At 33.4% G+C, this 72089-nt stretch overlaps 5 protein-coding genes and 2 pseudogenes across 5 annotated transcripts; 2 read left to right on the plus strand and 5 right to left on the minus strand.

The window, feature by feature from the left end:
• The window catches only part of LOC125821420 (putative late blight resistance protein homolog R1B-8), a 1872-nt pseudogene extending 284 nt beyond the window's left edge, over window positions 1–1588 (minus strand).
• A 529-nt stretch (window positions 1589–2117) lies between these two features.
• On the minus strand, window positions 2118–3582 carry LOC125821506 (probable L-cysteine desulfhydrase, chloroplastic). Its single transcript, XM_049500926.1, has one exon. It carries the CDS (start codon window positions 3562–3564, stop codon window positions 2248–2250), a length of 1317 nt encoding a protein of 438 aa, XP_049356883.1. The 5' UTR covers window positions 3565–3582; the 3' UTR covers window positions 2118–2247.
• A 10370-nt stretch (window positions 3583–13952) lies between these two features.
• LOC125821503 (uncharacterized) lies at window positions 13953–17858 on the minus strand (annotated as a pseudogene).
• Window positions 17859–20027: 2169 nt separating this feature from the next.
• On the plus strand, window positions 20028–33868 carry LOC125821421 (uncharacterized). Its single transcript, XM_049500838.1, has 5 exons — window positions 20028–22641; window positions 22752–23847; window positions 28338–28559; window positions 30144–32680; window positions 32779–33868. The coding sequence occupies exons 1-5, from the start codon at window positions 20111–20113 to the stop codon at window positions 33866–33868; spliced, it is 7476 nt and encodes a 2491-aa protein (XP_049356795.1). The 5' UTR covers window positions 20028–20110.
• Window positions 33869–48154: 14286 nt separating this feature from the next.
• On the minus strand, window positions 48155–53256 carry LOC125821515 (uncharacterized). Its single transcript, XM_049500934.1, has 8 exons — window positions 53030–53256; window positions 52465–52765; window positions 51282–51353; window positions 50035–50099; window positions 49431–49587; window positions 48802–48885; window positions 48613–48702; window positions 48155–48493 (listed from the first exon to the last, which is right to left on the minus strand). The coding sequence occupies exons 2-8, from the start codon at window positions 52729–52731 to the stop codon at window positions 48362–48364; spliced, it is 867 nt and encodes a 288-aa protein (XP_049356891.1). The 5' UTR covers window positions 52732–52765; window positions 53030–53256; the 3' UTR covers window positions 48155–48361.
• Window positions 53257–55307: 2051 nt separating this feature from the next.
• LOC125821411 (probable apyrase 6) lies at window positions 55308–60851 on the minus strand. The gene is made up of 8 exons (XM_049500830.1): window positions 60015–60851; window positions 58830–58942; window positions 58465–58572; window positions 57775–57829; window positions 57018–57200; window positions 56801–56898; window positions 56485–56681; window positions 55308–56063 (listed from the first exon to the last, which is right to left on the minus strand). The coding sequence occupies exons 1-8, from the start codon at window positions 60610–60612 to the stop codon at window positions 55799–55801; spliced, it is 1617 nt and encodes a 538-aa protein (XP_049356787.1). The 5' UTR covers window positions 60613–60851; the 3' UTR covers window positions 55308–55798.
• Window positions 60852–65415: 4564 nt separating this feature from the next.
• Window positions 65416–66910, plus strand: LOC125821537 (uncharacterized). Its single transcript, XM_049500956.1, has one exon. It carries the CDS (start codon window positions 65431–65433, stop codon window positions 66754–66756), a length of 1326 nt encoding a protein of 441 aa, XP_049356913.1. The 5' UTR covers window positions 65416–65430; the 3' UTR covers window positions 66757–66910.
• The last annotated feature ends 5179 nt before the right edge of the window (window positions 66911–72089 follow it).

Consider the following 72089-nt stretch of genomic DNA (forward strand, 5'->3'; position numbering starts at 1 on the left):
GAGATTTGGCAACATGAGTACAAGAATTGATATGTCTTCCCAAGGAACTTTACATCAGCTAAAAGTTAACCTCTTAAGTGATGTTGAGAAAACGAACCTCTTAGTGGAGAGTGGCTGCCAATACAAGTTTGGGAGCTTATTACTATTGCTGAAACACTTCAATGTGCTTTGAGTTTTGTCAAGCTGGACATATCAATGAGGCGATCGTCCACATGATCCCTCATACTGATACAGCTTACATGGATGATCAATCTCTTTAGAATGGGAATGGCGAAAAACACTTCATTTGTACAATTGCTAAAATACGGAGCAGAAAGTTGTACTAGATTTAGCAACTCTACTGGAAGATGTATATTTCGAGTCGTTTCTCTTCTAGGACTAGGAAAATAGAATCCTCCTATGAATATGCCTCAATTTTTTCATCATCCATATGTTATATCATTATATCTGTCCATACGAATAATTAGAGTTTGCAAATTCTGAAGCTCTGACATTGATGCAGGAAGTTTACCGCAACATCTGATTGAAAGGTATGTCAAATGAAATAAAATCCTCTGCGATCCATAATTGGATCAATCTACAAGTCTCAACCTGAAAATCCTCAGGTAGTCCTTGGCATTTTCTAGCTATTTCCTTTCCAATTTCTTCTAGCTCAAGAGGATGATCATGTTCGGGTCTAAACACCTTTTCACAAAGTAACTTCCAACTGTTATCTAAATTCAAGATGGTCATGTGATGAGGGCTATTAGAATCAGCGTACATCGCTACAGTGTCCCTAGTAGTCAATAAAATTCGACTCCAGATATTTGTCTTATTTCATCCCAAACATCCGTACTCCAAATATCATAAACAACAACAAGGTATCTTCCACCTTTTAGGTTCTTTTGCACCTGCAGGTCGACTAACTCACTGCTATCCTTCTTATCATAATCTTTTCCAATGAAAATATCTGTTTGTTTTGAAATGCAATATAAAGCATCTAATAATATATTTCTACTTCAATATTCTTGAGATATTGTAACCCAAACACGAAGATCAAAATGATACCTGATTGGCAGATGATCATGAGTTTTCCTAGCGAGTGTTGTTTTGCCAATACCACCCATTCCTGATATTGTGACTATGTTTTGATCCGATTGTCGTCCTCTCAGTCTTTCAACTATTATCTCAAAGTCAATCATCAAGTCCCCGCTCGTTAACATCTTCCAAATTTGGCAGCATTGGATTACTTCCGGATAATTCAACATTTTCATCATCATCATCATCAGCAATATCATTAATGCTTGTGATAAATTCAGAAACAGTCTCCGTCACTTCTTTCTTTGTTATATTGACTTTTACAACAACTGGTAGAAAATCGTTGTGTTGTATTGATTTTTTCATCAAGCTTGTGTCTTTCCTCCAAAGATTTGATTTTTTCAGGGTTAAGCATACTCTTATTGCTACTTCTTCAAGAACGTACTTTTCAAAAATATTCAGCAGTAGCACGAAGAAAATCGAGCATTTCAGCAGTTTGACCATGAAAGAGTTCTGGATTTCGTCGATCAAGTGTCTGAAGAAGAGAAATTACAGCACTATAAGCTGCCATAAGTCAATATATATGTCAAATATACTCTGTTTGAGTAGTTTAAAAAACCTCTCAACACTCAAAAAATTCTCTCCATCCATTTTCGTTTGATTAATTAATATACTTTTGTTCTTCTTATGGACAGTTTTTAACTTGAATTAAATAGCACCAAGTTGTTTATTTGATCTGTAGATTGGATCTAGTAAACAAGCATCTTTAGTTACCATGTTCTTTTTAGTCTGTCTCAAAAGAAAATATTACCTTACTATAATTAGAATAATTTAACTTTAAAATTTCTTTTTTATTTTAATGAAATGATTTATAACAACACAAATATCTAAGAATTGTTTTAAACCTCAAGTTTCAAAAGTTTTTTTTTTTCTTAAACACTGTGCCGAGTCAGCGGTGCCGGGACGACGGGAGTACTACATAATGATTCCATAGGGTGACAACAAAGAACTAATGTTCACATTTCAAGTGCTAAACAGGGAACTGAATGTGACATGAGAGAGTTTTAATCAACTATAAAATGATACAACAACAATTTCCATTCAGCAAGGAATTGGAAAAAGACTTTATTCCTGAAAGAAAGAATCAACTTCACAAGACAGGGCTAAGCCAGCGTACACACGACTCTTTCTAAACCCCACTTGTGGAATTACACAGGGACGTGTACCTAGTCAATTCGAGAGAATTGCACAAGTGAAACCATCGCTCACAAGCTTGATAATGGCATCTCGAAACCTATAATAATCCTCAATGGTGTTATAAACTTGATGGGAGATCCTAGCATAACCTGTTATCGGATTTACCTCTCCTTCCAATGGCGCCCTGTAATACATCGGAACCTCAACCTTGAACGAAACTCTCAAATGAGTCCTCAACTTCAAAGCATCTGAATTACCCGAAATCCCTAAACACGCAGGCATTCCCACCATTGCCATGCTCGAACACATTTCTGGTGGAGTCCCTAACTCCGTCCCCCACGCCTTCACCAACATCTCCGCCATTTCAACCACCATATCATGATTCCTTCTCCTTATCCCCTCAATTCCGCCTTCAAACCTGTTCACAAACAACTCAACTACATCTGGAATCACCAATTGTGCACTATAATCCCTCGTCCCAATCCAAGCACTCTCGATTGCCAATCCATTTCCATACTCAACCGATACAACTGGATGATGCAAATCTACCACTTTCTCTGATCTTTTACAGTACAAAAACGCGGCTGAAGGTGGAGTAAAAAACCATTTATGCAAATTACTCGTATAGAAATCAGCTCCAATGTCTACCACATCTATCTCGACATTGCCAATAGCATGAGCACCATCAACGAAAATGAAATCTACGCCTTCATCTCTACACATCTGAACAAGTTCTTTTACAGGTATAACAACACTAGGCATTGAAGTAATATGATCAATCACAGCTAATCTAATTTTCCCCCCATTCATTTTCCCCATTTTAAGAGCTTTATCAAATTCAGTAACAATTTCTTCATTCGAATTCAACGGGAAAGGTAAATGTACCTCAATTACATTTCCCCCAGCGCGTGCAACGTACGCCTGTACTGAACTTTTAACGGAGCCATAAGCGTAATGGAGCATAACGGCTGCGTCGCCGGGACGGAAATCGGAGGTGAAGAAAGACCAGGTTATGTATTGGAGAACGATTGCGGCGGCGGTGGTGGCGTTATCGACGATGGAGATTTCGTCGACGTCGGCGGCGTTGACTAAGTATTGGATTAAGGTACGGGATTTGAGCATCGAGGGTTTCAAGGCGTTGAAGTAGAAGTAATCGGGTTGTTGAAGGAATTGGAGCTGCCACTGTTGTTGGGCGGAGATTATGGATTTCGGGCATGACCCGAAACTGCCGTTGTTGATTCGGGCAATGGTGAGGTCGTGGTGTGAGAACTCCGCCGCGATTTCGGTTTCGGTGATGGGTTTTGCGGTGGTTGATGGGCCGTTTTCATGGCGGAAGTCACCGGAAGACATGGTGGAACTGAGAAGTTTGTTAGAAAGAAGAGGTAATAAACAAACTCTTTCGAGTACGATCAAAATTTCGAATATATCATAAACTATTAAATAAAACAAAAAAAAATAATTCATCAAAATCGAAGTGATCAACTGGAAGTATAATAATATTGTTAGACATTATCGTCATGAATTCGAAGGATAGAATATTAATAAGTTTGTATAGTAATAAATTATTTCATTTAAAAATGCTTGTATGACATTGAAACAGGCCATCATTAATGGAAGAAGTCAAAACTTAGGTATAATTGAAGTAAATAAATTTTTTATATTGAGTATAGTTAAAATAAAGCTGGAAACCACGAAATACCTTTTTTTTTTGTCTGAAAGAACCGGTAAACTTGATAGTTGATGTAGAAATATAATCAAACTCTTTTAATTAATGTTTTCTTGTATGATAATTCAAATCTTACTATCCTCAAAACTGTTCATGTTGATGTATTTATATTCATGTGATATGACTAGTTCCAGAATGGCAAAAGGTGACTTTACTCTTTAATATTATAATTTGGAGATAGTAAGTATGGCCTAGCGATTGATAAAATGAGTCGAGCATCATAAGGTTCAGATAGTTTCCTTGAATGATCAAAAGGGCGATTGTTCGAGAGATGCTCAGCCTGTCAAGAGCCAATCTCATCCATTTGCCAATATGGACGTTGTTATTGTTAATGCCGGACTTCTAATTGACTCATCATATGATAGCGAGGGGGAGAAGGAAGATACGATGTTGGAGGATGTGAATCAGGCACTGTTATCTCCAGTATTCAGATTAACAAACAAGAAATAATAAAAGATGAAAAGAAAAAACAAAAGAACTATCCGAGTCCACAGAACCCATTGTGTTTCCTTAAGAAATTTAATCCCCTCAAGTACCCGAGGTTGTAGATTAATTCCTCCCAAGATAAAACGGATTAACCATTAAAGAAGTAGTGGTAGCTCAAACTTCAATAATTTCAACGAACACAAAATGACAGCAACGAATCACACACACAGACACGATCGATCAATTTTGTTTTGAAAGAAATGTATGCAAGAGAAGGGAAGAATTCGATACAGAAAAATAAGAGAAAACCTCTTTATTTATAGCCAACAAAGGGTAAAAGTCACAACCCTTTTGGAAAAAAGGCAACCTTTTAGAAAGGTCACAACACTTTGAAAAAGGCACAACCTTTCAAACGGTCACAACCCTTTAGAAAGGACACAACCTTTCGTAAAGGTCACAACCCTTCATTTTCTATTCACACCTTTAAAACCCAACAATCCCCCACATGAATAGGGAATGACTATTGTTAAAACATATGCATGAAAAACTGTGTGATTTGTAATTAAGGATTGATTGCCTCTGGATAAGTGGGTTTCCCTTTGAACTTTCCATAGTGAACATATATCGGATATACTCGGTCAATCGGTAGATTTGATATCTTTGAACCGTCGAGCTTTGGTGTATACCTAGACAACATAAGTCACACAATCAACCCTTGAACTGTTTTTGGTTCTCATTGTTTTGTTCCTTTCAGCCATGAACACGTCTTGGTTTATAAGTGCGTAGTGAACTGGCATTACCGGATTCTCCTTGAAGCGGCTTACACTTCACACTTACATAGGTGATTTTTAAATGTGTTATCCCATAGATACACCATTTGATATACCCTGTATCAAACTTAGAAATCATTAAAAAGTCCTAATGCCTTTATCCTTGTTACTGAATATTGTCTTATCATGAGAATGGACCATAAATATATTTTGACAATATTGAACCGTCATTAATGACTTTGTTTGATCTCCTTGAACCTAGATCTTGGGATATCCAGTCTTCTAGGTAGAGTTACCGCCACAATGACTTGTTCTCGGCCATAGTCCCATTCCCTTTGATAATCTATCAACTCCCTCTCTAGTTAGGCCTTTTATAAGTGGATCCGACACATTATCCTTTGACTTTACATAGTCAATTATGATAATTCCACTAGAGAGTAGTTCTCTAACGATATTATGTCTACGTCATATATGACGAGACTTTCCGTTATACATCATGCTACATGCCCTTCCTATTGCAAATTAACTCTCACAATGTATGCATACTGGAGCTAAAAGGTTTGGGCCAAAAATCTTTCAAGAAATTTTGGAGTCATTCAACTTCTTTACTGGCCTTATCTAGAGTGATAAACTCAGATTTCATAGTAGAGCGAGCGATACATCTCTGCTTAAATATTTTCAAGAGACTGCTCCTCCACCAAGAGTAAATACATATCCACTCGTGGATTCTACTTCATTTGACCTGGTGATTCAATTTTCATCACTATATTCTTTCAATACTTTTGAATATTAGTTATAATGCAAAGCAATAGTTTTTTAAGTATGTTTTAAATATTCCAAAACTCTTTTCATTGTCATCCAATGAGTTTGATTGAGATTACTTGTGAACCGATTCAGTTTACTAATAACACATGTTATATCTGATCAGGTACACTTCATGATATATATATTACTTCTCAATACTCTAGCACAATCCAATTGTGAGTCACTTTCGCCTTCATTCTTTTGAAGTACAAATCTCACATTTATTGGAGTCTTGACAATATTGAAATCCAAATGATTGAACTTGTCAAGTACATTTTCAATCACATCAGTAACTTCAATGTCTTTCATATCGAAGTTACTTTCTAGCATATGCTTAGTAGCATTTATGTCAGAAATATCTCTTTTGATGATCAACATGTCATCAACATAAAAACAAACAATGACCTTGTGATTTGGAGTGTCTTTAATGTAAAACATTTATCACATTCTTTAATCTTGAATTCATTTGCCAACATAGTTTGGTCAAACTTCGCATGTCATTATTTGGGCGCTTGTTTTTAGTCCACAGAGTGACTTAACAAGTTTACAGACTTTCTTTTCTTTACTAGAACCACAAAGCCCTTGGGCTGTTCCATGTAAATTTCTTCCTCCAATTTTCCATTCAAAAAAAAAATATTTTCACATCCATTTTGACGAATTTGAAGGCCATATTTCACAACTAGCGCAATTAACATCTGAATTGATGTAATCCTAGTTAGTGCTATTATCTAGTCAAACAAGGCTTTCTTATTGTCTAAAGCTTATGACAACAAGTCTGTCTTTGTATTTGTCAATAGTTTCATCAACTTTCTTTTCCTATTTTTAGATCTACTTTGAACTCAAAAGTTTATTTCTTGGAGGAAGATCAACCAACTCTCAAGTATGATTGCTCAAGATTGAATCTATCTTACCACTGACAGTCTTTTCTCAAAGAGAATGAGTCCACAAATGACATAACTTTTAGAATATATGAGACTCATTTTCAATAAGAAATGTTATAAAATCAAACTCGTAGGAAGTAATTTGTCCATTCACATTTACTATGCCTCTGAATCTCTTTATTAAGTACATTCTCCTTTGGTTCTTTCCAAGGTCGTTTAGACCCTTCACTTGACTATCCGATAGTTTGGATTTATAAACCATAAATCAACATGCTTTACTATTTGTAGCATATCCAATGAACATACAATCCACAGTCTTAGGTCATATTTTGAACCTTTTGGGAATAGTTCCCTCATTTCCATTTCCCATATGGAATAAACTGTATTGGAAATTGTTAGATCACTATAATTCCAGAGTTATTGCCTGTATATACTTTAAGGGAGAACAAACAATTCTCTATCAGGATACAATAAAGCCTAAACAAACACAACTTTTTGTTGCTCCCTTTCTTAACAAACAAAAGTTTTTTTTTTAATTTGTTACTCCCTTTACTAACAAACAAAACTTTTTGTTTCTCTTTTTCTGAACAGACAAACTTTTTGTTGTTCTCTTTTGCTATAATGATAGCACCACCCAGAAATTTTATGGTAAACTTGAACTTATAAATAGGACATTTAACATTTCCTTCAAAGTTCGGTTTTTTCCTGTCAACAATTTCATTAGATTGAGGTGAGAATGTTCAGTAATTGGATGGATGATACCATTTTCCAAATATATTTCTACAAAAGAAGATTCATATTCTCCATATCTACCACTTCTAATCATGACAATTTTATTTTTTTAATCCAATTGATTTTCAACTTCAGTTTTATATTGCCTATATGTTTCTATTGCTTCATCATTACCATTCAGCAAATAAACATAACAATATCTAGTGCAAATGTCAATAAAATTTATGAAACACTTTTTCCCACCACGAGATGGTGTTGACTTCATATCACAAATGTCAGTGTAAATCAATTCTAAGGTATTAAAATTCCTTTTAACAACACATACTTGACATTTTGATTTATTGAACTAGAAGTTAGGCAAAACTTCCAAGTTGATAAGTTTTTTTTTCAAGGTTTTGTAATTGACATGTCCCAAGCATTTATGTTACAAACAATTTGATTCAAGCAAGTAAGAACAAACAAAAATACTAAATTTAAAAAGACCTTCTGTGAGGTAACATTTTCCCACAAATATTTTGTTCTTTACTTTTTATAACTTTCTCAAATACAGACATTGTTTTAGAGTCAACACCTTGCCATATGTTCTTTTCAGAAGGACCTTTCCATAACATTCAATTTGTTATAGAATTACCCATGATCATAGTCTCATCGGTCCAATAAGCGCAATATGACCCAAATGTTTGTTTTACAACACAAACATAACAAATTATTTTTCACCAATGTTCATGTCTATACAAAAAAATAAATTATTTTAATAGACATATCTTTTCATGAAAAATCACAATATTTAAAGTGAAACTTTTTCATCAAAGAATACAATTCTTTTCAATGAGTAATATAATTTTGTGGTTTTATACTAGTCATATCATGTACTAGTAAAGAGAGACTCACAAACCACAATATGAAATATACTTCAAGAATTTTGTGGGCCTAACACAGTACAAGATTGCCATTAAATTTCATATCTTGTACTTTCAAATTTAAATTAGATAGTAAGTCTAATTTTGTCTTTATCACAAATAAAGAACGCCCCACATTTTAAATATGTTCTCAAAAATATTTTTCAAGTATTTTAAATTATTTTTCACATATTTTTTTCCCATGCTTACACATTGGCAACACAAAGCCTTCTTTTGGAGATTTAATCCATATAAACACCCATTTCAGGCATAAAAACCACTAATTTTATGTCACTAGTATTTTTTTCCCTTTTTATCACAAATAGACAAACCACTTAGTATTTAGAATACTAACAATAAAGATTCAATCTTTATACAACTTGTTTCTAGTTTAACGATGAAGTTTTTATATTCTTCTAATCGTTAACCGAATGAACCTTGAATTTTGATGAAGTTTTAATATTCTTCGAATCAGTTTCACATTCAGATAGAGTTTTAAACCAAAAAGGTTTTAATCTCTAGAAACCTCAAATACAACACTGTTTCGAGCTAACGATGAAAATTTTATTTTTTTCAATCATTTAGCCTTAATATTCCTGACGAAGATTTTGTAATCTTCAAGTCAGAATATTTATTCAAACAGAGTATTTAATAAATTGGTGAAGTTTCTATATTCTTCAAATCAATGCACAATCTGATTTGTTCGTAAAGTTCTTATATTCTTCAAACCAAAGGAGTACAAAAAATCTCCAAAAGTAAAACACAATCAAATTTCACATGGAGTAGAAAACTACAAAAGTTTTTTTTTTCTCCTCTAAACAGAATACATATTAATAATAGTAAAGACATATTCTGAGATCATTACATAATGACTCAATCCTAACATTTATGAAATAAATTTCATAACTTATAAAGGATAGAAAAAGAAAATAATAATCAAGGGAAATAAAGATAGAACCTGATTTTAACTCTCATTGAATCATATTCTATCTATCAACAATAATTCCATGCAAGTCACTTTTCTTGCTAATTTTTTTTTTCCTTTTCTCAGTTTCCATCATATTTCTATTTTCCTCAAGAAGATATTTAATTTCAACAAGAAACTAAACTCATGTTCAAATATTGTTAGGAGACAACATTTGTTCATTTACTTCTTCTCATAGTTATATAAAACCAAGAATATAGAGGAAAAAATTTAAAGTGCTCATTTGAGCCTTAATGCACAAAATAACTTTTCTCATTGAAAAGAAAACTGAAGGGGTGCAATGATTGAATGCATTTGGGAAGAAAATAAAAGTAATCTTATTCATCCAAGGAAAACTTACTACAAAAAAATATACTCGAATATATTAAAGTAGTACTAATTCATCCAAATCTCTTTTATCATATGATAAAATAATTTTCTTTTTCTTCTTTTTATAAAGAACACAGAAAATAGAAGTAATTTTCTTACCACAGAAAATACCAACATTAAATTTCTTAAGCTTGTTATCTCCTGTATTCAGACTAACAAACAAGAAATAATTAAAGATAGAAAAGAAAAAACAAAAGAACTATCTAATTCCACAGAACCCACTGTGTTTCCTTAAGAAATTTAATCCCCTCAAGTACCCGAGGTTGTAGATTAATTCCTTTCCAAGATAAAACAGATTAACCATTAAAGAAGTAGTGGTACATCAAACTTCAATAATTTCAACGAACTCAAAATGACAGCAACGAATCACACACACAGATACGATCGATCGATTTTGTTTTGAAAGAAATGTATGCAAGAGAAGGGAAGAATTCGATACAGAAAAATGAGAGAAAGTCTCTCTATTTATAGCCAACAAAGGGTAAAGGTCACAACCCTTTTGGAAAGAAGACAACCTTTCAGAAATGCCACAACACTTTGGAAAAGGCACAACCTTTCAAACGGTCACAATCCTTTAGAAAGGACACAACCCTTCATTTCCTATTCACACCTTTAAAACCCAACAGGCACTTGGTCTTGATCTTTGGATCAACATTCACCATATCAAGGAGATGGTCTACCTCATTATTCAAAAGGCATTTCAATCAAACTTGCCAAGGATTCACGGGCTAGGCTATGTAGATTTTCTTTTAAGCAACCTGGAGAAGTTCCAAGGTTGTTATTCAGGTTCACTCGCTTATGTTATTAACCAACTTCAAATCATTCAAAAGGAACTTGAAAGCACATAACCTTTTCTTGAGAATGTTGTCGAACAACAACATAACAAGCACAACAAATTTCAACATTGGGCTATGCTACAGATTGGCAAAGCATATGAGGTGGAATATGTAGTTGATGCTTGCATCAGAAAAGAACTTCCTAGTGCCCTGATGATGAATGAAGAAATTGTGTGGGCTTTGAAGACGTGACGTTATGAATTCTTAGCTTGTTTGAGGGATTCAGATCAAAAGTTTTTCTTAAATGTGCTGATTTGATGTATCCGTTCAATTCCTTTGAGCTACGTTGACTCTTCGACATCAGCTCAGAATCTATAGAGAGAGAGCTTAGATAGTTATATAATTGCAGTTTTTCCTTCAATTTCGCCTCGTACCACCTATATGTGTTGATTCAGGTATTTGCAAAGCATACAATGAGTATGTGTGTTAGTTATATAAAATCACGAAATTCTAAAATAAAATGTGCATCGAAGAAAATAGCGTGAAATTTTGACAGACTTTTATGTTTAAAGTCCTACCTCAGTTCCCTCTATTCATCATTTCTGATGAAACTTAGTATTTTGAAGAAGCTTTTTTAATGGAAAGACTCCACCTGTATGACCTCGTTCATTGTCGGTCCCAAGCCTGGATAAAAAAGGAAGGTTGTCGAGAGTCAATTACAAACAACCTCTTTATCCTATATAGGTAGGGGTAACACTGTACATCACTACATTTTACCTTTCACAGGCCTCATTTGTGGAATTACACTCAATTTTTTGTTGTTTTTATTGGAAAAGGGGGGGGGGGGGGGGAATTAACTAGTCTATTGCACCTAAATGATGGTCTAATGAAACTATTTATTTATTTATTTTACTTTTGCACAAGTATTAGAGTTTTGACACATCTTATGGAAATTTAGCAAAATATATAGCACAAAAGAAGCTAAACTGAATCATGGTTGGTTTTAGGGGCATGTAAAATCCTATGTTAGGCGAACTCTCACACCATCTCCAACCCAACACCAAATTTTACATCAAATCTTATATTTGGTGTAAAATTTGGTGTTTTGAGCTTCAACCCACACCAAATTTGGTGTGTGAATAGTGCCACACGACATTTGGTGTAACACTATTCATCACACCAATTCACTTTTTGAATATTTTAATATTATTTCATTATACAAACTTTTAATTAAACATTATATAAATTGTATGTTTTAAGTAAATTTCTTGTATATTTAATTATTTTTTATGTAATATTTTTATAATATTAATTTTAGATATAAAATTTAGCTTTTTGATAAATTAATTTTTCTATATATGACTTTTCTTAATAATTAAATTTATGTTAATTCTACTATAAGTTATAATTGGATATAAACTACAATTAACCTTCACAAAAATTAAAAATGCAAAAATATAAATTTTTAAATAAATAATACAATGTACTTAAAAAACAACCGAAAATAATAAACATTCAACAAAGAATTATGTCGCAAAAATGTTGAACGTGCATTTGGAGATTTGCAATCTCGTTTTGCAATTATCGCATGACCGTCACGTTTTTGGAGAAAAGTAGTGCTATATGATATACTAACTTCATGTAGTATAATGCACAACATGACAATTGAGGATGAACGTGATCTTAATGCACCAATTCAAGATGCGTCGGAAGGTCCAACTCTGACCGTAGAAATGGCAATAGAGAAAATTATCAATTTCAATAATTTCTAACTCGATATAAAAAATAAAAGACAAAGAAGCTCATTTTGAACTACGTAATGCATTAATAGGACATTTATGGGAGTACCGTAGTAATCTTGAAAGTTGAATATTTATGTAGAATTTAAAATAATTTTTTCAATTATGTAATTTTTATTTAATTGTATTTCATTAATGATTTCACTTTTATTTGTATTATCCATTATTATGTATAATATTTGCTAGCAATTTATATTATTTAAAAAATTATGGTACAAAATAATTTTATATTAATCGATTATAAAAGGAAATAATATGAATTATATATGGTGAATGTTTTAGAAAGAATTTGTATTATGAAATAAGAAAATACAAATGAAATAAGAAATAATAATATAATAATGAAGAGAGAGAACTTTTTTTTTTAATGTAAAATTTGGTGCAGTAGGTTGGAGTTGATTACACCAAAAATAGTGTTGACATCAAATTTAGTGTAAAATTTGGTGTTTAGGTTGGAGATGCCCACAAAATATCTATTCTGTATGTTGAAAAAAGATGAAAATATATTGTAATTTGTATTGTAATTGTAATAAATAATAAAGTGATGGTGTGGGACCAAGTTTTACTATGACCAACTATCCACGGTTACCTTATCTATATTCCTTATCCACGTTGAAGATTCAAAAAAAGGGATTTCGATAGAATTTGACTGATTTATAAAATAAAATTAGATTAGATTAATTTAATATGTTAAAATTTAAATTTAAATATTTGAATATCATGAAAAGGTACGAAATCAGGATCTTGAAGACGGGCGGTAGTCCGTGCGGTCATCTTCAATCTAGCTTGTTAACATCCGAATTCAAGGAATAAATCCGAATCGAAATATATAAAATTTCTATATAGTTTAATGACTGTTTGGAGGGATCCAATCCTTTCACCCAAGCAAAGGGTCTGTCAAGATTCAAATACGTATTGTTATTGAGTCCATGTGTCTAGTAATTCTAACCGGATATAGAGCGCCCTCTTTCATCTTATTAACGGGCTTTGAACCACGGTTGGCTAGACGGAGTCACTAAGACAAAGCCAATAATGTATTGCATCAAATCTGACTGTACCACCATTTCGGAACCAAGTCAATAAACCATATCTAAATTTGTTTATATTTAGATAAAATCTAGATCTTTCATAATAAATATAAAAGCGAAGTTAGATATCCGACATAGTTACGATTCTTTTAGCCGGACATAGTCACGACTCTAGATTAGAGATAATAAAAAGTAAAAGAAAGAAAAGAATAGTACCTTGGAACAAGGGTCAACACCAGGGCCTGTACGAACTATACAATTTTATTCACAAAACTCCGATAAATATCCAGCGAACTCAAAATATAAAAGCCAAAGAAACAAAGAGAGCTTCACAAAAGAAAAGAGAGAGGGGGTTTCTAAATTTCATTGTACCATCAAAGATTCTTGGGAAGCTTAAATTATATTTCCCCCTTTTACAAGAATTTATCTAGAGATTTAGCCCCGTTATATGATAGTTTAAAAAAGGGTAATAAAATACTTTGGACTGATAGTCATACTAATTTAGTAAAGAAAATTAAATTAAGAGTTCAGTCGTTGCTTTGTTTAACTCTTGCTAACCCTACATGACAAAAAATTAGTGAGACAGATGCGTCCAACATCGGTTATAGAGGAATTTTGAAACAAATCAATCCCCCTGAAAAAATAAAATGTTTGATCAAATTTCATTCAAAAAAATGGAGCGATGCTCAGAAAAAATATGCTAGGTGGCTCATGAAATGTTAACCATTGTTAAATGCCTACTAAAATTTCAGGATGATTTATACAATCAAATTTTTTTTATAAAAACTAATGCACAATCAGTAAAATATATGTTTGATAAATATTTGAAACATGATGCATCAAAATTAATATTAGCTAGGTGGCAGGCCCAGTTAACTCATTTTAATGTGATTATTATATCCTTTCCTTTCCGATAAAGTTTTGATTACTAACATAAAAGTTGTACCTCTTAATAGAAACGTACTTGAAATAATTATATGGAAAATGGTAGATGCCATGATGAGAGACATAATTTTAGAAATCTGTTTTTGTGAAGAACTCATTGATTTTTATAATGATTATTATGAGGTCGAATAAAACTAAATGTTTTGTTTGTAGGATGGATCCTCCTTGGGTGACCAAGATCAGAGGACAAGGCGGTTATACTAGAGGAAGAGGAAGATCAACCTCAGTCTCATCAGGATCGTCATACGGATCCTCGTCATCTAATCCTCCAATTATACAAAGAAGAGGAATGAGTTTGGTGAATTTAAAAAGTTTCCAAAAATCGTTGTAATTGAGTCATGTCTGCAATAACATCAGGAAATTTAGAAGCAAAGTCAATTGATCATTTAATAGGAGTAATCTTTCCTTGACAAATAAATTATCCTAGAAATCTTATATTAGTTGGAAATAAAGTCATCTTTGGTTTAGAAATTACCAAACCGTTTTGTATAACAATTTTTTTGAAAATATCTATATGCTTATTATGCATTTCAAAAGTCTTTGAATATACTAAAATATCATCAATATATACGATGATAAAATTCAAATATGGGTTAAAAATATCATTCATAATTTTTTGAAATTCAGAAGGTGCATTTTTCAATCCAAATGGCATAACATTCCACTTATATTGTCTAAATGGGACGTTAAAAACAGTTCTATAAGAATGCTCTCTAAATATCTGAGTCTGCCAATAACCTAATTTTAAATCAAATTTAGAAAAGATATTAGCATCATATAATCTTGATAGTAAATCTCTTTTATTTAGAATACGATATCTAATCCATTTTAAATATTTATTCAAAGGTTTATAATTTATTACTAACTTGGGAACACCTCGTTCCCTTTCAGCTGCATTGTTAACATCAAATGTAGTACAAGACCAAGGCGATTTCGAAGGTTTTATTAAACCCTTTTGTTACAAACTATCAATTTCCCCTTTGCAGAATTCTACTAATTCGGCGTTCATCTGGCAGGGCGAGACTTGGTAGGAATATTATCCTCAGAGAAATTTTCTTCATATGAAAGAGTAAAAATATGCTTTTTTCGATTTCAAAACGCACTAGGATGATCAACACAAATATTAATGGCCATTTGTTCAGAAATTAATTTAATTTTTTCCTGTACTTTAGTACTTTTCAAAGTATCAAATATGTTCATACTAAACAATTCAAGTTGTAAAAAATCAACATGCTTTTGTTTCATATCAATTAAAGCATTAATATCACGAGAAATTGGTTCAGTGATAAAAGTATAGCTTATATTCTAATTATTATACGTGGCCGAAAAATCTTTAGCATTTATGCTAGTAAATGGGTAAATAGCATTTATAAAAGGTGTTCTAAGTATAATCGGAGGGTATAACTGATTTTTAACCAAGAAAAAGAAATGCAGAATGCAAACTTTATTTTGGCAAATACAAGTATTAGGGAAATTATACTTTATATCTAAAGCATGTCCTGATGCAGATTTAACCATATGAGTTGTCTTTTCAAAATATTTGGGAGGTACAAGACCTTCCTGAATGTAACTCACATCAGCTCCACTATCAATCATGGCAACATTAGTTATAGATAAATTATTATCAATCAATATAGTACATTTAACATACCATTTATGAGCAGTTACAATTTGCATCATTCCTAGGAACATACCTTGTCTAGGAACAAGATTAATAGGTTTTGCAAGAGTATTTTCTTCAGCAATATTTTTTCATTTGCTATTAGCAGTTTTTATCTGAGTAATACGGTGATCACAAATCATTTGATTTTGCTTGAGAGATTTAATCTCATTTTTCGAATTTTCAATTTCTCCTTTTAAATCATCAAAAGAGAAATTTCTTGTAGAAATAGTTTGTTTATTAAGTCGGTTATGAACTTCAGATAAAGAATATGGAGCAGAATATTCATATTCAAAATCAGTTCTTTTTTCTGAGTTTTTTTGAAGAACTAGCTTATTATTAACTCTTAACTGAATATTTTTTTCACAAAGATTATTATCAGTAACTTCTTTTAAAAGTTCTATCACATTATTAGAAGTAATAGTGTTAAGATTTAAATCTTCAAATTGAGATTGCAATTTATAAAATTCATCATTTTCAGAGAAACAAATATCACCTTGATCAAATTTGCAAGTATCACAAGCATTATTATTAACATGCTGATTATTATCATATAATTCAGGCAAATCAATATTTTCTTAAGAACTTGATCTGGACTTAGACTCATAATCGGACTCCGAACCTGAAGTGTAAAGGAAACTATAAACCTTATCATGAATTTCTTCATCAAGTCCGAAAGATTTTAGCTTTTCAAGCTTACAATTAGGTGCAATATGTCCAAAATTGCCACACCTATAACATTTAATCTTGACGAGTTCTTTCTTAGACCTATTTTTGATAAATCTATTAGACTTACGATAAGCTTTTTGCTCGTTCTGCTCTTCTTTGGATCTACGTCTATGCCTAGACCTTCGTTTGTTATAATATTCATCGGGATTAGAACCTCTAGAATCTCTATGTTTGGTTGTCTTCTTGCTATTAGCTGAAGTATCAGGTAAATCAAACTGAGTACAAAAATATCCTAGCTGGGATCTTTCCTTGAGCTTAACTATCTTAAGCTGTCTAGATAATTTTAATTAGTTGCACAAGTTTATCCCTTCTTGAGTGCAAACTCCTATCAACCGACCATAGGTATAATTATCATAAGGAATATCTCCATGCTCATTTCTAAGGATTTTTTTTAACCCTTAGTGCAAATAATGAGGGAAGACCATCTGTGAACTTAGCTTTCCAATGCCCATACTTATTTTCTGGTAGTTCTATCACCTTACTCATATAATTATCTTTATACCACCTAAATTCTCTCAAGTTTCTACATTGTAGACCGTTTAACAGGGTACGAACTGATTGGTAAATCTATCATTAAAATGTTCTAAAATGGTTAGAACTAAGGTATAGACCGCGTCTTCTTTATTAGCGACAAGAGTCATACCTAGGTTATCAACACCTTCACTACTAGAGGTAACATTAATCACCGCAACCTTTTGTTCGAAGGCCATATAATTATTCCACCAACCTCGAAGTTGGCTAGTAAAACCTACAATAATCATTTTGCAAATATTTCTATCTGTGTTTTTAACATTTTTACAGATAGTTGCATGCATAAACATTCTACGCACAAGAATAGTAAGCTGTCTATCAATTAAGCCATCAAGATTCCATTCATAAATTTCAGAACCGTTATAAGAGGTATTAGTCTGATTCCAGTCTCGTTCCTCTTCAAGCACATCTTGAAGAGTTGGCCTGGGATAGTAATAAGTTTGCATGCTCGGTTTATAAGCAAACTTAGGATTACCGCTATTCTTTTTGGGATAACCCTTCAGTTTATTAAACTCTAAGTCAACATGATTTTTAAAATCAAAAGTATTTTCCAATTCATCATCAAAACTTTCAGACAGATCCATAGGACTTGCGTTAAATTCAGAAATTTTTTTATCAAGAAGTTCTTACAAGTCATAAGTTGTTTTAAACTTAAATTCCGAAATCTCAGGAGAGAGAACCAGTATGTTCACCAAAAATTTTAAAATAAAGTCCTAAATAATTATTTTGAGAAATCAAATTATTAATTTCGTTGATGCTGACTGCCGCAACATCTTCTTCAATAAATTTTTGAAATGCAGTAAAAGTAATACCCGTATTATTAGGTAAAACAAAGGATGACTGATGTGGATAAACATCCTTAATAATATTACCATTTCCATCTTTATAAGATCGTTCAAGAACGTTGATAAACAAAGGTAAATAAGTGGTTATAAACTATGGCACAAAATACATAATTTGATTATGCAAAACACAAATTTCATAAAATTCTTGAGAAATATTATTCAAATCATAGGCACTATAAGTGTCAAAACACCAAGTTTTAAACTGATTTCATTTATCACTTAAAAATTCATTCTGAATGTATTTTCTTGCCAGGGAACCTGGGATAGAATCTATTTAATGTGCATTCATCATTAAGTATTATTAATATCAAAATCTATTTCGGACTGTGAAGGAATATCCTTATCAGAAATATCAGAAGCAACATCATTTGCTTGAACAATATTAAGATGAGGATTAATTTTAATTTTATTAACAAATCTATCATTTTGATCCACATATATAACAGAAGATAAAGTATGTAACGAAGCAGCACGATTTCGAGCTGGACCATTTATAGGACCAATAGGGGAAATATAATGCATAGCAGACAATCTTCTAGCAGAAGAAAATGAATGTCTATTAAACGGAATATCATTAAACTGCATACAGGTCCTACCATCAGAATTTTGAGTAATATGAGAATATTCAGAATTAGTGACTGCATCCGCCATCTGATTTATAGGAATTACTGATTCCCAAGTCTAAGTAGTCATAAAATTAATTTATTCTCATTTTATAGGTCGTCTAATAGTGGCCTTAGATCTAGCAAAATTAGTTTCTACTAAAATTATTTCGGCAGATGTATCATATAACTTACATTTGGGATTTAACGTAGAAAACAATTTGAAATAGATTCTATAAGACAGACAAATTAATTCAGAACCAGGTGCATAATTATAACCATGCGTTTTAACATTCAAAGTAGGCATCAAGAATATTAGCATCAGTTAAAGATAACTGTAAATTTGACTAAGTATTAAAATAAATTGGACCATATGCCATAGTAGATTCAATCGAACCCATTAAAGATTGTCTAAAATTCAAATTTCTAGCATCACGTAAAACAACTAAAAATGTCTTTGGTAACCCTTCAAGAGTTAAAGGCTTAAAAGGAATTTGTATCATGTCAATATGCAAGAAATTATAATATAATTTATACAAGTCAATATCTCATTTATTTAACAAACGAATAGTCTGTTCTGACGAATTTAACGCCAAAGATTGTTCAGTAGTTTTAATCAATTGTTTACTAGAGATTTTATCAAACCAACTATAATCATAAATGGTTTTTATATTAATTTTTGAAATTGTCCATTTATTTAACAAATCAAGGTTTTGAGGTATATCTACCTCTTTCAATCTAGTACCTTTGGTACTACTATCTCCAAGATCCACGAAGACAAAAGATCATATCTATGTCGTATACTTCACATCAATTTCACATGTACCATGAATGTTTCTTAGTCCGCGATGTCATCTTCAATCTAGCTTGTTAACATCCGAATTCAAGGAAGTTCATCTACAGTTAATATACTGTGTTTCTACTGTTGTTAGTGCTTATCACTATTCTTGATAATCTTTATACTTTATCTTTAGTCTTCAGTTGTCGGAGGAAATCTTCCGTCTCTATCAGCACATCTTTCGCCACTGGATTTTCTTACTCAAATGGTTGAGCTTCCTGAATATCATCCCGAATATCATCACTTGTTTCACTCCTAATAGAAGTGTCAAATTTTGTATTATTCGTGATATTAAGGAGTAGACTTTTATTAACGTCTTCTAAATACTTATTAATCATTAATTTAATATGTTAAAATTTAAATTTAAATATTTGAATATCATGAAAAGGTATAATAAATTATATTTTTTTCTCATTTTAATATGATAAAAAAATACATTATATAATATCTATCAAAATTTATGTCTCACCTAGATTAAGAAAATCAAAGAGAAAGAAACCTTGTTGAATTTAACAATTTCACAGCAGTTTTTGGTTAGTCTATCGCCTTCAATGAACTATCAAATTCTTCAATCTCTGCAACATGTTGAAGATGAATGGGGTTTAGATATGCCGGAGAGTTTAGAGGATGTAATCAAGTTCCTTAAAAGAGAGTTTACCTTCCTTGATTTTTTTCTCAACTTACAGAGTTTCATAGATTTATCGTACATGCTTGAAATCGTACACAACGTTCAAGCTCTGTTTCATGATGCTGCCATCGACTTTGGAAGGAGCAGTGAGATCGATCAAGTTGTTCGTGTTGCCAATAAATTAAAAGTCAAAATGCAGATGACTAAGTTGGAAATCAGATCTGAATACTTACTTCCAAAAGTCAACAAGGATGGTAACTTTGTTGGTAGCCCAGAATTTGTAATCGATCTCATTGATACGGTTGTAATGAATCTGGGTGATTTATTGAAGGTTTATTGTTCTAGTTCACTACTTTTTGTTCGTGGACCTAACAAAGAGATCCGCAATGTTTTCAAGGAGTTGAAGTTATTGAGAAATTTTGTATGCTTTGTTACGGAGAGATCCATAGAGCTAGAAGGCCAACATATTGATTTCTTCATTCATGTTTTAGAGGTGGTCAGCCATGCTGCAATGATTGCCTGGTTGTATCTCCCAAGCAATGGCAACGAAAATCAGGAAACGAATGGTTTGCTTTCTGATCATCTGCAGATGAAGATGAAGCCCATTGACCCAAGCATCCGCAAGATCTATATTGATGTGCTGCAAGATCTACGATTTGAATGGCGTCCGATTATTCCAATTAATCATGCAGCTGATTGTGTAGCTGGCTTTGTGCAGGCTCTCCAACACAACTTGAAGGCACTATCGGTTAGTAATCCCAATACTCATCAAATAGCAGACCTTCAGGAGATGCTCAACCTCCTAATTGCCAAGTTGTCCATACAAGATCTAGAATTTCACCTTAAAGATATCGACACTCTGATGATTGATTGCGGAATACTCGTTTACTCGTTGTGTGAAAATGTGGTGTTAGGGAGAGCGACTATTAATTTACCAGTTATCATTGAGCAAATCAAGATATCGATCTACCACATCATCCAGAAGGAATTCCAATCTAATTTGCCAAGGATTCATGGACTAGGCTATGTTGATTTCGTCTTAAGGAATTTGACGGAGTTCCAACACCGTTATCCAGATTCACTTGCTTTTATGAAGATTCAACTTCAAAAAATTCAAAAAGAACTGAAGAGCGGGCTACCTTTTCTGAGGTTTGTTGCAGAACAACGATACAATATTCACGACAAACTTCAGAATAGTGTGGCTCTACTGATTGGCAAAGCATATGAGGTAGAATATATCGTTGATGCTTGTGTGAGCAAAAGAGTTCCGGACTGGTGTCTCATGATTTGGGTCTTGGACATTAGCGCAGAGGTTGCAGAGATGCAACAAAAGAAAATGTTTGAGGGTGACTTAGTGTCACCTTACACCATTGCTACTGACACTTCCTTTAAGTTGTCGGAATTGGAAAAAATGCCAGGGATCAAAGAAGAAATTATAGGTTTTGAAGATGAGATCGAAACATTGATAGATCGACTATTAGAAGGATCCGGAAAGCTGGACATCATCTCCATTGTTGGTATGCCTGGAGCAGGAAAGACGACTTTGGCCAACAAACTCTATTCTTGTGATTCAGTTGTCTCTCACTTTCATATTCGTGCATATTGTCATGTGTCTCCGGTATATTCGCAGAGGGGCCTATTACTGTCTCTTTTGGCAATGCTACAGGTTTCTATTGATGGAACCTCTCTTCTTAGTAAAGGGACTGATGAATTAAAAGATACCCTTTTCAGAATTTTACATTTCAAGAGATATCTTATCCTCCTTGATGATGTATGGGATCGCAGGGTGTGGGATGATTTAAGATATTGCTTCCGTTATAGCAATACTAGAAGTAGAATTCTTCTTACAACGAGAAATCATCATGTTGCCGACTATGTTGATACAGTTGGTGAACCTCATCATGTTCGCTTGTTGACCTATGAAGAAAGTTGGGAGCTACTAAAAATAAAAGTGTTTGGCAATGAAAATTGCTCTCCTCTCCTAGAAAAAGTTGGGCAAGAAATAGCAAGAAAGTGTGGAGGTCTGCCTCTGTCAATTGTTTTGGTGGCTGGTATTCTGTCAAAGATGGAGAAGACCGAAGAATGTTGGAGTCAAGTGGCTAAGGATTTAGGTTCCTACATTGCCAGTGACGCAAAGTCTATTATTGAACCAAGTTATCAGCATTTGCCCTATCATCTAAAGTCTTGCTTTCTATATTTTGGAACATTTTTAGAGGATGAGGAAATCAATGTTTCAAAGTTAACATGGTTATGGATTGGAGAAGGCTTTGTTAATGATCTTGAAGATGAGAGTTTGCAGGACATAGCGGAAGGTTACTTGGATAATCTTATAGAAAGAAATCTAGTGATGAATGCTAAGAGGAGTTCTGATGGTAAGGTCAAAGCATGCCGTGTTCACAATGTAGTGCTTGATTTCTGCAAGAAAAAAGCAGAGGAAGAGCACTTTCTATCATGGTAAGAAATTAATTAATTGTGCTTTATTTGTTCAATCAATCAAGTATTCAGGTTGTATTTGAAAATGAATTTATGAAATATTATACTAATTGAAACATACACAACAACAGGGACCAAAACGACAAATCTTTGTCAGCTACATCCTCTCAGAAGAAGCTCGCTCAACGTCGTGTAGTCTTCATTGAAGAGGAGAATCTTGTAGAATGGAGTTCGTCTCGCCGTCTTGTTGACTCTGTACTTTTCAGAAGAATAGATGTTTCTAGTCGCCTAGTCTCACAAATTTTTTACAACTTCAAGTTTCTCAAAGTGTTGAATTTGGAGTCCACTGTTATCAATTCTTTCCCAACGGTGCTAGTTTACCTGAGGTATTTTTCTGCACAAACTGATAAGGATTCAATTACATCGCTCATAGCCAATCTTTGGAACCTTGAAACATTGATACTCAAGCCAACAAAAGGAAAGTTGAAACTACCCGTTACAATTTGGAAGATGGTTAGATTGAGACATTTGTGCATGGATAGCGCTTATTTCAATTTAAATGGTGCAGTAGGATTACTTGAGAAGTTGGAAGTTCTTTCCACTCCGTGTTTTTCATGTGCAAGGGATGTGGAACTGCTATCGGAAAAAACACCATATCTTCGGGAACTGAGATACTCATTAGTGGATTTTAGACGTGAATTATTCCCTAGATTGGATTTCCTAAGAGGACTTGAGACGCTTGAGATTCATTTAGCGGCAAATTCAATGGTAGATGGTCCATACAACTTCCCACCAAGACTTAGAAATTTGACACTATCCAATTTTTTCCTAGGCAGTTGTCTTGAATCCAGCATTTCAATGCTTCGCTATCTTCGCGTACTGAAACTGGTATCAATTTTCTTTGACAATGACGAGTGGGAAGTGAGAGATGGCGAGTTCTTTAGACTCAGGGTCTTGAAGCTAGTAAAATGTGAATTTTTTGATGAATGGAAAGCTTCAGATTATGCCTTTCCTATGCTTGAGCATTTAGTTTTGCGTGAATGCCCATATCTTAAGGAGATCCCTTTTTGTTTGGGAAACGAGTTGCTATCCATCAAGGTGAAGTCGTGCAGCGAATCTGTTGAGCGGTCAGCCACAGCTATCAAACAGCACCAGCAGAGGAAGAAGAACAGAGAAGGGTTATCAGGTACGCTACTGAGAAAATGCAATTACATGTCACTCTCATTTACTCACCTTTAATTGTATTTTTGTTTATTAAAAAAAAAGTAATTTCCTTAAAATTCCTAAAATTTCTTTTGTTTGGAGCTGTATAATTCCTATTTTGGGTCAAATATCTTGAAATAGTAGTAGATAAAAAAAACTACGCATAGATTTTGGGAATAAGAGACAAGTATCACTCTGAACTATCTCCAAAAATCTAGTGATACACCTAATTTTAATTAACTTCTTATTACACCTAAACTCATTTATTCTGTATTTTTGTGCTTCGTGGAGTCAAAAATCCAATTCAATTAGTTATGTTGATTCATTGTTTTTTTTTCTTCTATTGATTTTGTTTATGAAAAATCACATAATTATTTTTTTAAGATCCTAATTTACAATACATAAATCTACTATTAATTAATGAGAAAATTACACGACTAAGTAAATATATATTACTTAATTATTTAACATAGTTATATAGTCTGAATAATTTACTACTCGTCACCAACTATTAATCGTATTTGCATGGGCCACGTTCATTTTTGTATAATTCTATTTCCACATTATACACGAGAATCACTCCAGGTATACTAACGCATCATAAAAATTAGACGATTGTTCATCTTTTTCTTTGGGTCTAATTCAAGATTTTCAAAAAATTGCAGGATCTCTTGCTAAGTCTCAAGTTAATCAACAAATAATTAGATCAACGCCCAAGAGGGGCGGATACCTGATTCCATAAATAAAGGGTAAAGCATAAGGTAAAAAAAATTGTATCTACAAGCAATATATCAAAATCATCCGAAGAAGAACATATCTAATCTGATTCATTGGACCAACAAGATGGAGAAGAAATTAAGGTAAATTGTATAAATTAATTCGTATATTTTGTTGAAGTTGTTCTTGTTATTTTTGTATAGCAGTACAATTGTTTTTTATTTACACCCAGGTTTTTCAGATTTTTAGTTGTAAATAGCTTCTTGTGTATTTATCAATTAATTTTCTTGTTTAGATGTTTTACGATTTGTTGAGATATTTCGTTTGTATAAATTATGAAAAAAAAATTATTTGTATAATTTTTGAAATTGTATATAGTTACTATGTTCGTATATTTGACCAGTCACTATTTTTTGTATATTATCAACAAGTATATGTTCCAACTATTATTTGTATAATTTCAGCATTATTGAGGTGTTTGTTTAATTTATTTTGTTATATTTTTTGTGAAATGTATTTCTATCAATACATTTCATATTATGTTGTATACAATTCTATGGATTTAGTGTATTAATGTTTATTGCGGTTTTTTTTAGACCTTATTTGTATATTTTCAACAATTATATACAATTTATTTTTTTTGTATTTGTATATTATCAACAAGTATACGCTTCAACTATATATATATATTCATTTTTTGACATGGTTATTTAGGAAGTTAAATTTATCTTTCTTTATTGGGATAAGACATAAGTATTTTCTAGATTATTATCGAAATTTCAGAAACACACCTAAACTTAATTAGGGTCCTATTACCCTCTCAAACTCATTTTTTCGTATTTTTGTGCACTTTTTGTGCCGACGTAACACCTTCAACAACTTGAGTTGGCTCTGTGTGTAAATAATATATTTTTTTAAAAAAATATTCTTATTTTTTTTGTCTTGTATTTAATTTAGGGAAAAGGACAAATATACCTTCGGATTATTAGAAATGGTATGCGTATATCCTTTGTTATACTTTTGGTACATTAGTGTACTTATCGTCCAAATTTTAGAGTCTATATACCCTTTATAATAACGGTGGTACACGTGTCTTAATCCTATTCATTGACCCAAAATTTATTGAATTTCTACCAAAAATTAAAAGACCCATCCGGATTAATTAAAAAAAAAAAAAACTCACCCAAATACAATAATATCCACATCCAAAAAATATAACTCAAAACCCTAGTTTCTTCTCCATCTTCTCCGAAGATAAACTTACAATTAAGAAATACTAAAAGCACCGTCCAATCGGTTCCACAAAATCTAAATAACTCAATTTCCAGCACAAATCGCTCCACCAACCCAACTTCTTCTGTACTCAAACTTTGCTTCTCTCTTTATAAAACTGCTCTGACAAACTTTTTTTTTTGTCAATCTGATCAGTTTGCTTTAGACAAGTAAATTACTTCATCCATATTTCCTGAGAACTGTATATTGTTTTGAAATAAAAAATTTAGGTTCTCACTTGACAATTGAGCTTCTCTTTTCCTCAAAACTCTAAATCAAGTTTACTAGTCATGATGGAGGCGCAAATGAGCTTTGATTTTAGGATGCTATCATGATTTTTCATCTATATGAGATTATAATTCCATAAAGACATAAGTTGTATGTAAATAGGCTCCTACTTAACATATCCAAGATAGAACTTATGTTTAAGAGTTTTAAATAAAATACTAGGTACAAAATACATCAAGTTAAACTGATTCTTTATTGGATCGCAAACATCATAGAAGAAGGAGAAGAAACTAGGTTTGGGGAGTGAATTGATTTGGGGATTTTGAGTTCTATTTTTGGGGTGGGTATTATGTATTTGGGTGGGCTTTTAAAATTAAGTTGGGTGGGGCTTTAAAGTTTAAACAAAAATTAATAAATATTGGATAGGATTAAGACATGTGTATTGTTGTTAGTATAAAAGGCATATACGCTTTAAAATTTGGACGATAAGGACACTGATGTACTAAAAGTATAACGAAGGGTATATACATACCATTTACGATAGTTCGGGGATATATTTATCTTTTTTCCCTTTAAATTATGAAAAAAACGTCAAAAATATCCTTGGACTACCTGAAAAGGTTTAAATGTACCCTTCATTCACTTATTTGGTTAAGGTCAAGCCCATCAGTAGCCTTCTAAAGTTGGCACAAAATTTCATTTAGACACCTCAACTAACTAATATTCATTTTAAACACCTCATGTAGGATTTCATTGTGGCATTTTGATACTTTTCAGTGACATGACTTGGTAAGTGTAATGCACTCAAAATCAGTGCGTGAAGGGGCTCTTTGTCAGGCCAAAAAAATAATACTCCGTCTGTTTAAAAAAGAATGGTCTAGTTTAACTTGTCACAGAGTTTAAGAAAATAAAGAAGACTTTGAATCTTGTGGTCCTAAATTAAAGTTATGTCAAATGTACAAATTGACTTTAATCTTGTGATCTTAAACATGCCACGTGGAAAGTTGAAATTAAAATGTTACTAAAAAAAAGAAAGGGGTCATTTTTTTAAAACTGACTAAAAAAAAAAAAAAGGTCATTCTTTTTTAAACGAAGAAAGTATTTAAAATGTAAAAACTATTCTTCTTCCTCATTCTTTCCTCCACCACACACCATCCATTCACCACCGCTGCCACCACAACTATTGATACAATCGAATTAATTTTTTAATTTTTTCAGATCCGAAAATCACTAGAACCATCGTCAGCTTCTCATTCTTATTCTTTAGATCCAACAATTACAACTTTTATTGCAATCTCTCAAGTTCAGTGCTTTACACAATTGTACATCTATCACACCCATCAAGTTCATATATGCAGATATTCATTTTAAACGGGAGGGACACAAATAATACATAGCATTCGTATCTGTGCTTTTATAGTTTATTCCTTTTGGAGGCATTGTAATAGTAGATACACAATTAAAAAGCATGAAATTGATAACATACAAATTAAATCTACAACAAAAAAAATGAAAATCTGAATTTAATAAAAACCTCAAAAAGAAAAAAAGCAAAAGAAGAAATTGGAGGTAAAGAAGAGGCGCTGGAAAAGTTTGGAAGAATGAGGAAGAAGGGGTGGGATAGTTTGGTGGGGTTTTAGAAAATAAATGTTTTTATTTATTTTTTTTGGCTGAAATTAATTTTTCCTTATAATTTATTTTTAAAGTATTATTTTATACTTAAATATCACGTGTCTTTCCTTAATTAGTCATTATATTCATTATTCGCGAGTGTGTTACACACACAGTGTAATTTTAGCTGATTGTCAAAAAAGTGTCAAAATAACACAACGAAATTCTACATGAGGTGTTTAAAATTAATATCGTCCAATTAAAATAACTAAGTAAAACTCCATGCCACCTTTAGAAGGTCACCAAAGAATTTGACCTTTGATTAAAAATACCCTTCAATCCATTTTTTATGGTCTACTATTACCTTTAAAACTAACATATTTTTTTTAAAAAAATTAATACTATTATTTAATAGTGGCGTTAAATCCCTCAACCCTTCATATTTTTTCCGGCCAGCCCGATCCATATCCCATCCCCATGACCCAAATCCAATTAAACCTAATAATGAATGTAGTCCCTTTCTCTCCCTTAAACACATGGAAAGTACTACTGCTGTGGTTATGGGAGAAACTATTGAGTATACAGATGAAGTAGTCGTAGTAGTGTCGGTTTGGCTGTGAAACAGACCGCATAAACATGGACCCATCATACTCCCACTACAACAATGCATCCATTTTTCCTATTAGCTCAGACAAAATTCAATGACCGGCGATGCTCATTCTCATGAGCCCCAACATAAACCGCCAATGAACCAGAAGTCGTACGGTGACAGTTGCAGCAGGGCTCAAATCGGTTTACGCCTGTTCATTGGAATTGGAGGAAGAACAAGAAAGAATGGAACAAGGACGAAGGCAGTTGTCATTCCCTCGCTTGACGACTTGATTGAGGCGGATGATTTTAGTAATCATGTGAACCTTTTTTTATAGAGCAAGAAGAAGCCATTGTTGATGCTCTAATCCAAGCTTTTTATTGGGATGTGTGCACAAGTTGGCGAGAGAAAGAGAAGAGAGGGGTTTGTTGTTATTTGGTATTATGGGTCGGATTTGAGCAAGGGTTAAAAATAAATAATTGGGTAATTTGATTTGAAATCTGATTAATTTTGAAATTTTCGTCTAAGTAGGGGGTACGGATGATAAGTTTCTTAATAGTAAAGGTGTGAATAACTTCATTTTAATTATAAAGGTAAAATCAACTAATAAAGTAGTATTTTTGACCCTTTTACCTTTTTTTTTTTTTTTTTTGCCTTGTATCTTATCTTCTTCTTTTTTACCTTTCTTCATTATTTTTTCTCCTTTACTTTTGTATTGATTTTATTTACTCTTTTTTATTTTCTTTTTTCTTTTTGGTTTGATTTCAAATTTAATTTCAAATGTATTGTATTTAAAATAAGTTAATCTCGAACGAATATCAAAATAAGTGAAGAAAATTAAATATATTGTATTTTTAATGTTTTAATTTTTTATGTATTATTTTATTTTGTTTATTTATGAAAGAAAATTTTCAACTCAACTTTGTGTTAATTCTTATGGTTTTAATTCATCTCCAAATCTTTTTTCACTTTAAAGAATTGACCTTAACACCTATGCATAATGAAGAAACACCCGGTACAACCTATACACATAAAAAACGGTTGAGATCTTAGCTTAGAAATTTCCAAAATGGTTACATAAATATCTCCTATGATACATTTTCTAACCTCGAACACTGGATTCTGTGTTGTTGCCCATTACGAGATCCTTCTTTTTTCACGAAAATTCTTGTAATTGCTCAAATAGAAAATTTAAAGCTTGATTGTAATTATGAAAGAACCTTAAAATGGTTATATAAGGTGGAATATTAATGATTTTTGACTGTCTAAATATTAGGACTTTATAATTCAAAGAAGAAATATTTACGTAAATATTTTAGTTGATTTAAAACTCTTAAAATTAGAAAAATAATTATAAAAATTAAATAATGCTTATGTTTGATCTAACTTAGAAGCATAGCCAATTACATAACATTATCCTTGAGTTGGTTAATGTTTATGTTTAGGATTAATATTATAAATTCAATACAATATTCAGCAGAAAGTTTCCTTTTCACGCACACATATAAGGATGTTCAAACCCAAAGAAATTAGAGGACTTTGAAGAGGAAAAAGTCATATGCCAAATCAAGCCCTCTAACATGCCCAAAATCAAGGAGAAAAGGGAAGCTTACCCAAATTCCAAAGGGCAAATAACATAAATCCCACTAGTTTAGGTCCTAATTACTAAGATTTTCGATAATTTCAAATTTTACTTTCTCTATCATATTTCATGCTTAGGATACATGAGTTTGAATCCGCGAGATACATGTATTTGCCAAATGGACAATTAATTATGATATAGATTTTAAGACAAGGGGATTTACTGTCACATTCAAAATGCCAAAGTCAAATTAACAGTGGGAAAAGTTAAATGTCTTTTGGCATTTGGTACCTAAAAACTGAAGACTCAGTCGTTGAATAGTGCATCCACATCTTGAGTATACTTGTGAGTTGTGAGAAAGAAGGCAGAGTGATGTCTCCAGACAACGATCATCTCCTTGAAGCTTTGCAGCAGTTTATAGTTCAATGGGATTCAGACATGCCAGAAACTTCAAAGGAGCGAATCAGGTTTCTTAAAAGGGATTTCGAATTCCTGCATATTTTCCTCACCTTCACAGATTTATCAGACATGCCAGATGTCACATACAAAGTTCAAGCTCTGTTTCAAGATGCTGCCGAAGACCTCAAAAAAGTCAACATGATCCATCACATTGATCGTGTTACCTCTCGGATACAAGAAAAGATTCAGATCACTAAGTCGGAAATCAGAGATATCCAGTTAGTATTATCCAATAAAGACGGTAGTACCGATACTCCTGAATTTGTAATTGAATTCATTGATACTGTCATTCAGAATCTGGATGATTTTGTTGAACTGGGAGATTCTGTCTTTAAGGAGTTGGAGTTACTGAGGAATTTCGTTTGCTTTGTTTCGGGCAGATCCATGGAGCCGAAAATCCTACATGCTTTCATGACTCATGTTTTACTTGTGTTTGGTCATGCAGCAATGATTGTCTGGTTGTATTTTCCAAGCAATGACAGCGAAAATCAAGAAATGAATGATCTGTTTTCTGATCTTCTAAATATGAAGATTAAGCCCATTCAGTCAGGCGTTCGTAAGATCTATATTGATGTCCTGCAAGCTGTAACACATCCGATTATCCAAATTGAGAATGCAGCTGGTTGTGTAGCTGGCTTTGTGGAGATTCTTCAAAACAATTTGAATGAACTACCAACTATTTGTAATCCTAGCCGGATGGCTGCTTTGACAGATCAAGTACTAGTCCTTCAGGAGATGTTTGACCTCTTATTTGACAATCTCAGATGTCTGTCTGTACAAGTTCTCGAATTTCACCTTCAAGATATTGATACTGTGGTGGTTGATTCTGGACTTCTTGTTTACTCGTTATATGAAGATGTGTCATTGGAGGAAGTGACTTCTAAATTGGAAGATACCATTGAGCGCATCAAGACATTGATCTACCACATTATCCGAAAGGAGTTCCAATCTACTTTGCCAAGGATTCATGGAATAGGCTATGTTGATTTCCTCTTAAGCAATCTGGAGAAGTTCCATGACCGTTATTCAAATTTGCTTGCTCATTTCACGAATGAACTTCAAATGATTCAAACAGAACTGGAGAGCTTGCAACCTTTTATCAGATCTGTTGCATTAGAGAGACACAACAAATACGACAAGCTTGAGCGTTCTGTGGCCCTAGTGATTGGCAAAGCATATGAGGTTGAATATGTCGTTGATGGTTGTGTAAGCAATAAAGTTCCTGAGTGGTGTATCATGCTTTGGCTCTTGGAACTCATAGAGGAGATTAGAGCAGGGGTAGCAAAGATCCAAAGTCTTGAGGTTGACTCAGAGTCACATGGTACCGTCGATACTTACACTTCTCATACTCGAAGGATTGATGATGATATTGTAGGCTTTGAGGATGAAATTGGAACACTAAGACGCCAACTAACAGGAGGATCAAAAAATCTAGATATTATCTCAGTTGTTGGCATGCCTGGAGCAGGAAAGACAGCCTTGGCCAACAAACTCCTTTTGGATAAATCAGTTGCCGATCACTTTGATATCTGTGCACAATGTTACATGTCTTCAGCACATTCACGGAGGGAACGGTTACTATCTATTCTGGAGACACTACGTGTTTCTATTGATGAGAGCTCTCCTCTTAGTGAAGAGACTAGTGATTTAGCAGCTATGCTTCGCCAAATTTTACAAACCGGAAGATATCTCATTCTCCTTGATGACGTACCAAATGCTAGAGCATGGAATGATTTAGAACATTGCTTCTGTGATACCAATAATGGAAGTAGAATTCTTCTAACAACGCGACACTCTAATGTTGCCTACTATGCTAGATCAATTAGTGAACCTCTACATCTTCGCATACTTAATGATGGTGAAAGTTGGACATTACTGAAAAAGAAAGTATTTGGTGAAGGATTCTGCTCCCCTCTCTTTGAAAAAGTTGGGCCAAAGATATTACGAAAGTGTGGAGGGATGCCTCTTTCAATTGTTTTTGTGGCCTGTATACTCGCTGGGATGGAGAGGACTGAACAATGTTGGAAGCAAGTGGCCAGGAGTTTAGGAACTGAAATTCGCTGTTACCCGGAGAACATTATAGAACAAAGTTATCAGAACTTGCCGTATCATTTAAAGTCATGCTTTCTTTACTTTGGAATGTTTTCAGAAGAGGAAGAAATTAACATTTCAAAGTTAACATTGTTGTGGATTGGAGAAGGATTTGTAAAAAATGATGAACACAGGACTTTGGAAGATATAGCAGAAGGTTACTTGAAGAATCTTGTTGAAAGTAATCTAGTGATGCTTGCTAAGAGAAATTGTGGTGGTAAGGTCAAAGTATGTCGCATTCATGATATCTTGTTTCAGTTCTGCAAGGAAAGAGCGCATACGGAGAATCTTATACAAAGGATACAGAGGTAATAGACCAATTAAATGGTATTTTGTTCAATCAATAAAAGTAAAGAAATGATTTTTGAAAATTAATCTTACTATTGTACAATTTTCCTTAATCTAGGTCCGAAGGAGACGTTTACTTTCCCAATCAACTTGGTCAACGCCGATTGGCCTTCTATGCTGAAGTTGATGATCTAGTAGAATGGAGATCGTCTTGCTCACTTGTTAGCTCTGTGCTGGTCGGGAAAGATAACATATATGCATTCTCTTCGATTACTAATGCCTCAGACATGTTTCATGATTTTCGGTTTCTAAAAGTATTGGATTTGGAGTTCACTGTGATTGATTCTATCCCAACTAACATGGTCTACTTGAGATATTTTGCTGCACAAACTTCTCACAAGTCAATTACATCATCCATACACATGTTGTGGAACCTTGAAACTTTGATTGTCAATGGAATGGGAGAATATATGTCAGTACCCTCAACAATTTGGAACATGGTCAAATTGAGACATCTGCACATTTCCCCCTCCTTTACTGCAGAGGAATTGCTTGAGGACTCATCAAAACTTAATGATTTGGTAACTTTTTCTACTCCATATGTTTCTTGTGTAGAGGATGCGGAATTGATGCTGGGGAAAACGCCAAATATTCGGGAACTGAAATGCAAATTTAAGGGTTTGACAAGTGATCAATTCAGTGTGTTGGATTTTCCCACACAGCTTGAGGTGCTACACATTTTTGGTGATGAACATGTAGAATCCTTACCATATCTTGTATGCATCTCTGCGTCGAATCTCAAAAAATTGAAAGTATCCTATTATATACTGGGCTCTCAACATTTATCAAGCATTTCTCAGCTTCAGAACCTTCAAGAACTCGAACTGAATTTTGTTGAATTTGCGGATGAAGAATGGGAAGTGAGTGACGAGTTTGCTGAACTCAAAGTTTTGAAAATAGTGAACTGCTCCAGTTTTAAAGAATGGACTGTCTACGATGATGCATTTCCTAAGCTTGAACACATGGTTCTGCGTTGTTGCCAATTACTTGTGGAAATTCCTTCTTGGTTCGCAGAAGTTTCTTCTCTAAAGTACATTGAGGTAGATAATTGCAATGGATCTGTTGTCGAGTCAGCCAGGATTATCCAGAGAACAAAAGTTGAAGAGTATGCCAATGATGATTTAGAGCTCGTCATCAAGGAATCATAATTCAGGTACACAATTGATAAAATACTACATTTGGTCTTATTTCTAAACTCTGTTCAATGCATTTTCATATTTATAAAAAGTTACTAACAAATAGAAGGGAAACCTCAGAGTAATTGATAAAGTTGTTGTCATGTGATAAGTAGGTCACAGGTTCAAGTATGGAAACAACCGCATGCTGAAATGGACTATATATTCTTTGGTTAAAGCTGGTTAGTGATTACATCCACAAATTGTTGGTTTTGCAGATGATTTTACTAGAAAGTTGCTATAAGCTGGGGACATTAGGTTCTATCGAGTATTTTGGACACAACAATTAACTTTGGTTAACCAGACGGATCGATCAGTATCCATCAGGTGGCTCCAGGGTTTGGAGCGTGTGCACTGTACAGCTAAGCATTGAGAGAGTTTGGGTATTTGCTGTTCACTCATATAGGGGTGCTTTTATGATTTTGCTGTAAGTTACTACATTTTAACTCTTCAGGTTTATGATTTCACTCATTCCCCTTGTGTTCTTTTATGAACTAACTGTTAAATCCAGCAATTCTAAATAAGCTGGAGATGAAGAACAAACTGATTGAGAGAGAAGAAGAGATTCTGTATAGATTGAATTATCACTATTCTGCTTAACTGCAAAAGATGCTTTACAATGCTTTATATAGAAGTTACTAGCTATCTAATTGAATAACAAACTCTAACTAACCTTCACGTGTTAATTAAAACTAATTGACAGCTAACTAACACTAATCGATAGCTAACTAACACTAATCAACAGCTGTACACTTAACCAGCTGCTCAACATCCTCCCTCAAGCTAGGTGTATGAAAAACATTCTTCATTCCTAGCTTGGTAAGTAGATAGCTATGCTGCAAACATGTGAGTCCTTTAGTAAGCAAGTCTGCAGGTTGTTCTGTTGTATTTAAGTACACTGTTGAACTATTCCCATTTGAACCTTCTCCCTGATGAAATGACAATCAATATCTATATGTTTAGTTCGTTCATGAAACACTGGATTGGCAGCTATCTGTATGGCTGATTTGCTGTCACTGTGTATGTGTACTGGCAACCTCACTTGAACCCCTAGTTCTTTGAAGAGACCAACCAACCACACAACCTCCGCCACTGTCGAAGCTAAGCTCCTATATTCAGCTTCAGCTGAACTCCTTGAAATGGTCTCCTGTTTCTTGGCCTTCCATGAAATTAGTGAGTTCCCATACACAACCATGTATCCGGTTATGGACTTCCTATTGTTTGGGCATGATGCCCAATCTGCATCACAGTATGCAGTAAGATGATTGTCAGCAGTAGATGCCATAAGTATCCCTAAGCCTGGTGACTGTTTAACATATCTGTCACGCCCCGAGCCTACACCCTGGACGTGGCCGGCACTCGAAGACCATTTCTGGTCCCCAAGCGAACCCTCATCCTGGCTGACTCCAAGCAGAATACTAACTTAAGCATACAAGAGCTTAAAACTGAATAAGAGTTTATAAACTCAACTTTATAAATCTTTAACTCAAAAGAAAACTCTGTATAATAGAATATATATACAACTCGCCATAAAAGGCAACTTTAGTCTTCAAAACATTTAACAAAATAAATGAAGAGACTTCTGAAACTCTATTGTCTATCTATGAAGCCTCTAACTGATAAAGATGGAAGCCGGGACAAGACCCACGACCTCCTAACAACTGATACAACTGAAAGGTAAATGAAATCCTCCGGAAGCAAAGAGGCTTGTCATAGCTAACTGGAACTCCCGGATGTATCAACGAATCTCCTGTTGATGATCCTGAATACCTGTGTCTGCATCATAAAAAGATGCAGGCCAAATGGCTCAGTACGTGGAATGTACGAGTATGTAAGCTGGAAATCTAAACAACATAGGCTAGAAGAAACACTGGAATAAACTGAATAACTTACCTCTTTTTCAAACTTTCTCAACTCAAGGAATACTCAAAACTACTCAAACTTACTCAACTCAAAAGATAGATACTGGACTCAAAGACAGATACTCAACTCAAAGATATATACTCAACTCAAGATATATACTTAACTCAAGATATATACTTAACTCAAAGATACTTAACTCAAGGATACTCGACTCTTGAATAACTGAACTCAACCTGACTGACTTCTTTCAATATAAGGTAATTTAAAACAAGTGCGATATAAAGAAAGACTGTTTAAAACATGCTATAAACTCTGAGTGTATACAAGGATACAATAAGCCTGAGATGTATATAGAAATACAATTGAACTGATGTATATAAAATACAATAATTTCTGTGTATGAAAATACAATAACTGCTGTGGGAGTTTCTCTAACCGACAACCATCACATAAGAGCTATAGTGATGATACAGCGAACGACCTCACGCTGCCAGAGCATCTTATACCCGGCCAAAGGTATAAGACCTGAACTGCCTAATGGATCCACTAGTCTAATCTGAAAAGGATTCATCTAAAAAGTATGATCCTTTTCTACCCATGGTGGCTAACATGGTTCTATGGGGGCTGTGGGTTCTTTGAACGCTCCCCCAATTCGGTGCTCAATACTACTCCCAAAAATGTACTGGCTCTTATGTTTTTAAAACATATTTATTCCTGCTGATATGAGATAATTACTCAAAAACTAGCCCGAAGGCTCTTTTGGAAATCTCAGTTTCCAACCTTGTTTAAATGTAAAAACATTTCTTTAAAACTTCTTTGGGAATACATAGTTCCCTAATAACTTTGAGAAAATGAACTCAACTCTTTACTATTTACTTTACTTGAAACTCGATACTTTGACTCAACTTGAAACTCTTTACTCAACTTGAAACTCTTAACTTTTGAATTGACTTGAAACTCAATACTTAACTTGGAACTTGAGCCTTAGAATGAAGTTAAAACGCTCAATGAAGACTCTTGGAAAACCTTAAAGACTTGCTTTGACTTACTTACTTCTAAGCTTGACTTCACTTGACTTGGAAACTAACTTCACTTGACTTTGAAACTAACTTCACTTGACTTGGAAACTAACTTCACTTGATTTGGAAACTAACTTCACTTGACTTTGAAACTAACTTCACTTGACTTTGAAACTAACTTCACTTGACTTGAAATTTGGATTGATCACATGTTACGGATGAGTTCTTGACTTTTAGAAGTACCTTGGAGTGTTGGAAACAACTAGGAAACATAGGTATAATACCTAGGAACATGTATGAAAAAATGGTAAATGAAAGGGAAGGATTGGTGTCCTTGGCACTAGGAGAGGTGCAACAGCCCAGCCCCTTTTTCCCCAAAAATCCGACTTTTTCCCCTTGTTTCTTTCCAATTCTAAACCCTCTCAACCTCAAGGTTTCAGCAACAACACTTAGAATCATAAAGACCCTTATTATACAATAGATTCAACTCAAAAATCACAGCCAGAAATCTGTACTAAATCAGCAAGAACTTCAACACAACACCACTACAACTTCAACAACCAATAAATCTTCTCTTGGAATTAAAAACGAGTTGGTGTGTGGGGGTATGAACCAACCAACACTAAGGATCATAAAATCCCTCAATATACAATAGGTCACAACTCAAATACACAGCCCAATCCTGTCCCACAACCAACAATAACTTCAACAACACAACTAACAACATCAACAACAACTAACAACTTCAACAACTTCAACAACAAATCCAATCTCTTCTCAAATCATAAAAACGAGCTTGGTATGTGGGGGGAAAGAATAAACCCACACTAAAGACTCACATACCTGATTAGGGATCACCCCCGACGAAAATTCACGACGATCCTTAGCTTCTTCTTCTCTTTCTCCTCTTCTTTTCCTCTTCTTTCTCTCTTATCTTCCAAGCCCTAACTCTCACTCTTACTCTCACTCTTTAAAATGGGACAAAAATGATCCAAACATCAGTCTAACACCTCAATATAACCCAAAGAAATTATTAGGGAAAAGACCAAAATACCCTTAAAATTTTCGGACTAAACAAACTGCACTGTGCGACTGTGCGACTGTGCGACTGTGCCGACAGCCCAACTTCCAAAGGGCATAACTCACTCATACGAACTCAGAATCAAGCAAACTCGGCGGCGTTGGAAAGATAATTCCAAGGGCTTTCCAGAAATAACTGGAAATTCGCCTAAATCATTCTGAGCTAGGAGTTACGACTGCTCAAAGTTGACCAAAAACTCACTTTTTTTCCATAGCCAAATTTTCCAGATTCTTTCCAAAATGACTATTTCCAATTCAACTCTTCTTGGAACTCAATGTGCTACATCTAGGGATCTTAACTTAACACTCAAGAAATTTTATTCCTCGGTAAAATCTCACTCCACATAAAGGACGGCTCGAGTCTTAGTTCGAAAATTCTCTAGGGTGTTACAATATCTCACCACCCTTAATGCTGCATTCATATGGGATGTCTTGGGGCTGTGCATAAATTGACTTAGTAGTTGCACTGCGAATGCAATGTCTGGCCTTGTCATTGTCAAATAAAGCAATCTTCCAACCAATCTCTGATAAATTTCAGGCTCATTCAACAACTTATCCTGCTCATCAGTAGGAGGGAAATGTAAATCAAATTCTGCAGTTGTGAGCTTCTGATTCAACTCAACAGGAGAACCTACAGGCTTTGAACTAGATAACCCCATATCTGAAATCAGTTCAAGGCAATACTTTCTTTGATGCATAAGGATCCCATTGCTGTTTCTAGCAAATTCAATTCCTAAGAAGTATCTCAACTCACCTAGATCTTTAATCTTAAAGTTGTCTTGAAGAGTCTTCTTTGTTTCCAAGATCAACTTGTGGTCATTGCCTGTGATCAATAGGTCATCAACATAAACAAGTACCATCACTAACCTTTTTTCTTGATGTTTTGTGAACAAAGAATAATCATAATGACTCTGCTGAAACCCTGAGTTGGCTAATGCTGTGGTCAGTTTGATATTCCACTGTCTGCTTGCCTGTTTAAGTCCATAAAGTGACTTTGTAAGCTTGCATACTGTCCCTGTCCCCTTCCCACTTTGATGGACAAATCCCAAGGGCAAATCCATGTAAACTTCTTCAGTCAAATCTCCTTGAAGAAAAGCATTGAATACATCCATTTGGTGTATCTGCCAATGCTGTGCAGTTGCTAAGGCTATGACTGATCTAACAGTCACCATTTTTACAACAGGAGAAAAAGTTTCCTGATAGTCTAAGCCTTCCTTTTGATTGTAACCCTTGGCTACCAACCTTGCTTTGAACCTATCAACTTCTCCATCTGCCCTGTATTTGATCTTGTACACCCATTTGCACCATATGGCCCTCTTATCCTTAGGCAGGGTAGTAATCTCCCATGTATGATTGTCGTCTAATGCTTGTATCTCACTTTGCATAGCTGCAATCCATCTAGGATCTTGTATAGCCTCCTGATAAGAAGCAGGTTCCTTCTCTTGTGAAAATTTGGTAACAAAACTTCTATAGGCAGGTGTGATGCTTTGGTAGTCCAACACATCTGTAATAGGATAGGAGCAATAACCCGCAGCTTTGTTCTTTGACAGAATGTAATCTGTATGCCAGATTGGGGGATTTGCAGGTCTATTGGATCTTCTAGTAGCAACAGGTAACTGAGGTGTTAAAATGCTTGGTTCAGGAGAAGAAACAAAGGGTACTTGATCTTGAGATTCAATGGCTGAATCATGACAAGAAGAGTCAGTGACAACAGTCTGTGGAGTTACAGTTGCAGGGGCATCCACTGTATTTCTGAATACTACACAAGGTGTAAGCTCACAATCTTCCATACGTGAATAGGACAATGAAACACCTTGATCTTTGTCTTGTCCTGAACCTGAAGTTTGAAAGGGAAAAACATCCTCATGAAACTTGACATCTCTGCTGACAAAATGTATTTTGGATTCAATGTCCAATAGCTTATATCCCTTTTGACTAGTAGCATATCCAAGCAACACAGCTTTCCTTGCCTTTGGGGCAAATTTATCATTCATGTTCAAGTTTGTAGCAAAAACAAGACAACCTATCACCCTGAGGTGTGACAAGGAAGGCTGTTTACCATAAAATACCATGTTAAATCCAGCAATTCTAAATAAGCTGGAGATGAAGAACAAACTGATTGAGAGAGAAGAAGAGATTCTGTATAGATTGAATTATCACTATTCTGCTTAACTGAAAAAGATGCTTTACAATGCTTTATATAGAAGTTACTAGCTATCTAACTGAATAACAAGCTCTAACTAACCTTCACGTGTTAATTAAAACTAATTGACAGCTAACTAACACTAATCGATAGCTAACTAACACTAATCAACAGCTGTACACTTAACCAGCTGCTCAACACTAACTAAATTCTGTAATGTTATTGAGCTGAAATTTTGTGTTGAGAAGCTTAGATAGTTATATAACTGCTGCTTTTTCTTCAATGTTGCCTCGTACCACCTATATCTGTTGATTCTGGTATTTGCAAAACATACAAAGAGTATGTGTGCTGGTTATATAAAATCACGAAATTCTAAAATGAAATGTTGATCGAATAGCCTGAAATTTTGTCAGACTTTTATGTTTAAAGTCCGCGAACACAAAGTACCACTGCTTTCACACTTCTAGTAAGTACAAGTGAAGGTATAGGTGCACCCATTGTAGAAGCTTTTAGTTACTACTCCTACCTCAGCTTTAGCTTCCTCTGTTCATCATTTCTGATGAAACTAGTGTTTTCAAGAAGCTTTTTTGTACTGGAAAACCTCCACCTGTGTGAGGTTGTTCATATAGATGGTCCAAGCCCAGATAAAGGAGGAGGGTTGTCGAGGGTCAATTGGAAACAGCCTCTCTATCCCATAAAGGTAAGGGTAAGATTGGTGAATCACTACATCTTACCCTCCCCAAACCCTACTTGTCGGATTACACTCGGTTTTTTGTTGTTTTTTTTACTGGAAAGGATGGGGATCAACTACTCTATTGTACCTTTATTGACTGGGCTAATGAAACAATTTGTTTATTTTTTGCATCTTTTCCACATGTACTTAGAGTTTTGACAGATCTTTATGGAAATTTAGCAAAATATATAATAGCACAAAAGGGTTCTAGGGGTACGTAAAAAACTATATTGCTCGGACTCTTCACACCCGTGTCGAATTCTTTAAAAGAGTGCTGCTTCTGGAGGATCTGACACACAACCGTTGACCTTTTTATAGCTCTGGCCAATACTAAATTGAATATTAGTTTTGTTGATAATTATAGTAACTAGTAAACATCATAGTTTATCTCTTCTTTTCATAATATTCTAATCAATTTTCTTGTCATAACTGTATATTTTCCTAGTGGAAAATCTTCTAGTTAACCAGATTTGTTACTAAACTTTACATCTATGTTTAGGGATGGATGGCAATGGGGCGGTGTAGGGCGGGGCGGTGTGGGTTGAGCTTAACCTGCAAAATTTTTAATTCGCCCGCCCCGCATAACTATTCTTTTCATTTTCAACCCACCCCGCATAGATCCGTGCCGCATGAACCCGCCCCACATAATTTTTTAAATATTTTTTTCTAGTTATGTTTGATACTAAAAATAAAATTCATAAAAATAAATTCATTTTTTCATTAAGTTGTATTAATTTAATAGGATAGTGAGTTAAAATTTTATTTTTTAGAGGTCAATTGGGAAACATGTAAGAAATTATATTATTTTTTATTGAACCATTTTCATTTATTATCTTGAATATTTTAGTAGCTTTAATGAAATTATCTTCATAATTAATGTTCTATCACTCTTATAACATGTAAAAAGTTAAAATTAAGTTTGAACCCACATAAAATCACATATACCCGCAACCCGCCCCACCCCACATTAATTTTTTAAAAACCCACTTCAACCCGCCCCGCATTCGACCCACCCCACACAACTTTAAACCCGCCCCGCCCCACATAGCCTTAAACCCACCCCGCCTTGCCCCATTGCCATCCCTATGACTATGTTGATTGCAGAAATTAAATTGCTTTTCTGAGCAGAGATCTTACTTCTTTATTGATGTACCCTTTTGATGATACAACCTGCTGAGTTTTTTATCTTTGATCAGATTACTTTTCTTTATCACAAATCCCAAGTTGTAAATGTTTTACAAATATGTCTAAGCATTCCAAGTTAGAATCAATGATTTGGCGAGACGAGTACGGGGACAATGGTACAGGACCTGGTTTAGTGTCTTTGCCAGTGTACCGGTCGGTTTGCTACCTTTACTTGTAGCTTTAAAATGCAAATACAAAAAGAAGTAAGTGTGCTCTGTTTGCCATAAATACTTGATTGATGTGGGTGACACACAATTAATCTTCAATTTAAACCATGAGTGGTGACTGTTCATATGGAACTTAATTCACGAGAGAGATTGTTGGGTATATGTAAACAAAGTCTCACATGCAAAGTAGATGTGAAAAAAAGAAGTTACTTCTAAGATGTTGGATACTCTTAACGGTATGAGACCTTTTGGGGGAAACCGTATAGACTTGATTTAAAGTGAACAATATCACACCATGTTAAGAGTATTTTTGGATTGGCTTAGCCCAACGAATCTAGAGGTGAGAATTAGGATGATTAAAGGTATAAAAGGAGGTAGACCTAAATTCATACGAAAGAAAGTTGCCTCGAAAGACCTAAGATCTTTTGAAATCTACAAAAAACTTAAGAGCATGTTGGTGGCACTTACATTTATACAGCTTCCAGTTACCATAGTTGGTAACAGGGCTTGCTGAACCAACATCCATTCTCTTGAGCATTCTAATACTTGATACTCCAATTCCTCTGTTTCAATTTGTTTATCTGGTTCTGACTTCACACGAAGTTTAAGAAAGTGAAGAAAACTTATGAATCGTGTGGTCTTAAACTGAAAATATGTAAAAACATACCAAAATGTTCTTTAATCTTGTTGTCTTAAACATGTCACGTGGAAAGTTGAAACTAAAGAGTTGCCAAAAAAGAAAGTAAAACAAACAAATTGAAACGGAGGAAGTATATGAATTGTAACAAACTGTTCTTTTCTCATGTGAAAGTACAAATCCTATTCTAAATTTCTTGTTAGGAGAAAACAAGAATCACATCTTTAACAAAGAACTTTAGAAACAAATATCATACATCTTGTGCAAAACTTAAGCAATAATGAATTCAAACTGATAAAAGTATCAAAGTTTTAAAGGTAAACAAAAAAAATATTAAAGCAAATTGAAGAGATTATAAAGAGACATTCATTTGTATTGTACTATTGAAACTTCTCTTGTGTTCATGTTAACACACACCAATGCTAATAAGCCTTGAATGCAATTGAAAGAAAACTTCTCCCATAACTCTTTGTTTATATACAGAATGTCCTGTTAAGTAAACCTTCAAGACCTATTGTGGATTGGATCTGATCCTTTTCGTACTTTTCGTTTACTTGAGCCATTTGGATCAAATGTCTTACTTACTGGTGCTGATTTGAAGCCAGTGTTCAACTCCTCCTCTGTAACTAATCCTTTAAGCATACGCCTACTCGTCGATAACCTCAGCTCATTTTGTTGTTGTGAATGTGAACAAACTACTAAGAAACCTATACAAATAAGAAGAAATACAAATGCCTTGTTACTAATGAAAACCATTTTTTTCTGAGTAACAGGAAGAAAGTTCAAATATTTGGAGTCCTGATACTATGATCTATTATTGTGTATGTGTGTGTATATATATAGTGACTGATGTTTTTTATTGAAAGGATTTTGGGGGTCCCAGAATCTGTAGATTAGTTTTTAGATTCACCCCAATCATGAATATTGCAGCTAAAGTAGAAAATTAAGGCTGTTATAAAAGAATCCAATTAGGATGAATAAAGGGTACTTCTTGGAACAACATCCTAGAGAAGCTAAGCATCTTTTCACTTGTTATTTGTAGGACACATACATGAGACATCAAAACTCGTTTTCATTGTGTCTCGTGGATACCTGATGTTGACGTAGTTACATAAGTTTTCAAGGTGTCTAGATGGTCATTTTTTTAGTTGGAGTGTTCGACTGACACAGTGGAGATGAGTTGAGGTGTCTAGATATACATCCTTAAAGTTGAAGTGTTTACTTGTCAGTTGATGTCAAGTTAAGTTGTTTATCTATATATCATTACCTCTGCATTGATCTTAGAATCAAGGACTAATGTTTGCCACCTAGACTTGCAGATGACATGTCATATAAATTTTCAAGGTGTCTAGAAGGTCATTTTGTTAGTTGAAGTGTTCAACTAACACAGTGGATATGAGTTGAGGTGTCTAAATATACATCCTTAAAGTTGAACTGTTTAGTTGTTAGTTGGTGTCAAGTTAAGTTGTTTATCTATATATCGTTACTTCTACATTGATCTTAGAATCAAGGACTAATGTTTGCCACCTGGATTTCCAGTCAGCTTGCCACATCATCGTTATTACACGCCCAAGGGTATAGCTTAGTGCTCACTAAAATACACTAAGAATCATGACATCTTAAGTTTAAATTCAAACAGAAACAAAAATACTTGATGACTTATTTCTTACTTGAACAAATTACTCAATAATTGTGCTAATGAAAAATAGCAGATATCTATAAAATTAGTCGAGGTGCATATAAACTGACTCGTACGCCACGATTGTCCAAAAACATGTGAAACTAAGTACTTGCTTAAAATGGCTATTGTTTGTTAATCAAACCTTACTTAGTTATTAAGGAAGAAAAAACTTTTTGGTAAGCAGCCAAAACTATAAGACTGGTAAAAGTGTAAGTAGTCATAAAGCAAAATGTGATTAAAAAAAAAAAGGAAGGATATGTGGGGAATAGAACATCACTTCCTAAAAACAACTAAACATTATACTTTATGTTATTAAGAAATATCACTTTAGAATTCCAAGCTCTTTTCCCAATGCAAAAACTAAAAATACCAGTCTTGGTTTCTTGTGCCAAATCTGTTTCTTTATGCTTTTCTTTTTTAGTCTTTATATTTTTAGTTTAATTTCTTTTATTCAGATAAAACCACTTCAAGTGTCACTTTCTCTTAAAAATTGAAATTGTTTTTGTTTTTCTCGTTAAACCAGGAAGACCAACTTTTTCTTTATATTGCTTTGATTTTATTTTATAAAAATAAAGATAATGATAAAAAAAACATATTTGAACTAAATATTTTTTGCGAGTATCATATTTTAATTATCTCTTGTTCTTTTATCCTACTTCAACTATTATCATCTATGTATTAGAACACACCTGGTTGAGTAGATGGTGATAGTTCAAAAAGAAAAAGGGAACAAGTGATAGTTGGCCTAATCAACTTTGAGTTGTGTTTTACTCCCTCCGTTATGTGGCACATTTCGAATTTCGAGATTCAAATAAGTCTATCTTTGATCGTAAATTTTTTATATATCTTTTAAATATTTTGGATTGTCAATTATTGTGACTTATAGTATTTTTTACGTAGTTTACAAATATATGAATTTCATTTTTAAAAAATTGAAGATTTCATGCGGAAATTCCCGTTCAACTTAAACAATTTGACTCTTAAAATACGAAATATGTCATATAAATTGAGACGAAGAGAGTAACATATAGATAGACAGTGATAATTCAGATAGAAAAAAACTACAATAACAACTGACAGTTAATATATGAAACTCTCGAAATAGTTCAGATGTGTTTTTACCTGTAGAAAATATTACTAGTAAATCACAACAAAGTTGGAACATTCTAAAGAACATGTTTTAATGCTCTATGAACTTGTGTTATGGAGAATGGATTGTGTTTCCAAGATATACAAATACAGCATGTTTTCACTTTCATTGGTGCTCTCTGCTCACTTTTACCTTTTGTCTTGTCATAGTAGATAAAGCTTTTTAGTAGAATACATCACCAAGTGTGATAGAATGATTGGAATATCTAACTTTTTTTTCATAATTATGATGTTCGGATCAATTTACATGCATCACGGTTTGCCTTATTTTTATAAAGTGTGAGATATCTTTCACCCACTCAAGTATCGCATAACTCTATCCAGTAAGGTTTGGATATATGAAAAAAAATCACTTAATATTGTTATCTTCGTTTCATATCATTTTCAGCGTATTTGATTGATCACTAAGTCATGCCCTTAATAAAAGTTACTAGTAATGAAGAACCTTTCGATTGGAAACAATTTACTCCGTCAATGCACTATCCAACTTAACTTCAAAAGTCCTCTTCATATTCGTATAAACTTCGTATCCAATCAAACTAATATAAAGAGTAATAATAAAAGTAGGTTTATTTGTGTAGGGAGGGACCTATTAATTTGCTTGTACTGCACATTTTCTAACTTAAGGTTGGCATACTTATTAGATATACTCTTGTCTTAAAGTTGAGAATCTTGAAGGGGCTTTCATGATTTCATCCTATGCCCTTAAGAACTTTTTACTAATTTGGACAAGAAGAAAATTGGATCCATATTCCAATCCAGATATAGTATTTTCAATTAAATTGTCTTATTGACAACTAAGATCTAACGGCGAAATCAAGATTTTCGATAAGAAAATTCAGCTTATAACGAAGTACATCCAACAAAAAGCCAAGAGAGACCGATGTGTATCCATTTCTTAAATTTTTTCATATACATACCTGTTTCAAATATGTAGTGTCCGAAGTTAGACTTGAGAAAATCAAATTTCAAACACAATATCTGAAGTTGTATATGAGTGAAGTTCAAGCAATAATTCAATTATTTTTGTCTGAGCGTTAGGGGTGTATTTTGGTTGAACTAAAGAAATATTTGGAGCACAAGCTAATTATATGTTTGTATGCAAACTTTACCGAAAAAATCCGAGATTTATTAGTTTGTTTTGATTTATGAATTTAAAATTTCGACACAATGGTTTGGTTTGGTATTTGAAAAATCCGAATTCTATTAGTTTGGTTTGGTTTATAAATTTAAAATTTTTACACAAATGATTTGGTTTGATATTTGAAAATCCGAACCAACTCGATCATGTACACCCCTAGTCAGCCCTATATGACTGAAGTTTACTAATTTTTGCCTCAGTTCAATTATTTTTGCTTGAATTTCACCCATTTGAAACTTAGATTGTATGTCTGAATTCTGAAGTTAGACTTTATAAAAATCAACTCCAAACACCTTATGTTTAAAGTTGTCGGAAGTGACTACATGTGAAAAAAAATTAAAAGACAAACAGGAGTTAAATAACGATGTCGAAATTGGATATCCATGCAATTTACCCCATATAATTCGATTAATTTCAAATTTTGAATTCGTCTCTTTTGTGTGATATAATACAAGAGAAATCCAACCAAAGAGAACAGAGTCCTTATCTGCTAAGCAAGACAAGGACATAAAAATAGCAAATGATTTTTAAGACATAAATTAATGTTAGAAAACAACAAGCTTTAGATAATTAGTGGGCTCAAAGACACTAATAATCTTTTGTTAAAGTTTAAAATTTGAACAAACAAAGAGTGGGACACTGCAAAGAGAATGTTTACCAAAAAAATACAAGTGTTTAAAGAAGATGCTTTGCTCTACTTTAACATCATATTTGGTTGTATAAAAATTGATCCTATAACATGGACAACTTTTATATATTCTCAAATCCTTAAAAATTACCACTCCTTTTTAACCCTCAAAAACCTTTAAAAGAAATGTAAGCCACAAGATTACTGAATTTGATAGTGATATTAGTTGAGTTTGTTAGGGAGTTGTCTATGTTAGAAAGATATTCTTCGTCCCATTTTAACTGTCGTTTTAGCTCTTTTTACACCTGTTAAGAAAAACAATAAATACAAAATATAAATTATTAAGTATTCTTATTTATAAAAATAGATTGATTTCTTAGATTATAGTTGAAAGTAATTGTCAACTTTAGTGCCAACGAGGGTAATAATAGACCAAAGTTTTAACATATGGCAAAATTGATCAATTTCGAATAATACACAAGTAAAATTGACCCTTTTAGCCTTTTTATACAATATTACAAACTACATTTTTGTGGTTTGAAAAATCAGATAGTACTATATATTGTTACATATACCTGTCCTGTGCCAATTCCTTTTTTTACAACTTTCGCACACCTTGACTAATTTCACGCGATACCTCTGCCAATTCCTTTGTATTTATCTTTTTAATAATATCTCTTAAAATGTTGCTAGTCACTTACACTTGATAGAAATGATAAATATACAATTATAACAGTAAAATGATTTATATCATTAATATTCAACTGTTCAGATGGGTTCTATCATAGCTTTATGAACATATATATGTAATCCCGAAGATAGGAAGAGAATAATAAGACAATTCTTCATGGGCACAAGAAAGGTTAATCAAAAATGTCATACATAGATGTTAAATGATACGATTAATATACAACTTAGTGACACATAATTTTTTTAGTAAAAGATGAGACATGGTGATATTGTTCATAATACAGAAACAAATCAAGCATAAGGCAGGATTTAGCTTCAAAATAAGAGATCAAGCGCGATCGTCTTATTGTTTAAACGTTATCCACTGAAGCAGGCGCTGCTGGTGTTGCTGGTGCAGCTGATGCTATGGTAAACTGTACACTTCTCGGCTGTCCAGAGTGTAACACAACTGCAAATTGTGTTGCTGCCAATGCTGCAGCTTCCTGCTCAACCAAACAATGAATTCGAGTTTTTTACATCAGTTGTAGCTAAATATAGACGTGCACAGCACACTATCTCGAAAACAATTCATTGATGCGGGACTAGCAAAACTAACACCCACCTCTCTTTGCCTGCGCTGCTGCAAAATGCTGATGGCCCAGAGCATGATGTAGCAGGGTAAAAGAAAGCCAACTGCCCGAAGTAAGAAAAGCTGCAGAGATGGATCAGTTAGATCCACCGTTAAGAAGAAACCTTTTTAAAGAGAAATATAAAAATGGCAACCATATAGGTGTACAGCTAGCCAACTTACTGAAAAGAAAGCAGTTGGATCTTCATCGTCTCCATCCGTTTCTGTCATTGGTAATGCATGGCGCAAGAGTAGAAGAGCCATCAACTGTCAATGAATATTATCATTTAAGACTGGACAGTCATCAGATTGTGGGCAGAACGGGGAAGGGATAGACTAAGTATACAAGATGGTCCATATCATTGGAAATAAACAAGCTATGGTCACGAATCCTGGTCATAAAGGAGAGACCAGTCGAGACAGATCACCAGAGATTGAGACGGCCAATCTTTTTGAAGTAATGGGGTTCAGGTATATAAAGCTTGAACAAGCAATACAGCACTCTGCATTTTGATTCGTATCTCTTCTCATTTCTTTTTCTAAACCAATTAAAATGAAAAAACGAACTTCGGAAATAAAAAAAACATTTAACCAAAGTGGGAAAAAAGAAACATTTGTATCTGTAAAAACATTTTTTGTTCTTACATGCCTAAAATATCAGTTAGATAAACAAAACCCTGAATTGGATTAGTGTATTTTTTAAACTGAAATTCCTTGAAAGTGAACCAAAAAGTGAATGAGGCAATGACACAAATACTAGGTAAAGAGGCTCACAATGTTATCTTAGGAAATAAGTAAGTACAAGGGCTTACAATTAAAGCAGCAGATCGACAGAATGCTGCACCACTTGCATTTGCAGAATTGTAATCATCATATTCAGCTTCCAGAAGTTGGCGTTCAGCCTCTGCAATTGCCAAGACGCGAGGATCATGTAAATTCAAAGGAGTGCCAGAGATTTGCCATCCTCCCCTGCACCAAAATATGAAGGCTTAAAATTAGTTTAAAAGCTGTAAAAGTGTGTAGTTTACACCCTTGAGGCCTAGTGGTCAGTGAAGTGAGGGAGAACCATGAGGTCTCTATAGTTCAAATATCAGCAGAGACAACAAAAAAACACTAGGTGATTTTTCTTTCATCTGCCCAAGCCTTGGTGGACAAAATAATCCTTGGGAGGTAGCAGATACTTAGTGGAATTAGTCAAGGTGCACGCAAGCTGGCCCGGGCACCACCGTCATAAAAAGAATGTAAATTGGTCAAACCTCATGACTAATTCCACACCGACTAGCTAAAATCACAACCAAAGAGGTCAAAACATTAATCATGGCTTGTTTGAATTGAAAAGGTTACAGAAAAAAAAGAGAATTTACAACCAAATTAGTGGTATATAAACAAATGAAAGATGAACCAACTTAAACTCACCCAATATCAATAATTGTCTCCTCAGCCACAGGTCGAGGAGGAACAGTGTAACCAGGCTGGTATTGCTGCAAATTGCAATTGAAAATGAAACTAATCAGAAAAGAAATCATCTAATGAGCATCAAGATTAAAGGGAAGAATTTCAAATGTATCAGGCCCAGACTCTCAAGTTTCTCTGAAATCATCACGAGTCGAGCAATTTATTTAAGAGATATGTTGATTGTCAAAGCACTACGGAATAGGGCTAAGCAAGAGAGAGAGACAACTATAGGTGAATGCTCCAAGAGACAAATACATATCCAAACTTCATTGTCTTGAAAAAACAAACTAAGCTTGATGATACAGAATTAAGCAATTATAGGGCCAATATATATTGATTTTAAAATAAGGATAGTTCAGTTTTAAACTAAAATAGTCAACTTGCATAATCATCATGAATGAGAGGGATGGATGCAAAGGATCTCATGGCAAGAAGATCCCTTATTTTTATATCAAAAACCACCTTTGTGGTAAGGGGGTTAGGCATTGACCCCTACCAGTTCATTCCTTCACAAAAGGGAAAAAAGATCCTTATAAATATATTTAACTTGCATTATTATTTTTAGGTTCAGTATTCACCACACCGGAAAGAAGGTGACAAAAGATATCTAACTATGCAACTTGAACAAAAGGATTGGTCGTGTAATTTCTCAAACTATGGGGAAGGGAAAGGTGAGTGCCACACACTAACTTTTTTTAAGTGGTGGTGCCCAAGCCATCTTGCACACAATTTGACTAATCCACATAATACTCACTACACCCACTAGTACAGATGGAAATAAATCACTTAGCCTTTTTTGTCTCTGCTAGGATTTGAACTATGGTCTTAAATTGCAGTTTCATTGACTGCTGGGTCATATCCTTGAGTGCTGCCACATCATTTCTGAAATAGGAGTACCAGCAATTTATCCTTGTCCTTTCACACTAATGTGACACATGAAAGGACTATGTGACTTGTGTAAAATCAGCAAGCCAGACAACCGGGCCAATAATTCTCCACATATCATCTCATATGATTATGATCTAATCTCAATGGACTGTATATAACGTAAACCCATCTTACTTACCAAACTACTCCCAAGGGTACTTCAAAAGGGGAAGAGAATCCTGTGATTTGAACTCAATGGCTCAAGCAGGAGTACTCTCACATAGAATGGAGACACAAGACAGTATGCAAAGTTGGAAACCAACTGGGAGATTGACACATACCTGATGGCAAATCTCACAAGTAATATCCCCCTTCTCATTGCACCAGTGTTGAACGCATGTTCGGTGTGTGTACTGCAGTAAGCGTTTCCCCCCAAAATAATTAGCAGAGACACAAATTGAAAGAAAACAAAGCAAGCGAGACAGAAAACAACAATTAAGTTATCAGACAATTGAAGAAAATCACATAACTTACTGTATAGTATAATGGAAACAATGCAAAGAAGAAAAGTGCTACCATCTATGCAATTAAAGTGAGAATAAGTAGAAAAAATTGAATTGAAAGCAGGAAAAAACTTTTGAGGGTGAAGATGTATAAAAAGAAAGCAACTGCAACACGAGAACAGCAGTGGCAAGGATATTACAGCTATAGCTCAATAAGTGCTGCTACGGAATCAAAGAGTTCCTGAAGTGAAAGTAGAATGTGATATGACTATATCAGATAGCAGGATCATTCTGTTAACAGGGTCATGTCTGGGCTCATTATGGTGGATAACCACAACTCAAGCGAAATCAAGCTTGCTTGAAAAGGGGATCCCAACGACAGTCTTGAAAAGAAGTACTCCCTCTGTTTCAAAAAGAATAGCCTAGTTTGACTTGGAACGGAGTTTAAGAAAAGAAATAAGGCGTTTTAGTCTTGTGGTTCTAAATTAAAGTTATGTCAAATGTACCAAAATGCCCTTTATCTTGTGGCCCTAAACATGTCAAGTGGAAAATTGAAATTAAAGTGTTGTCAAAAAAGGAAATGGGTCATTCTTTTTTAAACAGACTAAAAAGGAAACTAGGCCATTCGTTTTGAAACACACTGAGGTACAAAGAGAGTGAAAAAAGAGAAAACACCAGAAAAACGCTCACCATCATCATGCAAAGCTACACACACACATCATAGCCCCCCTCTTACCATGGCATTCAAGATATCACCACATCAATATTGGTGATATCTACTTGCGCCAAACAAGTTGGGATCCACTTGTCGAGTATCACTAATTTAAACAGTATCTGGAGGTGATCAAACTGAACTCAAATGCAAGCACAAGTGCTTCTAATTTCAAGGCACATATGAAGAAAACAAAGAAAAGAAGAAAATCTAACCCCACATTTCCTTTTGTCCTGTAAACAATTTTCATATAACAATAAAATGATCAGATTCTCCTGAAAGTAAAACCAAACGAGAAAAAGATTTCACCTTGAGACTTCCACTGCAAGCACATGGGCTCTCCAACTTGTCCAAAGAATCCTCCTCCTGGCAAATCCTGCACTCTGCTCTACCAATTAACGGCACCTCCTCATCACCCTCCTCCTCCTCCTCCTCCTCCTCCTCCTCCGGCACCTTCTTCTCATCTACAGCTATTGCCGACAAAGACCCCACCATTTCAGGATTCTTCCCATCCATAATCTCAGCTCCATTAGCCTTCACAAGACGATCCGTATTCACCACCAAACAATCTCCCATTCTAAAAACCCAGATTAAAAAAATAACACAATTCCTACACCAAATTTACCAATAATCACTTCCCAATTCAATAAACACCGAAAGTTAAGATCTTTCTTTAACATCAACTACTTCTTCTCAATTCAAACTAATCTAATTTCATTTCTTTCCAATGGTCACAAAAATTCACGAAAAAACAAACCCTAAACATAAAATTGACCCATGAACCCAAAAATCTCGGCGACATCAAGATACTTCTCAAAATTCACAGCCTAAATTCAAATTAAACCAAAAAAAAGAGCAAAAAAAGGAATCATACCTGGGAAAATGAAGAAATTCAGGAAATGGAAAGAGAAAAAACCCAAAAAATTCTGCGGATTTGTAGCGGAACAAATTGAACGGTGTTTGCTAATTATAGTATTTATCTTAGATTTGTCCGAAAAATATACCAAAATAGAACTAAGGAACCACTGAATTATCGCGGTTTGTTTGTTGTTTTCTGCACTTTTTTGGTTAAGCTTTCTTTTCTTCCTTGTAAAAAAAGAGAATTTGGGGATCTCTCTATTTATCTTCGCTTTACAGGTTTTTATATGCATCAACAGTATCGAAATTCCGTATTTTCACTAAGGGGTTCGAAAGAATTTAATTTTAATACCTCAACAACCTCTAATCTCGTATCTAGGAGTAATAATTTTATATAGGGAAAAGGGTCTGATATACCCCTCAACTTTGTCATTTAGAGCTGATATACCCTTCGTTATGAAAATAGCTCATATATACCCCTATTTATATACAAATGGTTCACATATATCCTTTCCCTCTAACGAAAATGAAAAAAAAATTAGTTTAATTTTTTATTATTTTAAAAAAAAAAAAAAAACTATAATCCCATACGGGTATATTTAATATTCCTCAAACATATTATTTTGACTTTTTTTTGTTTCAATGACTAATTTAGATTTATTATTTTGATGGTCAAATTTATTTTTGTTTCATTAATATTCTTGTAAAACTTATTATAGATGACCAATTTTTTTTTCTTCAAATACAAAAATTAAATTACAATATAGACAAAAAAAATTGTTTTAAATTATAATATAGCCAAAAAAAAATAGTTTTAAATTTTTTTCTTTACACTAAGGAATGAAAGAAAAAAATAAAATAAGAATAAAAACTAAAATAATGAAAATCAAAGAAGTCAAAAAATAATTTATGTATGAAAAAAATTGAAATATACCTTGAACTTTGCTAGAAGAATCCTATATACCCCTAAATGATTTTAAAAAAATATAAGTTTAAAATTAATTTTTTCACTTCCGTTAAATAAAGGGTATATGTGAGTTCATTTTGTAACGGTAGAGGTATATGTGAGCCGTTTGTATAATGGTAAGGGTACATATGAACCAATTTCATAACGAAGGCATATCAGCTCCAAATAGCAAAATTAAGAGGTATATTAGACCCCTTTTCCATTTATACATATATTTTAATTTTTTGTCGAGATATTAAAATGAACAACTTGCGATTCTAGATCCGTCACTGTAGCATGAATACCATGTGTATGAGTATATACTGCATACGCATAATATACGTAAAAGTCTAATTTTTTATTTATTTACAACGGCTCGTTTTGTCTGCCTTGGTTTTGGTGCTAGGCAGCTTCAAAAATTTTGGATTTTTTAATAAATAAATGAAGATAGTGATTGATCAATAGTGACTTTGAACTCCCTTTTAATAATGTTATATTTCAACGGCTTAGAATTTAATTGAGGAAAAGGGTAGCATTGTCAAATTGTGGTCTTTTATGGGATGCTAAACTTTTTTTTCCCTTTTATATACGAATCAATCTAGATTGTATTGTGTGAGTGATGGGGACTTTAAATGTCTTTTTTTATTAGGTATATCGTAAAATTATCAACGAATCTAAGATCGCAAGGCCGAAAGGAGCAAATAAAGAGAGTATAGAAAGAATAGAGTCTTCACATAGTCCACGAGAGAACTTCTTTGATTGACTTCATCAAAAGCTCGATTAGTATGAATTCATTTCGGGAAATTCCATTTAAAAATATTTATCAAGAAGAGTTGAAATATAAAAAGATAACCCACACAAGTTAAAAGAATACACCATATAGCATATATCCCCACAATATTTGGGTTAGTGCTTATGCTTTTCCTATAAAAAGGAATGAAGTTCATTTGACATGAATCTTGTTGTTTTTCATTTTTATATCATATTTTGAAACGATTATATGTATACCAAATTAATTATTTATCCAACCTTTTCTTTTCAAAATTTGTCCCTAAAAATAATGAACCAAAAAGACGCATACCAATCATTTTATACTTTAAAGGCAAACAATGATTGATGGGCCGAACATGCTCCACACACATCTTTAACTTATGGGTGTAAAAACGAAAATTCAGTCACAACCTTTGGAGCTATACAAAGTTGTTTTATAACAGTTTACAGTTTCAAAACTTACATTTGTATATGAAATAACTCCTCAAGTTTGTAAAAATGCAAACTTTCGACTACCGTCTAAATAATGAATAGCAAGGGCAATATCAGCAGCATTCAATATGAGAGAGTCCAGCGATGAAGACGCGTAAAACTCTACATTACCATAAAGCTTAGCTTGTCAAATTGAACAAATTCAAATTATTTACCACCCATGAGAAATCTTTAGTTCTACACCATCCCCCCAGGGGATACAGGCAACTACTTTGTAAAGGAAATGTGTTAATGAGTAATGACTATAGTGTAAATGGTATCCTTGGTGAGCAACCAAACAAGACCAGCTCTTCTAAGTTTCTAGTATCTGCTTCCTCATACCGACTATAACATTCTTACCGGAAGCTTTTCTGCTTCATAACAATAAATAGAGACGCCTTCGTATCAACCTCACTTCAACAGTCCCATAAGATTGATCTGACCTCGCCCAAGTATAGCATCTTTAGCTCGGGGTACCAAGCAACAAAGTGTGCAGAGATTCTTGGATGAGGTAGTTGATGATCCACTTTGGTCCTTTCGCCTTATCCACAGATGCAGGAAAATGGCTTCTACTCCTATAAAACAATCTATGAACATCTACCAACGTGTGACTATGTACTTTCCTTTCTCTAGATCATACACAGTCTTCAATTGTGGCTTTCTCCACTTTGACACATACCATGCGGTGAACATCACCAAAATGAAAAAGGCAAAGAAGAGAAGCAAAATGAGAGAGTCCTCACTGAACATATTTGCAAACCACCCAGAATGCTCTTTGTCCAACTCAGCTGTGCTCTGCAAGATGAACGCTCCCAATGCCCAATCAAGTGGAATGTTTTCAACTTGATTAGCATATCCAATCCTGCTCAAACATATACTTGAATTAAGTGGGATGGTAAAATATATATTAACTATATGTTCTTCCAACAGATTTGGAAGTAAAACATATAATTTTTATGCTTCACCGGAACTTCATTTCCTTTTTATCCTTTCTGTTGACTCCTACTTTTCTCTTCTCATCTATGTTTTTTTTATGAAGTAAGATTCTCTTCTAATCTATGTTTTTCAGTAGATTTTAACTATTCCCTTTATGAAAGAAGAGACAAGCCTCGGGAAGAAGGGGGAACAGTAGATAAGATACTTAGCCAAGACTACATCATAAAAACTTGGAAAGCTATGTGAAAAGCAAGCAGCAGAGTGTTTAATCTTTCTTCTTAAGTCAAGAAGATAGCAGGAAGTATTAAAAAGGATATACAAAGAAGGAAATCAAAATCAGTAAGTACCTATCATCGTCCAAAGCAATTCCAAGACTATCATGAAGTATTGCCAATATATACGCTGAAGAGAAGCAATAACGATGCAAGTCCTCCTCTTGAAGGGAGGGATATTTGCTTTTCAAACTGGACCAGTCCTCTTCACAAAAACTTTTCCCAGCAGCCATAAGATCAGAAAGAAAAGCTTTTGGGGGCAAACCAAAAAACTGTTCAGAATACAAAAAAACCATCTTTTAGCACATCAAAAGCAAGATACAACCATAAATAACACAACAGAATGCCAACTTTATCAACACATAGGCATAATCACAAGATGAATGTGCACCCTGGAAGTGTAGAAAAAATTTTCTGTAGCCAAAAAATTCCCCTGGAGCTTGGGCATAAATGTAGACCCAATGTAGCAGCTTTTATAAGGGCAACTCTCTGCATGATGTAAGAAGAAGAGCTTCATTAAGTAGTTACAAATGAAAGGTATGTCTGGTCGAAAATAAGTTAAAGTTAACATTGCATATTTTCTATTACAGGTAAAAGGAAAAGCAAACCTTTGTCTTTCTGCAACAATGATAGTGAGGCAGACCTGCATTCTGAGAAGTTACCACTGGGATAAAGAGACGATAGGTGCCTAGTCCTATCTGATAAACTACTGGGGGAGAGCTTCAATGACATTAAGTTGTGTGGGTATCCTCTAGGAGAACAAGGATCCATCAGCTTAACACTTTCAGGAGCTGCATTGATGGAAACAGAAAACAAATCTGTGAATATAAATTTGTACTTGCAGAACCATGAGAACTGATGCCTTATTTAATCCAACAAAAAAAAAGCATGAGAACTGATACATCAGTCTACCCAGGTAGAAAGATGCTAACTAAAGCAATACTACAACTGTAGCATTCCTCAAAAATGTCAATTGGATAATATAACAAATCACTTTGAAATGTTGAAAGATTAAATAAAATATGCATGTATCATTTACTTTAGTTTTTTCAATTCTTTTATTTATTTAATCCTTTTATTATATACTTTTGGTTGTGGGGATGCAGTAGGGGTGGGCTTTTGAATCAATGAGGAAACAGTATATTTAGCTATCCACAAATTTGGGTGTTTAGAAAAGTAAAAAGCTCAAGTGTACAATTTCACTAAATTACTTACGCAACTATCAAAAGCTCTAACACTTAAAATCAAATCTATGTGTTCATCTTGTGAAAGTCAGAAAAATAATGCAACAATAGAATCAATTAACATCACACCATGAAGTACTTGAAGTTCATATATAATTAATGAAAAGAGATTCCACATTACCTTGATGGTGGCCCCTCGCAACAAGGGACTCCAGGAGTAAGTCAAATGCAACGTTCTGCAAAACATCAAAAGCGATGAAATCTTAACAGATATCTATAGATGTTTCACAGATAAAAGGGTAAGATGGACGAAAATCAGGTCAGGATACTCGAAGTTGTCTTGCAAAACAACTTCAAAACGTCCTTTAGATGCATATAAGTGATAAGAAGAGAACATCCAATTCAGTGTTACTAGAAATGCTTATTATCTAATTTCTGACTAATTCTGCAGCAAAATCTTGGTTATCTACTTTTTTTGTATTTTAAATAACCAAGAAATTCTTGAGGGCCAGCTAGAGCACGGTTTTAAATTCAGGAATAATGAGTCTGCCCCTCTACCCTTCTCTACTTAAATACCAAGTTCTAGTCTGAGGCTGGACTTGTACTAGTGATGTGCAGCTAATCCACAAATCACACACCTCACTCTTACACTAGATCAAACACCTGTGAGATGTTGAGTCCTGAGGACAGAAGTGCTCCTAATAACGTCGAATTATCAGCTACCAATTTCACAACATTTAGCATGCAGTGCAGAATACAGTAGCATATCTGATCATGTAGTCACCAGCCATGCTAAAGTTCAGAGAATAAAAGGATAAAGGAAATTTTAGTACTGTTCATGATTAATAACTAAAAAGGAAATAAAAGTTACCTGACCAAATTGAAGCAAGCTATGACTGTAGATCCTGTAGGTAAAGTTCCTGAATTTAATGGTACGAGAATATTCTGGGGGCATAGGCTCGTTAGAAACAAAAGTTACCTGAATAGATCAGACAGCAAAAGTTATAGTAACATTCATGCTCTGATCATGGAGTTACTTCATGCAAACTGAAAAATAATTTCAAATGAAGAGAAAACACAAGAAGGACTATTGGTTGTGCAATTAATTTTTTCTGTGAGCTTTAGTGTGATTATTGACACTATTTAAAAGAAAATGACAAAAGCGCCTGGAATACAATAAGCCTAAAACATCCCCAGAGTGATGAAAAATTGATATTTCAAAATGATGAGACCAACCTGCGCAGATGCACCACCAAGTTCAATTATCCCAGTTGTTTGCAAAGGATCACTACCAAGAGTACCAAGGGCATAATTAGCAATAACCCAGGCATATAAACCCTCATCAGATCCTACAATCAATAAAAAATATGATATTAATTTTGCTAACATGAAGCACGGTTGTACTCTACAATGAAGTGTTTGCATACCTTTCAACTAAGAGGTTCACACGTACACAGAAGCTAAAATGTCATTACGACATACATCATGGGAAAAGTTAATGTGACAAGAGGGGCAGATTCTAGCATTTCCCTCAAACCTTATTAGGCAACTAGCAATTGTCAGAGACTACAAATATTTATAAAGAAAATGGGAGTGCATGGCAACTTAAATCAACACAAAGTCAGATGTAGAGAACCAGAATATTCTCTTACCATCAGAAATACCTACAGGATCTACAGTCATAGAACCAGAATATTCTCTTACCATCAGAAACTTTACCTACAGGATCTACAGTCATAGCTTGCTTCAATCTGGCTTCAGTGTACTACCATTTTGGTTCTAGTGTCAAAAGGATTGGAGCTATACTCTTTAGTTCAGAAAAATCAAATGGGTATTACTATAACTAATCAATGTTCGCAACTCAAACAAAACAAGACTATATATATCAATAAACAAAGTAGGTTAAATTCTAAACTTTATGAGGGCAGTTGTATGAATCCTATGTATCCATTCCGCTCTAATTCACCACTCAAGGGACTTCTTTTTAAGAACAAACTAGCGTTCCACTGATCATTGATTTCCAAATTTACAATTTGAATTTGGCACTCTAAGGACTTATAGTCATTAAGCTTTTTTTTTTGATGAAGTAAGATGTTGTCTTAGAAAGGCATCAAGGAGATGCAAGACTTATAGTCATTAAGCTTTTAATTAGTAGTTACATTTTTTAGCCTGGCCTTTAACGTACCACTACCACAAGCTTCCTCTTTTATCCGTGCTATATGCTTTACGAAGTCATATGGACAGAGTTATATAACTACATCACAAAGACATAAATAAAGTGTCAAAAACTATAGGAAAACCAATAAAAATGTCAACTGTAACTCAAAGACAGCAACTTTCAAATTGAATTGATCAAAAAAATGCAAAACAACTCAACATGGGACAACCAACAGAAGTGAAATGCAAACACATTCCTCATACCTGAAATAACAGAAGCCCAATCATCCATAAACTTTAAACCCGAATCCCTCAGTACCCCTCGACACACTTCTAAAATCTTTTCCTGTACACCCGAATCCAATAACCTCATTCCAGCAGTAGCCATCAACCTAATCTCTGTCGAACTCCAATATTCCTGAGGTACATTTTGCTTCCCAAACTCCACCAACTTCCCCACTGATTCACTAGCCATCTCCGGTTCTTCAGCATAAGCCGATAACCCCGGATTCACCCTCATCGAAACCAAACCCTTATCCCCAAAATCATACACCGGTACCCCATTCCTAACCTCATACTCAAACACATGAATCCTCGTCCCCGTACTTCCTCCATCAATCACAATCCCATATTTCCTCTTCACAGAAAACCTAACATGACTCGAAAACACAAAAACATAACATAAAAAAGCAATAACAAACACTATCGAAGTATAACAAAAGATTCTCGATTTCGATTTAGAACTATTCCGATTAGGACTCCGATGAGAAGATCTACTTGGTCGGTATTGCAATTTAGCCGATTCCATTGTCTTACTCTTGTTATCAACACGATTTATTTTACGGGCATTGGATCGGCGCATCAAAAATTGAAAATATGTTAACCATATGATTCAACGATTGCGATGATGAAATCAATAGCAATTTTAGGGGTTTTTTTGTGATCGGAGATTGAGAGGGCTTCTCCGATTAACGCCCTCTCTTCTCTCCGGCGAACGGTTTTTTTGGTTTCTCTCCGGTGCCGGTTCAATTGGTTCCGGTAATATAACGCTGGAGGAGTTTGTTTCAGAGAAGTGAGGTTGTGGAGAAGAAAATGGAAAAATAAGTAAACTGAATTGACTTCTTCTTCTTTTTATTCTTTTTTGGGTGAAATAGAATTGACTTCTACAAAATCTTTTCCATAAAATCATATTTGTCTTTTTTTTTTTTGGGATAAGGATCTGAAAAATACCTCAACTTTGGTCGGATTTGCTGTTGAGATACTAAACTTTCATAAGGACCTATTACCTCCCTAGACTATTTAATACCATATTTTTTATTCCCTGAACTATTTAATAGTGTATTTTAAAGGTATATATGTGCCCCGTGGACACATTACTATTTATAATTTTGCATTATTTTTTATGTCCACGTGGGCAAATATATATGTTTAAAATACGGTATTAAATAGTCTAGGGAGGTAATAGGTCCTCATGAAAGTTTAGTATCGCAACAGCAAATCTGACCAAAGTTGGAGTATTTTTCAGACCCTTATCCCTTTTTTTTTTGGTTATTTTTTACAATTTTATCAATCTATTTATTATTAATATTAAAAAAGATTGTGATATAACTTAATTGCATTTCTCTAATATAAGATTATTGTTTAGTTAAATATGTTAATGAATTTTATTGAGACATTTAAGTCACAAGTTCGTTTCAATTGAGAAACTTGAATTCATGATAAAAATGTTTATGTTAGCAGTGATTCAATTTTTTTAAAAAACTTTATATGTGATTTCAAGTATTTATTACGTGGATAAGTTAATTACTTAAATATATATTATATTTAATAGTTATATGTATTAATCTCAATAGAGAGCAAAACTTTTGAACATGTTTCAATTGAAGCTGACAAATACTTAAAGACTCAAAGAAATTGAATTTAAGAAGAAATAAAAGTGTTCCAATTCAAGTTGAGGGGAAATGTTAAAATATATTTAGAGATATTTTATAATAATTACTTTTTTTTGTTTTAGGATTTATATTAATGTAGAATATTTTATTTACTTAGAAAAATTCTGTAGAATATTTACTTTCATTGGAAGTTTAGGATATATATATTTGTTTTCCTTTTAGTTAGGATGTATAAGAAAAATAATATATATCCTATTTTGATGCCATGCAAGAGGTAATACAATAAATTTATCATCATTTTAGCTTAGATTCTCTATAGTTTCGATCTCAGAAAGTCGATTTTACATCTAATCATGTTGAAGCTATAATCAATGCATCACTTTAGGCCAAATAAGTATAAATTGTCTCTATAATATTACTTGTACTTGTCCATTGGGGTGAAATATGCCTCGTTGAGTTAACTGCAATGGACCTGATCACTAAACAAATGATAAGGTCCTACAAAAACTTCTATTCTATGTCAGCTTTGATAAATGGTGTAATCGGATTTTAATCAAAGCAAATCATTTGTTTGTATTCACACTTTGAGTTTATGCATGTCTTCATTATGATATTTTAGGATAAATTTTATTTTCCTCATAAAAATAATAACTTATTCTCGATAAGATATATTGCAATTAATCATATTTGTGTCATATATTTATACATATATAAGTAAATTTGGTATGATTTAATAAAAAAAATTGTTCATTTTTATAAAATTGAAAACCTACATAATTATTTGATATAGTTTTTGTAAACTAAAATACCATTAACAAACAAAAGGGTCATTACATTTATAGAGCACCTAAATTCATAGCCACCTTCTAAGAAGGTTCTATGTCTTTTGGACAAGAAACTAGTTACATGAGAAAATGTTGAATCAACCTACTAAATCTATGAGCTTTCTTAGATCCTCTGAACAATGTTATTCTCTCTGTAAATTTTGTTTTTATTTGTGCAACTACTATCTCACTATTAATAATTGTGCCTCTATACAACTTTCTAGTTTCTTGCCCTCCATGTGTGATAAACTATGGCACTTCAAACTACGGCAACCACTTCTTTATAGAATATTGGCCACGACCAGAGTGAGTTAGAGTATACTTCCCTTATCATATTGTTATTCAGTGCATTTAACTTTTTCACGTACCAGTCTAGAGCCTGAATATGTTAATATATATAAATAAACTTATCATTTTACTAAAATAAATCTAATAATTTTTTTTCTAAAAAAAAGGGTTATACGACGGGAATATAAATTTACAAAAACGAACCTTTAATAGTGAGGCAATCGTAATATGGGTAAATATACCTTCCTTGAGGTTGAGTAGCAAAGTAGGCAATTGAAATCTTTTTTCACTTTATTTATCTTTTGTTTTTCATTTTCACTTTCGGTTGTGGCACTTTGACTATAGTAATAGCTACTCTATTGTTAGTTACATCATCTTAATAAATACTCTATTTGGTATAAAATATTTCACTTTTTGAAAAGTTAAATTACATGAGTTCAACAAATACTTTAAAATGTACTTTCTTTTTAATTATATTTATATGATAAATTGTAATATATAGTACTTCTTTTTGGCATAGTTTTTGAGTATTGAAATTATAATTTTTTAAATATTGAATTAATCTAGTTTGATTTATCTTCAAAAATTAGTAAAGCTAACTCTCGAAAAGTGAAATATGACAATTAATATGAAACGAAAAGAGTGCAAGAGGTGCGCCTTTCATGTGAGTATTCAACCATTCAAATTGTTAAATATATGCTAACACTATATTCACATTTGTGTTAAGACGGAGGAACGGATTATAAAGTGAGAATAAACCTTTCTTAGTAGGCGTTTGGCCATGCGATACCATATCACGATATGGTATCGTGAGATGGAATCAGCATTTGGAAATGCGATTTTACGCTGATTCCATCTCATGATTCCATATTCTCCAAAAACCATGATATGGAATTATATGAGAATTCCATATCATTATTTGAGATATTTTAATACAAAAATTGATCCACGAGTTTACATTTTGTTAAAAACAACCCCACATTTATATCTACTAACCCTTTATTTCATATGTAAATAAAATTTATAATCACATCATTACTTTTTAAAATTTATTATTCTCACCGATATAAAATTTATTATTCTCACCAACATATAGTCACTTTAACTCACACCAACCGATTGTTGAGTAATAAATTTACTTCATGGCCTTAATAAGTGCACATTTATATTTTATGTGTAAGTTATTAGTATTTAGTTACATATTTCCTATCAACTTTGTTTAAAGAGATAATATTTATTTAATGACTATGCATTGTCTTGGAAACACTATTTTTATTACTCTTACAAACATTATTTTTATAAAGTGCATTCTATAATGCGTCCAATTTATTTTATGTTCACTAAACTAATATTGATGTATTTTTTATTTGATATGATTGTGTTGGTGCGATTGATGGAACATATATAGAAGGGGGGGGGGGGGGGTTCCTAAAGCGGTGCAACAAACATATCGTAATCGCATAGGAAGAACATCACAAAATGTCTTATGTGCTTGTGATTTTGATATGTAATTTACCTTTGTTGATGCTAGTTGGGAAGGTACTGCATATGATAGTAAAGTACTTGAGAATGTACTTGTTGAACCAACGTCACAATTTCCATTTCCGCCATATGGTAACTTTAAATTACATCCTTAGAATAAATATTATTTATTTACACAAAACTGTCTCATTTACGTCACATATGCTTTTAGTAATTCTTTATAAAATGTTTGTTGGTAGATAAATATTATGTTGTTGATGCTGGTTTCCAAAACACAAAAGGATTTTTAGCTCCACACAAAGGACTACACTATCATTTGCAAGATTACCGAGGAAGTGAAAGAGAGCCTCAAAATCCCAAAGAACTGTTTAATTAATTATAGGCATTCACCTCTGCGCAATGTGATTGCACGGACTTTTGGAGCTTGGAAAAATAGATTTAGAATACTGAAATAAGGCATGAACCATTATGATATTGATACACAAGTGAAAATTGTCATAGTTTATGCAGTGTTAAATAATTATTTGCGAGAATACCAAAATACTAATGAAATATTTATGGTCTATAAGCATGAAAATATAGTTGCAGATGATATTGACCAACAAATGGCTCAAAGTAACAATGTTGGTTCGTCTTCTCGGTCACATGGTCGAGAAATTCAAGTTCAACGTGAGGAAATTGTCCGTACTATGTGGGAGGATTATATTAAAGACTAGTACACTACAATTTATGATCAATTTTTTTAATTAAATTAAAGTTAAATGAAACAATTACTTAAGTGGAGAACAAATAACTTTGTAATAATTTATTATGCAATTTTATAAATTATTGTTTATTTGATAAGATTGAATAAACAATTTGGACTATTTTAATAGTTTTACAACTTTTATGAGATTTTTATGTTTATAAGAAAATATACAACACAAAAATTCTATATAGCATGTCCAAACAAAACTTCAATTTCATCTCATGATATTATATCGCATGGTCAAATGAGCCCTTCATAAGATGAAAATTTAGATAAACAATCAACTGAGCTAGGCGCTAAGATTTCAACATACATAAGTTAATTTTCTTCGAAAAGTAAAAAAGTACTAATTATGTTTGGTGTTAAATACTGAATGGTGCATCAGTTTCTTGCTGGCCATTCATTTCTACCTTCTTTGTCTACAATACTATACAAACCAATCAACAATGGCAGCTCTCAAATCCATAAACTCCATTACATCTCCAGCAAGAATTACCAAGCTAACATTTTTACCAACCCCCACATGGTTTCAACCCAAACCCATCTTCCAACAAGTCAATACCAAAAGAATTAGACTATTTCCAGCTCAATCCAGTTCAAAACCAAACACAAATCAAGGAAATGCAGCAGATGAATCCTTGTTAAATGACCCAATTTCAAGAATCCAACCACAACCCACTTCAAATCAACCTCCACCTCCTTCAATTTCATCGTTTTCGCGGGGTTTAGTTTTTGATTTAGGGCAAAAAGATTCTTGGGATAGCTCTGAAATTGGTTCACCTGTAGTGAAAAGATACCTTAGTGATGATGAAGAGAGATGGTACATGTGGTACCATGGGAGGGGTAGTAATGGTAAAGATTCAATTGGTTTAGCTGTTTCTAGTAATGGGGTTCATTGGGAAAGAGGTGAAATTGTGTTGAATTGTGGTGATAATTGGTGGGGTTTTGATACACAAAGTATTAGGCCATGTGAGGTTGTGATTATGTCAAGTGCTAAAGTACGAGCTAATAGCTCTGTTTATTGGCTTTACTATACTGGTTTTGGTTCTGAAAAGATTGAAACTTTAGAAGATTCAGATAGACCGCGATTTGGGAATGGAGATGGAGAGATTTATAAGTCGTTGCCCGGATTAGCAATGAGTCAAGATGGTAGGCATTGGGCAAGAATTGAAGGGGAACATCATTCTGGTGCTTTATTTGATGTTGGTTTAGATGGTGAATGGGATTCTTTGTTTATAGGTTCACCAAAGGTAGTTTACCATAGTAATGGCGATTTAAGAATGTATTACCATTCATATGACGTTGAAAAAGGGTGTTTTGCAATTGGGATAGCAAGGTCAAGAGATGGAATGAAATGGTTAAAGCTAGGGAAGATTATAGGAGGAGGAGGTATTGGTGGTTTTGATGAACTAGGAGTGTTGAATCCACATGTTATACGAAATCGAAAAGATGGGAAGTATTTGATGGTTTATGAAGGTGTGGATGGAAATGGGAGGAGGAGTATAGGGATGGCATTATCTTCTGATGGATTAAAGGGATGGAGAAGAGTTGAAGAAAATGATCCATTGTTGAAGAGATGTGAAGAAGGGGGGTGGGATAGTGAAGGGGTGGGATCACCATATCTTGTTGAAATGGATGGAGATGATCAAGATCATGAATGGAGATTGTATTATAGAGGGATTGGGAAAGATGGAAGAAGTGGAATTGGTATGGCAATGTCTCAAGGAAATGAATTCAAGAGTTTTCAAAGGTGGAAAGGGTTTCATTTGTAAGGCATGTAATACTGGCATTACAATGTGAGTAGTCAATATTCCTTGTTTATAGTTTCCCTCCTTTTCGTGGTCAGATTAGTTTGTGTGCATCTCGATTATTTCAATGGTAAATGTTACTTCCTTTCAATACATGTATTGAGTAACTCTAATCTTCAAAACTAGAGCAAATGAGAAGAAATCACTTGGGAGGCGTTTTGATTTGATATCAATGTTACTTTATGAAATGTGAACAAACTTTCGAAGTTTGATTTTGAATCATGATTTGAAATTATAAATTCACCAAGAAGTATGATTTAAAATTTCTAGTTGTATAACTTTTTTTTTTCTTTTCCTACAAACTTATTGCCGAGTCAAGTTGTATAATTATATATACATAATATATATATATTTTTGAACAATTTTTTATGTGAATAATGCGACATATTGATGAAAAAGAATAAGGTATGATGCGTCTTTTATTTGTCTAGCAATATCGATAGTTTATGCATTGTTTAGTTAGTTTATGATGTTTAGTACATTGGACTAGCTAACAATAGAAGCAAACGTAAAACATAATTGGAATTTGGGTATAAGAATTATATTATCCAAAATGACGTGAAGACGATTCATTTCCTTTTGAGTAAATTCTTGTCTTTTTCCCCTTTTTTGAATGAACATTTTTTTCGTGTATGATTAATAACTGAAGAACCAAATCAAATCTAAATATATATTATATTTGATTTGATTTGAATTTTATATAATTTTAGAACTAACTAAATTAATTTGATTGATCAATAACTAATCCAAATCGCCCTGTGTACACCCCGAATTATATGGCGTGTTTCTCTTGTGCCTTGTAATTATACTCATATAAATATTCAAAATTTATTTTAATCATGAATTTTAAAAAGAAATTAAAAAATCTTAAATTTTATATCAAATCAAACAAAATTACGTAAGTTAATATGAAGGAAGCATAAGATTATCATTTTCAAATGGGCCTCCTTGAATGGACTCAACTCCAAATGAAATCATCATAATATAAGATTCTTGGTTACCCTTTAGTTTTAGTTGGACCGTTCAACACCATATTCAAGCTCAATAAACTATATTAATAGGAATATTTGTACTTTATTAACAAAACATAACAACATTTAACTAATTATACCAAAATAATAACATGTGTACTGGTGACGGGTATGGTGAATTTTCTGGTGGTGGTCCGATGGTGGAATAATACATCGAACCGTATATCGAGTATATGTTATTTGTATATCATGTGTATAAGTTTTATTGGGTGTGTGAGTATATGTTTGGTATATTGTGTATGTTTGGTGTATTTTTTATATGTATGGCGGGTATACGCGATCATATTGTCTTATGTATCACTGGATATACAATGACATACATACGAACATACAAAATACATACAACATCGTTGCATCGTTATTTGATTTAATTTACTAGTTCGAAGTACTTTGAAGTGAAATTGATTCACCGTTGAAGTGCAATGAACTCTTTAACATTTCAATTCTTGTAGCGATTCTCTACGTTTTGATGGGCAAAATTATTTAATGCTTGTGCTAGTCATGAGAGATAGAAAAGATACTCGATCGATAGAACAGTTGAAAGTGTGCATAAACCGACACAAATACCATTTTGACGAAGAAAAAAATATATGTTGCGTTCATCATGCCTCCTCCAATCATGGCATAGTAATGTTTTAAACTATTGGCCCTTGCTTTAACGGTATATACAACTAGAAATAGGGATGATAATGGGGCGGTGTGGGGTAGGGGCGGGGCAGGGCGGGTTGAGCTTAACCCGTAAAATTTTCAATCCGCCTCGCTTCGCATTACATTTTTTTTTCATTTTCAACCCGCCCCGCATAGACGCGCTCCGCATGAACAAGCCATGCATAATTTTTTAAATATTTTTCTTTTTCTAGTTAAGTGATACTAAGAATAAAATTCATAAAAATAATTTCATTTTTTCATTGAGTTGTATTAAATTAATAGGATAGTGACTTAAAATTTACTTTTCAGAGGTCAATTAGAAAACATGTAAGAAATTGATTATTTATTTTGAACCATTTTCATTTACCATCTTGAATATTTTAGTAGCTGTAAAAGAAATTATCTTAATGAATAATGCTCTATCACTCTTATACTAACATGTAAAAAATGAAAATTAAGTTTAAATCCACCTAAAATCACATATACCGCCGCAATCCGCTCCGCCCCGAATTAGTTTTAAAAAAACCCACTTCAACCCACCCCACATCCCACTCGCTCCGCACATGACCTTAAACCAGTCACATCCCACATAGCTTTAAACCCGCCCACCCTATATCCGTCCCGCTTCATTGGCATCCCTACCTAAAAACATCAATAGTATAAACAAGGCACAAATTATTAAATGATTTCTTTTTATTTGCTTAAGTTTCCGTAGATAAATTAATTATCTAATATCTATATTAATGAGAAGTAGCAGATGCACGAGAGTTGACCTTAATTCATGAGATGTTTGCATAGATATTTTATCAGTATGTTCACCTCCAATACCATACCAATCCCTGTTCTTCCAATTATTAATATTTTTTCAACATTTTTTTTTTTGATATTCATGAGATGGAATTCAAAATTTTAAGTCAATGGATTCTAAATTCTAGGAAATAACTTATTAATGGTTCGAGATAAATTATTTACTCTTATTAAGTGAAGTCTTTAATACAAAATAATATAAGTTTGAGCTAGAATTATTGTGTTCTGCCGAGCTCGTAGCTAATGTCGTTGATCTGTCCTTGATTATAACATAGTATTAAAGTGCATGTATGCGGTAACTTGGTTTCATGCAAACTAAACAAAATTATAAGTACAGAGTATGTATGTATGTATGTATATATATCAACTTTTTTTTTTAGTAGTGTTCTTTATCCGTTTTAAAACTCAATTAATCTGAATTTGCATTACTTAGGACCCATTTTGGAAATGTGCTCCCATTCAAGATTTTTTTTTATATCCACAAGATGAACCGAAACCTCTTATTAAGGAAGGAGCACTTCATCGCACATCAACTTGATGTATTGAAAAAAAAAGGAGGATTTTTTTTTGAAGAAAAAAAAGTATTCAAACATTAAATCAGTGTGTATATATATATATAAATCAACTTTGATTTTTTTTTTTAAAAGTAGTTCTCAAACATTAAAGTTCTATGGTATTAGGGGTCATTTGGTACAAAATTTAATAATGTAGGGATTAGTAACGTAGAGCTTAGTAATGTAGGAATTAATTAGTAGTGTAGAGATTAGTAATGCATAGTTTAGTTTTATCAAGTGTTTGATTCTTTGTTTCCCACCTCATCTTGTGTTTGAACTAAAACTCTATAAAAAGTTTCTTTCCAATTATACCCTTAAATTATTTTGTAATTGGGTCAAGGTGCATAATTGCCAGACAATGTTTTTGTTATGGCCTTCTATGAGAAGAACAATTTTATTGTCATGTTTGCTATTTTTTTGCTTGAATTATTTGAGGATAAATAATTGTCATGTTAATAAATTGATCACTTACAAAATATCAATCTTCAATTCAAAAAAGATAAACCATCTACTTTTAAAATAAAAAAGACGGCCAACAATTGTAAAATTGAATAAACGATCCACATTTACACATAAAAATTGCAACTTGTAGTTTTAACATGTACGTAATTTTTTAAATTGTTCAAAATACAAATAATTAGTGATCTATATATACATTCAATTAAGATCACAAAAGTCATGTAGTGATAAATTTGCCTTTTCAATTAGTAAATGTTAAACCACTCACATTTCAAATTTGTATTGGATTTATTTAGTAACAAACAACCCTCTCTAAATAATTTGTAAGCTAAATTATTTAAATAAATAAATTTACTAGTACAAATATAAAACATAAAATCAAGAAAATAAACAAAATAATTAAAATGATTTGAGGAATATTTTTATCTTTACATAGACTTATCCTATGGTATTATATCTTATGTATTACTAATACCTCCAAATTGAAGGTATTAGTAATACATCCTATAATTTAGTTATACATAAACCCAAAATCCTATCAAACATAATACTAAATAATACTATATATAATATATGAACTATTTTTTCTAATGCGACCTACCAAACGACCCGTTAGTGTCTAAATAATTGAAGCTACTTTTGATATTATTGGGGTATACATTTATTATTTTGCCAAAATGAATAGTATTTGTGAGGGAAGCATGACATATATTTTTTTTGAATAATAAATGTCAATGTACTTTGCAATATATAAGTTGGTTGAGATATCCCCCACGATGTCATCACAGTCCCAATACTATTTATGATTCTTAAATAAATCGACATTTTTTTTTTTGAAATAAATGTATATCTTATCTTTGGTTGTACAATAAATCACTTAGATATCGGACATGCAAATTTATGAAAGGTGGAACATGTTGTTCAGACTAAGGGGCGGATCTAAAGAGGCGTGAGGGGTCGTAAAAAATATATATATTAAATGTTGTCGTACATATTTCTGTATTTATTTTTTTAATAAAAATTCTAACTCTGTCATTTTTTTCGAAATGTTATGAGAAGGAGAAAATTAGTGCAACAACTTTGAAATTTTCGTGTGTTATATTGGGATAATTATCTTTGTTTATAATGTGAGCATATAGTTGAATAAATTCATTTTCATTAAAGGAGGACAACGATTTTCACTTCATGGCTTAATTAACCTCAAATGACGTTGAATAGAGACCCTTAAGTACAAGGACTACAAACAACAACATATTTAGAGTGCTTTGAGGGATGTGGAGCGTACACTGACCTTATTCGTAATTTTTGTGGGATAGAAAAGTTGTTTTCTTTAGACCCTCAGCTCAACTACAGGTTATTCTATCATAACATGCTTAAGAAAAATACAAGACTAAAATAAACAATGATGAAATTATTGAAGCAATAAAAATATTTGCTGGTTGTCGACCCTAGAGGCCTAACCCCTACCCCAACCCCTGAATCGGGACGACCTGGATCCTGACCCTTAACATGAAACGACTCGAGACCTGAACAAAAATGACTATTCAACTTTAGTCCATGAGCATGGACTTGATTCCTAACCACAACCCGAGGTTCTGACACTATTAGGGATCTCATGAGATCGGACTCTTGACTTTGAATCCTACCCTAGCCTCTCAACTGGGATTCATCACCTAGATTCGACTTCTGATCTTGACCTAACCTTGACTTCGGATTCAACTTTCGATTCGAGCCCCTGACCCGAGTCTCGGCTCTAACTCGGGATTCTATCTCTATCTTGAAACTCGACCCTAACCCT

The sequence above is a fragment of the Solanum verrucosum genome, unplaced genomic scaffold (genome assembly GCF_900185275.1).
Source record: "Solanum verrucosum unplaced genomic scaffold, falcon-dt-bn FXZP01000217.1, whole genome shotgun sequence".
Taxonomy (NCBI): domain Eukaryota; kingdom Viridiplantae; phylum Streptophyta; class Magnoliopsida; order Solanales; family Solanaceae; genus Solanum; species Solanum verrucosum.

What these genes read in the sequence shown, in the direction of transcription:
- LOC125821506 (XM_049500926.1), bottom strand. Translation starts at nt 3,564, where the DNA reads ATGTCTTCCGGTGACTTCCGCCATGAAAACGGCCCATCAACCACCGCA.
- LOC125821421 (XM_049500838.1), top strand. Translation starts at nt 20,111, where the DNA reads ATGAACTATCAAATTCTTCAATCTCTGCAACATGTTGAAGATGAATGG. An exon ending in GAAGAGCACTTTCTATCATG is followed by an intron (nt 22,642 to 22,751) that starts GTAAGAAATTAA and finishes ACACAACAACAG; the next exon opens with GGACCAAAACGACAAATCTT. An exon ending in ATTACATGTCACTCTCATTT is followed by an intron (nt 23,848 to 28,337) that starts ACTCACCTTTAA and finishes TTTTCCTATTAG; the next exon opens with CTCAGACAAAATTCAATGAC.
- LOC125821515 (XM_049500934.1), bottom strand. Translation starts at nt 52,731, where the DNA reads ATGGGAGATTGTTTGGTGGTGAATACGGATCGTCTTGTGAAGGCTAAT. An exon ending in CTTGCAGTGGAAGTCTCAAG is followed by an intron (nt 51,354 to 52,464) that starts GTGAAATCTTTT and finishes CGCTTACTGCAG; the next exon opens with TACACACACCGAACATGCGT. An exon ending in CTTGTGAGATTTGCCATCAG is followed by an intron (nt 50,100 to 51,281) that starts GTATGTGTCAAT and finishes TGCAATTTGCAG; the next exon opens with CAATACCAGCCTGGTTACAC.
- LOC125821411 (XM_049500830.1), bottom strand. Translation starts at nt 60,612, where the DNA reads ATGCGCCGATCCAATGCCCGTAAAATAAATCGTGTTGATAACAAGAGT. An exon ending in TTGGGCTTCTGTTATTTCAG is followed by an intron (nt 58,943 to 60,014) that starts GTATGAGGAATG and finishes TATTGATTGTAG; the next exon opens with GATCTGATGAGGGTTTATAT. An exon ending in GCTTGCTTCAATTTGGTCAG is followed by an intron (nt 57,830 to 58,464) that starts GTAACTTTTATT and finishes GATGTTTTGCAG; the next exon opens with AACGTTGCATTTGACTTACT.
- LOC125821537 (XM_049500956.1), top strand. Translation starts at nt 65,431, where the DNA reads ATGGCAGCTCTCAAATCCATAAACTCCATTACATCTCCAGCAAGAATT.